Here is a 65228-nt window from a genome sequence, read left to right as displayed (position 1 = left end):
AGCAGACCCCAAAATCCTCTTGGTGCTCTTTTGCTTCTGAGGCCGGTGCTTCAGTCCATTACCACACTAGGGCCACATGTGGGATATTTCTAAAAACTGCAGAATCTGGGCAATAAATATTGAGTTGCATTTCTCGGGTAAAACCTTCTGTGGTACAGAAAAAAATGTATTACAAATGAATTTCAGCAAAAAAAAAAAATGAAATTTGTAAATTTCCCCTCTACTTTGCTTTATTTCCTGTGAAACGCCCAAAGGGTTAAGAAACTTTCTGAATGCTATTTTGGATACTTTGAGGGGTGCAGTTTTTAAAATGGGGTGATTTATTGTGGAATTCTAATATATAAGGCCCTCAAAACCCCTTCTGAACTAAACTGGTCCCTGTAAAAATAGCCTTTTGAAATTTTCTTAAAAATTTGAGAAATTGCTGCTAAAGTTCTAAGCCTTGTAACATCCTAGAAAAATAAAAGGATGTTCAAAAAAGGATGCCAACATAAAGTAGACATGGAGTAAATATAAACTAGTGACTATTTTGTGTGGTATTACTATCTGTTTTACAAGTAGATACATTTAAATTTAGAAAAATGCAAATTTTTGCACATATTCTCTCAATTTTGGTGTTTTTCACTAATAAATATTGAATTTATCGACCACATTTTTCCACCATCAAAAAGTTCAATATGTCACGAGAAAACATTCTCAGAATCACTTGGATCGGTAAAAGCATTCCAGAGTTATTACCACATAAAGTGACACGTCAGATTTGAAAAAATCGGCTGTGCCACAAGGCCAAAACAGGCTGTATCCTGAAGGGGTTTGTCGTGGAAATCCATTGCTCAAAATATATTAGGCCTCATGCACACGACCGTAAAAACACCCGTTATTGCGGGTCGTTATTACGACCCGCAATAACGGGCTCATAGGCTTCTGTTAGCCACGGGTACCTTCCCGTTTGCTCACGGGAAGGTACCCGTGCCGTTAAAAAAGATAGAACATGCCCTATTTCATGCCGTAATAACGGCACGGGCATCCCATAGAAGTCTATGGGGCTCCCGTAATCATGGGTGGCTGCGTGTGTTCACCCGTGATTACGGGAGCGTTGCGAGGTGAGGCGAGGTCAGGGGACTACCCGGTCTGCAGGCCACAGCCCAGTGGCGTAACTACCGCCGGGACTACAATGAAAACTATGGCAGAGCGGGGAGGTATCTCCCCGCTCTGCCATAAACAAAAGACATGTATCCCCTATCCTGTAAAAAATAAAAATAAAAGACGTTCATACTTACCGACAACTTCCTGCTTCCTCCAGTCCGGTCTCCCGCCCGTTGCCTTGGTGACGCGTCCCTCTCGACATCCGGGCCGACGTCCTGGATGACGTTTCAGGCCATGTGACCGCTGCAGCCAATCACAGGTCAATCACAGGCTGCAGCGGTCACATGGACTGCCGCGTCATCCAGGGATGTCGGGCTGGATGTGAAGAGAGGGACGCGTCACCAAGACAACGGCCGGGTAAGTATGAATTTCTTTAACTTTTATTACAGAAAAGGCTGTCCCTTCTCTCTATCCTGCACTGATAGAGAGAAGGGGCTGCCGATTAGTGCAGTGCTATTTTGCTGCCAAAAACGTGCTCGTAAATACGGGTGGAATACGTGTGACACCGGACCCATATTTACGAGCACGGGTTCGTAAATACTGGTGCAAAACGGGTGGAATACGTGTGACACCGGACCCGTATTTACGCCAGTATTTACGGGTGTGAAAAAATACGGTCGTGTGCATGAGGCCTTAGACTGAAATTTATACGAGTCCCAACAGACTCTCAAGGCCAGACTCCATTAGTCAGAATCCTAATTAGGATATTTCACCGATATATATCGAGAGAGGAGAAGAAAACACACAGACTCGCTTATATGTTCAAAATGCTCCTCTGAAGGATTTATTACCAAACTCAAACTGTTAAACTGAAATTCAGAAGGGGTGTAGGCTTGAGGTAAACCAATCAGAGACAATGTAACAATATTTGTTATTCAGTAAAAAGCATATCATAACGTACATCCCAGATACATCATTATAATTCTTCACACATTATGTTTACAGGTGTCTTATCTCTCTTTTGGACAGAATGTCCTCGTGGAGATGGGGGGAGACCTTCCCTCACGCATACTTGCCATCCCCCCATCTCACTCCCTGTCCATCTTCGCATGGGAACCAAGGTCAAAGATAAAACATATGAAATCAATATTACTTGTATTAAAGGAACAATGACTTTCCTATTCACTACAAAAGAACCAAGATGGGAACTCCAGACAAGATGGCTGCTGCACGAAACTAAGTCATTTAAACATTATCATCACTTTCACATATTACATATCTTAGTAATTCGGCCTCCTGCTTGATAATTCACAATGTAATTTCATACAGAGAATATAAGCAAATAAATCATCCTTCACAGGTTAAATAATGGAGACGAAAACGGCATCAAAGCGGTGCGTGTGGTCCTGGCCTTAGGGTATGTTCCCACGCACAAGATACGTTGAAGATTTTCTGCAACAGAAAACCCGCAGCAGAATCTCTAGAAAAACGCTGGTAAATCTGTCACAGAAATCCGCACAAATAGTGCGTTTTCCCTGCTCATATTGCTGCGGAAATGCTGCGTTTTTCCGCAGCAGCTTTATCTGCGGATTAAGGCCCTGTTCACACAAAGTTTTTTGCCTCGGAAACCACGGCAAAAACTGCTTCCTATTGATTTCAATGGGAGGTAGAGGCGGTTTTTTTTTTGCTCGCGGGAAAAATAAGCGACATGCCCTATCTTGAGGCGCTTTCCGCCTCAAAAATCCCATTGAAATCAATGGGAGACGGAAATAAATGCAATATTTTCCGCGTTTTTTTTCTTCGACTTTTGCAGCGTTTTTCGCCAAAAATCACTCGCGGTTATTCCTTTTGTCTGTTGAAGAAGTAGGTAAAAAAAAACGCCTCAAAAAACGCGGCAAAAACGTGTGAAAAAACACGTGTGGTGGAAAACCACTTAAAAAAAAAAAAAACGGAGCTGATTTTTCCAGGCAGAATTTTCTGCCTGCAAAAAACTCAGTGTGAACATACACTAAGTGTTAAAGAGGCTCTGTCACCACATTATAAGTGGCCTATATTGTACATGATGTGATCGGCGCTGTAATGTAGATCACAGCAGTGGTTTTTATTTAGAAAAAACTATCATTTTTGACGGAGTTATGACCTATATTAGCTTTATGCTAATGAGATTCTCAAAAACTGGGCGTGTTTTACTTTATAACCAAGTGACCACTCAGCGACCAATCAGTGACCAATCAACGTCATACACTTCTCGCCATTCATTTACACAGCACATAGCGATATAAGTGCTTCCGTGTGGTGCGCGTGATTTTCACGCATCCATTGACTTCAATGGGAGCGTGATGCGCGAAAAACGCAGAAATATAGGACCTGTCGTGAGTTTTACGCAGCGGACTCACGCTGCGCAAAAATCACTGACAGTCTGCACTGCCCCATAGACTTGCATAGGTCCGTGCGACTCGCGTGAAAAACACGCGCATTGCACAGACATATTACACGTTTGTGTAAATCCGCACTAACATTACTGCAGTGTCCTGACAATGAATATACATTACCTCCAGCCAGGACGTGATGTGTATTCAGAATCCTGACACTTCTGAATCTTTTCTGTGAGATTCCAGCAAGGCAAACTTAATCTTGCGAGATTACGATGTAACCTGTCATTTAAAACGAGATTACGTTTGCTTTGCTGTAAATCTCACAGAGACGCTACAGACATGTCAGGATTCTGAATAAACATGACGTCCAGGCTGGTAGTGATGTATATTCATTATCAGGACACTACAGTAATGTTTATGTGGCTGCACATAGCGATATAACTAGCTAGTGCAGTGTAAATAAATGGAGAGAAGTGTATGACGCTGATTGGTCAGCGCCATACACTCCTCTGTACAACGCCCACTTGGTCTAACGTAAAAACACGCACACTTGGTCTAACGTAAAAACACGCACACTTGGTCTAACGTAAAAACACGCACACTTGGGCATTAGGAAACAAATTAGCATAAAGCTAAAAATCGCTCAAAGTGGTAAAAATAGATAGTTTTTATAAATAAAAAGCACTGCTGTCACCTACATTACAGCGCCCATCTCCTTATATAGGAGACAGGGCACTTATAATGGGGTGACAGAGCCTCTTTAAACTGGAAGACTTCTTTGACCTCATTAAAGCGTATTCCACTTAGTATTCACACGAGCGTGACAGAGTTACGTGCGTAAATCTGTCCGTGTGTTGTGTTTTGCATCAGTGTGCTTTGGGTGTGGCATGTGTTTTTCACGCACACTTGCAAGCACTTTTTTTGTCGATGTAATTGATACATAAAACATGGGCAGCACACGAATGTGCGTCCGTGGTTTTCACGCACCCATTACTTCAATGGGCGACTAGGTGAATGAAAATGCACCAATATAGGACATGCAGTGAGTTTCAGGCAACAGACTCTTGCTGTGTGAAGACTCACGCATGTGTGAATGGCCCCATTGAAATCAATGAGGCCGTGTGCACAGCACACGTACCAGAATCATGCTGGTCTGAATGAGCCCTTACTGGATAGGTAATAGACCCTGCGCCCCCTGCTGGGGGACTACAGAAATAATAGGTGGTACAGAATGCACACTGATGTTCCATTTAAAGAGGCTCTGTCACCAGATTTTGCAACCCCTATCTCGTATTGCAGCAGATAGGCGCTAGAATGTAGATTACAGTAAAGTTTTGTTTTTTTTCAAAAACTAGCATTTTTGACCAAGTTATGAGCATTTTTATATTTATGCAAATGAGCCATTCTTAAGTACAACTGGGCGTGGTTAAAGTTAAGTCCAACTGGGCGTGTATTGCGTGTTTACTTGTTTTACTAGCTGGGCGTTGTGAATGGAAGTGTATGATGCTGACGAATCAGCATCATCCACTTCTCCTCGTTACCACCCAGCTTCTGGCAGTGCAGACACACAGCGTGTCCTCCAGAGATCATGCTGTGACGTCACTTCCTGCCCCAGGTCCTGCATCGTGTTGGACGAGCGAGGACACATCGGCACCAGGCGACAGAGGCTACATCGACTTACCTGCAAACGCTGATGCTGCTGCAGAATCAACTGTAGCCTCTGTCGCCTGGTGTCGATGTGTCCTCGCTCGTCCGACATGATGCAGGACCTGGGGCAGGAAGTGACGTCACAGCATGATCTCTGGAGGACACGCTGTGTGTCTGTGCACTGCCAGAAGCTGGGTGGTAACGAGGAGAAGTGGATGATGCTGATTCGTCAGCATCATACACTCCCATTCACAACGCCCAGCTAGTAAAACAAGTAAAAACGCCCAGATGTTACACACATAATACACGCCTCTTGGACTTAACTTTAAACACGCCCAGTTGGACTTAAGAAAGGCTCATTTGCATAAATATAAAAATGCTCATAACTTGGCCAAAAATGCTAGTTTTTGGAAAAAAAAACAACGTTACTGTTATCTACATTGCAGCGCCGATCTGCTGCAATACGAGATAGGGGTTGCAAAATCTGGTGACAGAGCCTCTTTAACCTCTCTCTTTCCTCTGGTATCTTTCCCTCCTATTTTAAACATGCCATTATAAACCTATTACTGAAAAACCAACTCTTGACCCATCCAGCGCTGCTAACTACCGACCAGTCTCTAATCTGCCCTTCATCTCCAAACGCCTAGAACGCTTGGTCTACTCTCGACTTATCCGCTTTCTCTCTGCCAACTCCATTCTAGACCCATGACAACAGATGAGCGCTCAGTATAGGTCCCATTTTTGGTTAGAATACCCCTTTAACTTCTCCTGCGGCTATACCCACCTAAAGCACATACACTCCTACTATCAAACCACTTATGTGCACGGAGGATCACATGACTGCTCAAGACCACGTGTGTCTGCAGAAATACCCGGAGCCAATTGAGTTCTACACATAGCTAAACGTCAGGGTTGAACTCAAAGGCGGCTCCGAGTAATTAGTCAATGGAAAACAATGAATTTATATTCACCAAACAGAGCTTTCCAATATGAACGGGGTCACGCCACACGTATTAACCCTCCAATGACCGTGGATGGGAGTACTGGGGCGACCACACGGCGCTAGGACCCAGTCTCCAAAGTGGAGGAGGGGCGTGGTGAGAAGTGCAGCCCCTTCCGCTGTAAACAGGAAGCGCACAGCTGATAGCGATTCTCGGGAGCCGGTTTCAGGTCAGAATGGACATTCTGAGAGCGGAGATCGCGCGGAAGAGGAAGCAACTGGAGGAGAAGGAGCTGATCGGGGTGAGGCGCGGCAGCTGCTCTTGGGCTCTGCATGTATCGCTTGAGGACTATCCAGTATAATAACGGCATAGTATTCACTAAAGAGGATGGCACTGCCTAGGAAGCCGCACTTATAGGGTTCACAAATGCCAGTCTGCCTTCAGGTTGTCAAGGCTGTGTTCAGAGATTTCAACTGCACTGCAACTTTTTTGTGTATTCTGCTTGATTTAGAACCTGTTCACATAGGGGTTAGGAACATTCAGCTCTATTCTTGTAGTTAAAATATTTAACTACATATTTTTTTGTGAAATGGATTCGGAGCTGCATGATGTGGGATGTCAGTGTGAACAGAGTCTTAGCCATGTCCGTTTTTTACGTGGCTAATCTATGGCAGATGAAACTGAAAATCCATAGCAGAAATCCCAGGATCAGCTGCAGGTTCTCTGGCAGAAAAATCTGTTGTGTTCACATACCCTCAGGATCCATTCTGATCTTGTCTGCGATGCAATTCCTTAGGATAGACAATCGATATCAGATCAGTGGAGGTCCGTGTCTTCTTCATGGTTTACCAGGCCACCGCACTTTTGTCCCCCTCATCGTTAAATTGCAGCCATTGTATTTATATGAATATTGCGGTGCTTGATCTGCTTAAAGGCTAACTAAACTTAAAAAAAATTTTGGCATGTCCTGTTGACCTGTCAGGAGTTCTGACCAATGGGCGTCTGAGCACTGCGATTCCCACCGATCACTAAAACACAGTGCCGGAAGTGCCCAGGTGAGCGCTGTGCCACTTAGTTTCTGAAATCAGAACAAGCGTTGTACAGGTTTACTAGAAAGTCTGAGTCTGCACATTGCTCGCTTGGCATTCCGAGGAAAGCCGATCAGAAACTAATCGGCACAGCGTCCACCCAAGCGCTTCTGATGCTTTATTTTTAGCGAATGGTGGGGGTCTCAATATATGTTTTTAAGAAATTGGTATCTTTATTTTTTTTTTGAGATGTTAAATAGGGCTGGGCAATTATGACCTAAATCAAAATCACGATTAATTGTACATGAAACCTCGGTTACAATTATTAGACTTTTATTTAAGCCACACCCCTATTTGCATGCTACACCGTTTAATATTTATCCCCTGAGCCTCCTGTATACTACAGTCTATAATATACCCCCTGACACTGTCCCCACACAGTATATTGCCCCCATAGTCCTCCCCACACAGTATAATGCCCCATAGCTCCCAACACACAGTGTAATGCCCCCATAACTGCCCTCCACACAGTATAATCCCCAATATAACTGCCATCCAAACAGTATAATTTCCCCCATAGCTGGTCCTCCACACAGTATATTGCCCCCATACATGCCACCACACAGTATAATGCCACCATAACTGCCCTCCACACAATGTAGTGCCCCCCATAAATGCCCTCCACACATTGTAATGCCCCCCATAACTGCCCCCAAAAGTGCCGAATAAAAATAACAATATACATACTCCCCTAACCCGTTCCAATGAAAAGTGTTCCTCTGGTCTGTGCAGCTCGGCGCAGACAGGCGCGATGACGACACTGACTCGCGTCCAGCCATACATAGTGAATGGTAGAGCAGGGACCTTACGATCCTGCTCTACCATTATATTGAACTGTATCTGCGTCCTGAAGATGCGGATACAGTTTAAGCCGGGAGAAAAGAATTGATAAGACTGAAATTGGCAAGATGACGTCGCTTTAATTGTGCTGAATTTCGATTATCGATTAGTTGCCCAGCCCTAACATTAAATATTTTTTTCCCCTATATATTTCAGGAAAGTAAGAAATATTTTAAGCGCAGTGAACTTGCTGAAAAAGAAAGGGAAGCTTATTTTGAAAGATGTGGATACAAGGTAAAAAATGTCAATTAAAATCCCATTCTCAGTCTTGTTTCCGTCTCGCACGTTTTAATCTAACATTTCTCTCTGTTCAATCTGTCACAACTGTAAGCCTTTAAATGAGACGCCAACACACCAGGTAGGATCTGGGAATGCATGCTTTACTTATGGGGATATTTTCCAAATGACAGCTGTCAGTAGTGGACTGTCTATTGGCTTGGAACGCGGAGCATGTGATGTCTTGATGTGTCCGGCAGCATTTACTTGGACAGATCAAGTGAACATTTCAGTTCACACCTATTAAGTTTGTTCTAAAGTTATATTTTCTGCTATCTGGCACACTTTAAAAATCAAAAAGTTTGTGACTGACCCACTAACAGCATACATTTGTTATCTAGTAGGGCTGGACACAATTGTTGATTTATGGCATGCTATAAAAAGGGCTTCTTCTGTACTGGCGATTTCGATGTTGCCCCACTTGTTTACACTGCTGAGCATCTCACTGTGGGTGGAACTGTTTTGAAATTAAAACCTGAATTGTAACTTTTTTTTTTTTATATTAATACAAGTACTGTGCTGGATGATCACTTCACACATCAATCAGCAAATCGTCACTTTATTTAGTTAGCGCCTCATAAACCTAGGACCACTCGAAATTCAAACAGCAATTGATTGTCTAATATTTGTATACATGTTCCTTTATGTGGCCGTGTCATGCATATAATAAAGGGGTTATGCGAGTTGGTCAAACTTTACTAACGACTGCAAATGTCCTGAAATATAAAAACAATCAGCGCTCGCCTATTCCCCCAGCGATCTAGCACTGACACTCCGGAAGTCCACCCAGTGTTTGGCTGGATTCTCCCCCACATGTAAACAAGAGGACTCTGCAGTCATATGTTGTATTCCTGGCAAGGCTGCTCCGCGATGGGAATAATGTCAGGAATACAATTTGTCACCGCTGAGCCCTCTGACTGGCCTGCCGGCATGTGAACAAACACTGGGAGGACCCCCGGAGCGTTAGAGCTGGATCGCTGGGGGGGGGGGAAGAATACTTGAGTACTGATTGTCTTTATATTACAGGAGATTTGCAGCTATTAGTAAAAAATATTAATAACCCCTTCGAGTGAAGATAATAAAACACAATTAAAATCCAGTCCTCATTCATGACTGTGGGGTCAGCTGCTGAAACCCCTGGCAATAACAGCCGGTCCCCATTTCGACCACACATCTGGACAAGTGTTTTACACTGCACCCATTCAAATTTTCCAGCATCTCTCTGTTCAGACTGAGGGGTCCCCCCACATGACTTCCGTATGTAGAGGTCCTGATTAGATGACCCCTTTAATATAGTAATGACTTACTTTCTCCAGTAGAATCTTGCTACTTATGCAGTTGGCTCTTGAAGAAAAGGAGCTGGAGTAGCTAGACTTTATAGCATATGGTTGTGTATCAAACACAACTGGTAAGTTAACACACAATGCCGTAGACAGAGCTATTACATTAAAATGGGTCAACTAGGGCTGGATGATTTTTGCCCAAAAATAAAATCTAGATATTTTGTTCGACACTTTGGATGATCTTCGATTTGAATCTCACTTATTTTCTTATTTTTTTTTCTGTTTAACAGTAATACCAAGAGATAGTTTAATACATTTTTTCTATATAAATAACTTTTTAACATATATTGCTATAATTATTGTACGCAACTTCACAACTTTTAGGCCTCATGCACACGACCGTAGTGTTTTTCTGGTCCGCAAATTCCAGGACCGTGTTCTGTGAAATGTCATCCGCAGTTCATCCGTATGTAATCCGCAGTTCATCCGTATGTAATCCGCAAAATGTGGATAAAAAAAACCAAAAAAGCCTAGGTAAAACAGGATGACGACAGAACTTATTCCCGGTCGTCGCCTAGCAACATTTCCGCAAATCCGCAAACTGCGGATGACACACGGAGGTGTATCCGCAATTTCCACGGGCCCATTGACTTCTATTTGCATGTCCGCATCGAATTTGCGGCCCGTAATAAGACATGTCCTGAGTTTCTGCGGCGCGGACATGCGGAGACCCGGGAAAACACGGGTAGTGTGTATGGGCCCATAGAAATGAATGGGTCCGCAATTCTCCTGTGGATTTGCGGGGGAATTGCGGACGCAAAAACACGGTTGTGTGCATGGGGCATTACTCTCTGCAAATACTTATATATATATTTTTTTTATCATAAATACAATTGGAAAAATATCTATCTAATTATAACTTCTGTGTTCCCGGCTGGGAACAGGTTAACAGAATCTATAATCAATGATGCGCTGCGTGCACTAACATCCAACTTCTGCTGTCACCCCCTCAGCCGGTCTCCGACACTGCAGGCGAGAGCAGTGTAAATTGCAGCAGGGCCAGGCAGATAGCGCCGAGGAGGGCAGTCTGGGGCGAGATTACATTATAGTGTCTGAAGTCTGAGCAGGACCCTGTGCAGTACCGGCCCCACAATGGGGTGTTAAATAAATGGCATTAAGGCCGGATTCACATGACCGTGAAAAAAGATCCGTGTGCCCGCCGGGTTTCCCAGCCAGACCACAGTACATGTGAGCGGGACTCCTGACATCTGTTATTTATGTTACAGCCACACGACAGTGAAAAAAGATGGCCAATAAAAACTCAATTGTCAGTTTTTTTCATTGCCATTTTGCATCAGTATCTCCAAATTCTCATCCATTCCCAGTTCGTTTTTATGGCCGTTTTTTTATAAAGTGCCGCAATGTCCCTGTAGATAGTGCCCACGTAGTGACATAGTGCCTTTGTAGATAATATCGCAATGTCCATGTAGATAGTGCCACAGTGCCCACATATAGTGAGATAGTGCCAGTTCCCACATACAATGACAGTGCATATAGTGCCATAGTGCCCACATATAGAGCCACAGTGCCCACATCAGTTCCACCCCCAATTTAGTGCCACAGTGCCCATGTAGATAGTGCCACAACCTCTAGCAGATAGCACCCCTTCCTTGTAGATCGCAAACCCCCCCACCCCCCTTCCTTGTAAATCTTGCCGCTGTAGCTGCCACTAGGAGCTGAATCCCCGGCCATATCTTTGGCCGGGGATTCAGCTTCTAGTGGGAGCTACAGTGGCGCGATCTACAAGGAAGGGGGGTGGGAAAAGCATGGGGGGATGGTGGTGGTGGGATATGCAAGGGGTATGGTATCTACAGCGGGGCAGTGTGGGTATATACTAGGAGTCTCTGCTTCCCCATGGAACTGCTGTTCCATGGGGAAGCAGAGACAGGCCGGGGTAGATCAGGCGGTGACGAGGCGGCGGGCAGGGCTACCTCCTGCAGCGCAGTGGAACTAAAGAATCGATTCAACGATTCTGTTAAACTGATTCGTGAGGCCCTTTGATTTAATCGCACCCAGCCCTAGGGTCAACCAAAATATATTTTCATGGCTCAAGATCCAGTGTGTCCAAATACAATACAACTTGTTTTCAGCCACGACAAACATTTGCTGCTTATTGAAAACAAACATTAAAGGAGTAGTTTGTATTTGTCATGTTAAAGCTCAAATTATACAAACAAAAAAATATGTATTTTGAAATGTAGTTCTAAAAATAAGTAGTTAGCATTCTGAACCCCTGCATATGGATTGCAGAATTGTTTCGTTTATATAAGGAGGAACGTAGAACTGGACATACAAATTAGGCTCTGTTTCATGCAGTGGCATACTTCATACACGAGACCCACCCTTTAAAAATACTGCGCAGTATGGTTTCTTTTTTGTTTTTTCTTCTGTGATCCACTGTATAGGAAAGTGCTGCAGACTACGCCTTCCTATACAGTTAAAAAGAATGTAGCCATAGGACTCTATGGCTACATTGAGCGTATGCCCTGGGAGCACTCCCGCGCATACGCTGAATGTACACAATGTACATGGTGTAAACATGGTTGCATGGTGTTCTCCATCAGAAACAATGGGTCAATAAATTATCATCCTTGATAAATAAGAAAGGTAACAAAAGCGCACATATGCCTAGTATTTTGTTAAAAATATTATTGTGAAGGAGAAAAGTTGCATTAGGCACTTTTATTGTGTTTTCACAAGTTCAAGGAAAAATTATTACGAATAATTATTAAAAAATTTTTTTTCTTTGCATGATCTGCTAAAGTAACTACACGTGAAGTAGTTTCCCTTATCCGATGCAGCACCATAAACCTAGAATTCTAGAAGAGGAAGGGCAATAAATATCCAATACTTTTGATGTCCTTTTCAACCATTATTAGGATTGTGACATTGTGAAAGATTTTATGTTAAACATTTTCAAACAATCATTGTTGAAAGCTTCCAAAATTGATAAGTGCAGATAACTTCTATCTAATCTGTATGGGCACCTTGATAAGTCATGATCAGCTGATAATATATTAACCGATCACTTAATATTGCCTGTAAAAAAAAAATATTATATCTGATTAAATATTTAAAATTAGATAATTTTTAGAACTTCATACCAAAGGTGAATTATTGGGTGCATGGTTCTCTCCTTTATTTACCCCAGATAGAATCTTCTTTCTCCAGCGCATAGTGATACCCAATACTTAGCTATCTATCTTTGCTTATATATTATAACCAGTAGTGCTGTACAGTGCTCACTCACTCACTTACTCTTCATAGGAAACAATTAGCCTTTTAGAGTGTCGGAGGAAACCAGTATACCCATAGGAAACTCTCACAATACGATATTATGCTGGGTGAGCTGGAGAAAAAGAGTCTGCAAGGGCGCTGCTGCACACGGATGAGACCGAAGTGAAAACTTCGGAATGATGATAATATTCGATGAAAATATTCAATGATATTCAATGATAATTGAAGGTAATAAATAATAAAATTTAATGGTAATATGACTACGCGTTTCAATGCCGTACCGGCATCTTCATCAGGTCATGAAAAAAGAACACAGACATCTCAGTTTAAATAGAATCTCAAAGTTCGAAAAAGCCCGCCAATGTGAACAAGGGCAGGGCGTTCAAGTGACGTCAGAGTTCAGAGGTTAAAAAATGACAGATAACGATGACCGGCACATAAAAAATGATCAAAAAATAAAATGTTAAACAAGGAAAGATAAAGTCCATGTGCTGGGAAACAATATAGGAACAATGAAACAAATGGTACAGAATGAATCGCAGGGGATGCAGAACAAAAACAAAACAAAACAAAATAAGGGGTAATCCGTGAAATAAACGGATAAATAGGTGATGGTGTCAATATAAGATATAAAACAATTATAAACAGTATAAGAACATAATAAAATATGTAAAATAAATAAACAACAAAGTCAGAAAGACAAATGGACATTAATCCTTACACATTCAAAAGAATGGAGTCGGCACTTGCCGTTAAAACATTAATAAATAGCGGCTCAACGAATGTAGAGAGAAGCGATGACATATGTATAAATTTAGAATGCCAAAACATAAATGTGAGCATTGGTGAGAGAATAGGGGTATCAATACTGCATATGAATAATTTATATGAAAAATGTGAACAGTTGAAACTGGTAAGGTATAATAATAAGCTATAACGCCGATATTTGAGCCGGCAGCCGGTAAATGCCGGTAAAACAGAAATAGCGGCTCAACGAATGTAGAAAAAAGGGATGTCAATTGTATAAATTTAGAATACAAAAACATAAATGTGAGCCTTACTTAGAGAATAGGGGTACCACTACTGTATATCAATAATTTATATGAAATTTATGAACAAATGAATCTGGTACGGTATAGTGATATGCTATAAAGCCGATATTTAAGCCGGCAGCCGATAAATCATAATAGGTGAAGAACGAAATAATAAAGATGAAGAATGATGTAGAGACAAGAGGTTGAATAATGAAATGTACAATTGTAAAGGACAATAAGTGATAATAAGCAGTATGTACTATCAATACTAATGATGGCAAAGGGCATATGTCCTAAATATATTCCAAAGAACCCAAAGATCTGTCTATAACGGAAAGAACCACTGATAATGCAAGGGAAACTTAAAATAAGCAACAATGAAGATAAAGCATTAATGGTACATAACATAAAATTGCACAAATATATTTAAAACGACAATACGGGTCAAAAAACAGTATAGCCATGAATATATAATGATGTAATATCATGAACTGAAACATAAAGCAATAAATGAAAAGAATAAGAAATATACTGTATTAGTAATTAAGCCAATTATTAATCTAAAGTGGACTCAGAGATATCATTAAGGCCATCAGGTTGAAGAGTTTTCATTTTAAAAATGCAGTAGTTTTCGCGCTGTTTCAGTTTGCTAAATCGATTAGTGATATTATGCGGAATTTGCTCTATAGGTGTAATGAGCAAACTACTAAACTGACTATTATGTGTAGTGGAGAAGTGTCGAGAGACACTGTGTTTTAAAAAACCAGTATTTATGTTGAATCTGTGGCTATTGATTCTGGTCCGTAAACATTGCGTAGTACGGCCAATGTACTGGAGATGACACGGGCATTCCAACAAATAAATAACGAAAGAGCTTCCACAGTTCAGAAAGCTATTGATCTTAAAGGATTCTTTAGTCATTGTGGATGTGTAAATGGAGGTCTTGTGAGTGATATTGGTGCAGCACATACATCGCTGCCGGCCACATTTGAAAGAGCCTAAAATTCTAGGAAGCAAAATAGAATCATGTACCATGGGATTTTTTAGTTTACTGGGTGCTAAAATATTTTTTAGAGATTTTGATCGTCGATAGGTAATGGTGGGTCTATCCGGTAATTCAGTTTTTAAAAAAGGATCATTTCTTAAAATGTGCCAATGTTTATCAAGGACCTCTCTGATTTTTTTGTTTCCACTATTAAAAGTTGTGATAAAATTATTACTAAAGTTCTGTTTGTTTTTGATTGCCCTATCTTGCTTAATGCACGAAAATTGTGATAGTAGGGAAGCTTTCTGACGTGCCCCTTTGATCAAACTTAAAGGAAAATGTTTTTCCCTAAACCTTTTTTCCAAAAGGTTACATTCCTCTGTGAAATCAGAGTCGGTTGTGCAATTTTTTCTAACTCTTCTAAACTGTCCAAAGGGAACATTTTTAATCCATGGGGGGTAGTGGGCACTGTTGAAATTTAAGTAGCTATTTACATCAACAGATTTGAAATGTGTCTTTGTTAAAAATTTGTTAATTCTGGTGTCAAATGAAATAGTCAGGTCTAAAAAGTCGATAGACAGAGTGGAAAAAGTGTATGTAAAAGACAGTCCTAAGTTATTCGAATTTAGATGCTCAATGAAAGATGAAGCTTCGGTCTCATTGCCCAACCAAACGAAGAGGAGGTCGTCGATATAACGTTTATAAAATAGAATTTTACTTTTGAATGGGTGATCATGGTAAATATATTGATCTTCAAATTGTCCCATGTATAAATTAGCGTAGGACGGTGCGAACCTTGAGCCCATGGCGCATCCTTTGATTTGGTTGTAGAATTGATTATCAAAAGTAAAAGAATTATGATTTAAAATAAAGTCAACACATTTGTTTAAAAATGCAATTTGATTCTCAGGCATACATGTTTTAGTAGATAATGCAGAGCTAATGACCTTTAGGCCTTTGGAGTGGGGAATATTGCTATAGAGGGCAGTTACATCGGCTGTGAGGAAATTGATGGGGTACATAGAATTGGTGATGTTAAGTGAGTGAAGTTCTCTGATTACTTGGGTCGAGTCCCTAAGGTATGATGGAAGGCTGGCTACTAAAGGTTGAAGGTGAGTATCAATGAAATGAGAGAGGTTGCTAGTGAGGGACCCGATCCCTGATATGATCGGACGACCTGGGGGGTTAGTTATGGATTTGTGCACCTTTGGGAGATGGTATAAAAAGGGAATGCTTGGGAAGGGCATATTGAGAAAGCCTCTTTCTTTTTTGGTGATGATCCCTTCATGGAAAGCTGTATCTATAAGAAGGGCGTATTTAGGTATATGAATGGGTAACGGGTTTATAGCTAATTTAACATAGAAACTGCTGTCGTCCAAAATTCTGTAAGATTCATCCAAATATTTATCCTTGTCCATAATAACAATCCCACCGCCCTTGTCAGCAGAACGGATCACAATGGTATTATTTTTGGCCAATGATTTCAGGGCAATTCTCTCCTGGTAAGTGAGATTATGAGGAGTATTAATGGGTTTATCGAGAGATCTGAGTTCATTACCTACTAAAGCAGAAAAGGTTTCTATAAAAGAACCTTGGTGGTGCAAAGGGTAAAAGTTTGATTTAGGCTTCAAATTAGTGGCAATAATTACTTGGGGATTAACTGAAGTGGATGGTTCAGAAATCGCAGTCGGTAATGGAATGGTGGGGGTCATTTTGGACATAGAGAAATGCCTAGTAAGGGTAAGTTTGCGGATGAAACGATTAAGGTCCATGAAGAGATCAAAAGTATTGGGTGGGGAGACAGGGCAAAAAGAGAGACCTTTGCTGAGGAGACTAATCTCATGTGTATTAAATTCATAAGAGGATAAATTGAAAAGTTTGATTTTTAATAAATGGTTCGATGTTTCTTCAGATTGGTTGGTGAGGTTCTCTTTGTTTGCATTTCGTTTACGGCCTCCTCTTCTTCCTCTATATCTAATTTTCTTTTTGTCGATATTTTTTGAACTAAGGGAAAAAAATGTGTAATTGTTTGAATTTTTGGACTTATGAGGTAAGTGATGAGGTGGTCGTTGCTGTTGATGGTCGGCGTGACAGGTGGCATTGTGAGTTGGGAAGGAAGTCCTAAAAAAGAAGTGGTAGTGTCTAGAAAGGATACAGGCGCTGAGGCTGCTGCTTCAGATGTAACAAAAATTGCATCATTGGGCAATGATGCAAAGGCGCCATTCTCTGTACAGGTGGGTAGAGACAATTCAAAAGGACTAGCAGAGGTATTATGAATAGACAATTGTAAGAGGGAGGGGGATATGCCATGGTCAGAGGATAGAATGGACTCATTGGGAGATAGGGATATTGGGATGTGATTGGAGGACACTTCAATGGTGGATTGGAATTGTAATAGACGGAATTCCAATTCCGAAGCCTTAAAAGCATTGATGGGTACTTTAGTAAGGTAATTACTGGGTGGTGCCGAGATAGTATCCATAGGGACATTGTGCTTAGTTACAGTTGGAACGGCAGTAGAGACTGGTGCTGAAACCATAGTGCGTTTAACTGTTGGTGAAAAAAGGTGAGAAGAATCTACAATAGGTTTTGAAGGATTATTACTCCTCAGACTGTTCTTAAAAAATCTATTACGGGGAGAAAAACTCCGTTGTTCACCCCTATTAAAACTGTTAATATGGGGATATTTGTTAGAAGCCGCTCTTAGTGGGAGATGTAAACCTTCACGACGGGAGTTAACCGTATTCTCAATGCAGTTGTCAGAAGTTTCATTGTTAGAACTGGAGAAATTTTCATAGTCAAGACGATCTCTTTTGAACTTATTCGTTTTTTTGAGAATTAAATCTTTTTCATAGATATTCAGACGTTTGTTAATGGATGTCTCTATTTGTAAAAAATCGGGATGTTCGGAGAATCTGAGAAGATTCCCCTTGATTGTATTAGCCTCTAATTCAAGTGTATCGCTGATGGCTGTCCTTTTTGTGAGAAGGACATTGAGGATACCTGAGTGACAATCATCCAAAACCTTTTTCCAAATTATACTGAAGGAAATATCAGCAGGATAGGGGTTGCTCAGCTCAACCCTCAAACCCCTGGGGGTAATCTTTTCAGAGATATAAGTACGTAGAAACAGGCAGTCAATATTTTGTTTGGCTTCATCCATGAGACAATTTTCTAATGTTAGGAATGTATCAGTCATAATCTTCGTGAGTTCGGGAGTAAAATGATTACTCACCACGTCTGCTGGATCCATGTTGTCCATGATCCCTAAAGATTGTAGAATCCATTGTTCCCACTTGGGTAATCTGCACCATGTGGCGCCGTGTTTCGCTTTCTCTCACCAGTTGAGTCCTGGACCTTCTCCTCCTCTGAGTTGTCGTCCTGGAGTGAAATTATTTCGCTGCGGTTTTGGTCTCCTCGTGTGAACAGCGCCTCAGCGGTCTCTTCTTTTTTACACTGGCTGCCACTCCAATTGTTCAGAAGCAAGTTTCTTCTCATTTCCATTGAGATTTCTCTATCATCTAAGTCTTTATCATCTGGATCTCGGACTATTGTAACATTCCATATCTACCTTCTTCAACATGACGGATTTTATCAACGACAGGAGGCACTTCCGTGAACAATGGATTCTACAATCTTTAGGGATCATGGACAACATGGATCCAGCAGACGTGGTGAGTAATCATTTTACTCCCGAACTCACGAAGATTATGACTGATACATTCCTAACATTAGAAAATTGTCTCATGGATGAAGCCAAACAAAATATTGACTGCCTGTTTCTACGTACTTATATCTCTGAAAAGATTACCCCCAGGGGTTTGAGGGTTGAGCTGAGCAACCCCTATCCTGCTGATATTTCCTTCAGTATAATTTGGAAAAAGGTTTTGGATGATTGTCACTCAGGTATCCTCAATGTCCTTCTCACAAAAAGGACAGCCATCAGCGATACACTTGAATTAGAGGCTAATACAATCAAGGGGAATCTTCTCAGATTCTCCGAACATCCCGATTTTTTACAAATAGAGACATCCATTAACAAACGTCTGAATATCTATGAAAAAGATTTAATTCTCAAAAAAACGAATAAGTTCAAAAGAGATCGTCTTGACTATGAAAATTTCTCCAGTTCTAACAATGAAACTTCTGACAACTGCATTGAGAATACGGTTAACTCCCGTCGTGAAGGTTTACATCTCCCACTAAGAGCGGCTTCTAACAAATATCCCCATATTAACAGTTTTAATAGGGGTGAACAACGGAGTTTTTCTCCCCGTAATAGATTTTTTAAGAACAGTCTGAGGAGTAATAATCCTTCAAAACCTATTGTAGATTCTTCTCACCTTTTTTCACCAACAGTTAAACGCACTATGGTTTCAGCACCAGTCTCTACTGCCGTTCCAACTGTAACTAAGCACAATGTCCCTATGGATACTATCTCGGCACCACCCAGTAATTACCTTACTAAAGTACCCATCAATGCTTTTAAGGCTTCGGAATTGGAATTCCGTCTATTACAATTCCAATCCACCATTGAAGTGTCCTCCAATCCCATCCCAATATCCCTATCTCCCAATGAGTCCATTCTATCCTCTGACCATGGCATATCCCCCTCCCTCTTACAATTGTCTATTCATAATACCTCTGCTAGTCCTTTTGAATTGTCTCTACCCACCTGTACAGAGAATGGCGCCTTTGCATCATTGCCCAATGATGCAATTTTTGTTACATCTGAAGCAGCAGCCTCAGCGCCTGTATCCTTTCTAGACACTACCACTTCTTTTTTAGGACTTCCTTCCCAACTCACAATGCCACCTGTCACGCCGACCATCAACAGCAACGACCACCTCATCACTTACCTCATAAGTCCAAAAATTCAAACAATTACACATTTTTTTCCCTTAGTTCAAAAAATATCGACAAAAAGAAAATTAGATATAGAGGAAGAAGAGGAGGCCGTAAACGAAATGCAAACAAAGAGAACCTCACCAACCAATCTGAAGAAACATCGAACCATTTATTAAAAATCAAACTTTTCAATTTATCCTCTTATGAATTTAATACACATGAGATTAGTCTCCTCAGCAAAGGTCTCTCTTTTTGCCCTGTCTCCCCACCCAATACTTTTGATCTCTTCATGGACCTTAATCGTTTCATCCGCAAACTTACCCTTACTAGGCATTTCTCTATGTCCAAAATGACCCCCACCATTCCATTACCGACTGCGATTTCTGAACCATCCACTTCAGTTAATCCCCAAGTAATTATTGCCACTAATTTGAAGCCTAAATCAAACTTTTACCCTTTGCACCACCAAGGTTCTTTTATAGAAACCTTTTCTGCTTTAGTAGGTAATGAACTCAGATCTCTCGATAAACCCATTAATACTCCTCATAATCTCACTTACCAGGAGAGAATTGCCCTGAAATCATTGGCCAAAAATAATACCATTGTGATCCGTTCTGCTGACAAGGGCGGTGGGATTGTTATTATGGACAAGGATAAATATTTGGATGAATCTTACAGAATTTTGGACGACAGCAGTTTCTATGTTAAATTAGCTATAAACCCGTTACCCATTCATATACCTAAATACGCCCTTCTTATAGATACAGCTTTCCATGAAGGGATCATCACCAAAAAAGAAAGAGGCTTTCTCAATATGCCCTTCCCAAGCATTCCCTTTTTATACCATCTCCCAAAGGTGCACAAATCCATAACTAACCCCCCAGGTCGTCCGATCATATCAGGGATCGGGTCCCTCACTAGCAACCTCTCTCATTTCATTGATACTCACCTTCAACCTTTAGTAGCCAGCCTTCCATCATACCTTAGGGACTCGACCCAAGTAATCAGAGAACTTCACTCACTTAACATCACCAATTCTATGTACCCCATCAATTTCCTCACAGCCGATGTAACTGCCCTCTATAGCAATATTCCCCACTCCAAAGGCCTAAAGGTCATTAGCTCTGCATTATCTACTAAAACATGTATGCCTGAGAATCAAATTGCATTTTTAAACAAATGTGTTGACTTTATTTTAAATCATAATTCTTTTACTTTTGATAATCAATTCTACAACCAAATCAAAGGATGCGCCATGGGCTCAAGGTTCGCACCGTCCTACGCTAATTTATACATGGGACAATTTGAAGATCAATATATTTACCATGATCACCCATTCAAAAGTAAAATTCTATTTTATAAACGTTATATCGACGACCTCCTCTTCGTTTGGTTGGGCAATGAGACCGAAGCTTCATCTTTCATTGAGCATCTAAATTCGAATAACTTAGGACTGTCTTTTACATACACTTTTTCCACTCTGTCTATCGACTTTTTAGACCTGACTATTTCATTTGACACCAGAATTAACAAATTTTTAACAAAGACACATTTCAAATCTGTTGATGTAAATAGCTACTTAAATTTCAACAGTGCCCACTACCCCCCATGGATTAAAAATGTTCCCTTTGGACAGTTTAGAAGAGTTAGAAAAAATTGCACAACCGACTCTGATTTCACAGAGGAATGTAACCTTTTGGAAAAAAGGTTTAGGGAAAAACATTTTCCTTTAAGTTTGATCAAAGGGGCACGTCAGAAAGCTTCCCTACTATCACAATTTTCGTGCATTAAGCAAGATAGGGCAATCAAAAACAAACAGAACTTTAGTAATAATTTTATCACAACTTTTAATAGTGGAAACAAAAAAATCAGAGAGGTCCTTGATAAACATTGGCACATTTTAAGAAATGATCCTTTTTTAAAAACTGAATTACCGGATAGACCCACCATTACCTATCGACGATCAAAATCTCTAAAAAATATTTTAGCACCCAGTAAACTAAAAAATCCCATGGTACCTGATTCTATTTTGCTTCCTAGAATTTTAGGCTCTTTCAAATGTGGCCGGCAGCGATGTATGTGCTGCACCAATATCACTCACAAGACCTCCATTTACACATCCACAATGACTAAAGAATCCTTTAAGATCAATAGCTTTCTGAACTGTGGAAGCTCTTTCGTTATTTATTTGTTGGAATGCCCGTGTCATCTCCAGTACATTGGCCGTACTACGCAATGTTTACGGACCAGAATCAATAGCCACAGATTCAACATAAATACTGGTTTTTTAAAACACAGTGTCTCTCGACACTTCTCCACTACACATAATAGTCAGTTTAGTAGTTTGCTCATTACACCTATAGAGCAAATTCCGCATAATATCACTAATCGATTTAGCAAACTGAAACAGCGCGAAAACTACTGCATTTTTAAAATGAAAACTCTTCAACCTGATGGCCTTAATGATATCTCTGAGTCCACTTTAGATTAATAATTGGCTTAATTACTAATACAGTATATTTCTTATTCTTTTCATTTATTGCTTTATGTTTCAGTTCATGATATTACATCATTATATATTCATGGCTATACTGTTTTTTGACCCGTATTGTCGTTTTAAATATATTTGTGCAATTTTATGTTATGTACCATTAATGCTTTATCTTCATTGTTGCTTATTTTAAGTTTCCCTTGCATTATCAGTGGTTCTTTCCGTTATAGACAGATCTTTGGGTTCTTTGGAATATATTTAGGACATATGCCCTTTGCCATCATTAGTATTGATAGTACATACTGCTTATTATCACTTATTGTCCTTTACAATTGTACATTTCATTATTCAACCTCTTGTCTCTACATCATTCTTCATCTTTATTATTTCGTTCTTCACCTATTATGATTTATCGGCTGCCGGCTTAAATATCGGCTTTATAGCATATCACTATACCGTACCAGATTCATTTGTTCATAAATTTCATATAAATTATTGATATACAGTAGTGGTACCCCTATTCTCTAAGTAAGGCTCACATTTATGTTTTTGTATTCTAAATTTATACAATTGACATCCCTTTTTTCTACATTCGTTGAGCCGCTATTTCTGTTTTACCGGCATTTACCGGCTGCCGGCTCAAATATCGGCGTTATAGCTTATTATTATACCTTACCAGTTTCAACTGTTCACATTTTTCATATAAATTATTCATATGCAGTATTGATACCCCTATTCTCTCACCAATGCTCACATTTATGTTTTGGCATTCTAAATTTATACATATGTCATCGCTTCTCTCTACATTCGTTGAGCCGCTATTTATTAATGTTTTAACGGCAAGTGCCGACTCCATTCTTTTGAATGTGTAAGGATTAATGTCCATTTGTCTTTCTGACTTTGTTGTTTATTTATTTTACATATTTTATTATGTTCTTATACTGTTTATAATTGTTTTATATCTTATATTGACACCATCACCTATTTATCCGTTTATTTCACGGATTACCCCTTATTTTGTTTTGTTTTGTTTTTGTTCTGCATCCCCTGCGATTCATTCTGTACCATTTGTTTCATTGTTCCTATATTGTTTCCCAGCACATGGACTTTATCTTTCCTTGTTTAACATTTTATTTTTTGATCATTTTTTATGTGCCGGTCATCGTTATCTGTCATTTTTTAACCTCTGAACTCTGACGTCACTTGAACGCCCTGCCCTTGTTCACATTGGCGGGCTTTTTCGAACTTTGAGATTCTATTTAAACTGAGATGTCTGTGTTCTTTTTTCATGACCTGATGAAGATGCCGGTACGGCATTGAAACGCGTAGTCATATTACCATTAAATTTTATTATTTATTACCTTCAATTATCATTGAATATCATTGAATATTTTCATCGAATATTATTATCATCATTCCGAAGTTTTCACTTCGGTCTCATCCGTGTGCAGCAGCGCCCTTGCAGACTCTTTTTCTCCAGCTCACCCAGCATAGTATCTGCGGTCGTTCATCTTGAATCACCGGCCTCGAGTCCTGGCAGCAGCAGCACCTTTCTCTCCATCGCTCGATTTTCATTGCTTCAAGGTAAGCATCACTCTTCTCAAATTATCCATTCCCACTTGGGTAATCTGCACCATGTGGCGCCGTGTTTCGCTTTCTCTCAATACGATATTATAACAGTGATATAATGCTAACCGCCTATTGGATCATTTGCCTGTGATCTACATACAGACAGTGTCTGCTCTGCATGCACTCTAGCCCCTTTGCCATAAAAAATCCCGTTGTGATATCAATGATGTCATAGGTTTTTATGTCAAGCACCCAAATGAAAAAGCAACATCTTTTGCTCTTGGAGACCGCTCTCCGTGAGAGTGCTGTGTTCAGAGCAGTTACTGACAAGGAACTGATTATTTCAGTTCCCAGTCACAGAACTGGGTCAGGTTGTCCGTGTGACATCCCGATCCAGCTGATGACACTGCAAAGAAGCGTGACGTACCATCAAACAGGCTAATGACAGGTAGACTGCTTGGGTTAAAGAAGTCTGAATCTATAAGGCTAGAATTCTGTTGACCAATTCTATAGCCTCTATCGACCTGCATGCTTATTCATCAGATCTCAGCAGTCTGGTAGTAGACCCGTGCCCACAAAGCAGAATCCCAATCCTTGTGTGCGGTATACTTATTATCTTCCTTAGTCATCAGATGCTCCTATCGCCATCTTTTTGCCAGCATAGGCTGTTCGATCTCATTGGCTTAGAGGGTTTAGCTAAATTGCATTTTTCTGTGCTTGAATCTCCTTTTCTTATGATTGGCACATGCATCCACTATCTTCTATTTTGTTATTGCCTCTTATAGATGAACAACCATTGAAGCCTTGTTTTCTATATTTATGTACAGGGATCTGTTTGCAAAATATTTGAATGCTTGTATATTTTGCAGCATGTGATGTAAATAGGTAAATTATTTAATATCCACCATCTGAATACAGTTTAGTCTTCTATAATATCGGCACCATCACTATGGCTTTCTCTCGAGTTTTTGATGCATACTTTTTCATTAGAGCATGTGAAGGTTTTCAGATGTTCTGAGACTTCCCATGTTTACATGGTTTATTATGCTGTTAAGTATGAGCTTATTATTTGCACCCACTAACCTACCCAGTTGTGTGTTTTTTGTATTGTTTTTTTTTTTTTTCAATCAGGTTCAAAATCAAGAAGAAGAAGAAAAGCCTTCAGCATCGAACAACCCTGTTTTAGACTTGGAGCTGGCGGAGGAGAAATTGCCTATGACTCTGTCTAGGCAGGAGGTGAGCTATATAAAGTCTTAGGGTAGGCCCCATGTAAAAAATTCTGCATCTGAAAATTTCCGCAACTGAATGGATATTTTGATAATTTTTAAGACACTGCAGCTAGGTGTTGGTAAAAAGTCTATAGTAAAATAAGCGTGCCTAAATACACAGCATTTTGGTTTGTGGCATCTTTATCAAAATTCAGCATGCTAAATATATAGGGTTTGAAAAATGCTTGCCCAAAATGACAGAAATCAACCATACAAATACTTTACATTGCATGCAGTTTTACATGTGTTAAAATGTAGAACGAAAAACCACTGTGTGCAGATAGCCTGACGTCTTGAGTAATCCAGAGATCTCTAAAGTATATTCATTCATGGCAGATTTTGTTGCAGAAATTTCTGCAGATTTGCGTGGATTTCTGCAAACCCCGTTCAGATGCAGTCGCAGAAATTTAGCAGGAAACCTGGTACATGTGAATTGACCCTCTTGTAGATATTAATTAATCCTTACTACAGAGTTTTTTTTTATTTTTAGCGCTACTGGTTTGCTACTCTGCGTAATAATACATCATTGCGAGTAGGTTGTTCCCGTGAATGGCTGTACCATAATAGGGCAGTCATGTTGCGGGCAAGGGTTCTGCGCCCCTGCGCTATCACTTGCCAGTGGCAGCTATATACTACAACTGGCACCCCATTTTAGCGTGCTGAGCATCGTAGCAAATGCTGATCCCTGCTATTTAATCCTTTAGATGCTGTGGTCAATCATGTGGTGCCAATGGGTTGGCATGGCAGCTAGGGGCTGAACGGTGGCCCCTAGGTATGTCTAAGGCAAAATAAATAAGTTATATGTACCTCTAAAAACTACCATGTGTCTTGTAAAAATTATGCTCCCGTACAGCTCCATCGACGGTAAAAAATTTTTATGGCTCTCCGAATGTGGTGACACAAAAAACAAGTTTTTTATTTTATTTTTAAAAACGGCATATTAAGTGTTCTGAAAATGATTACATGCAGTCGTAAAGATTGCAGGCTGAAAGCGTAACTATTTTTAACTCCATGTTGCCACTGACAAAAAGTGTCTATATTTTTTAACCATCGAGTGACAGCTGTAGTCCACAAGATTGCATGCAACACAATATATTCCTTTGGACTGCAGCTGTAGCGCAATAGTTTAAGGCCTCAAAACTGCTGACCGGTTCCCTTTTCTAAATCCATTATTTACGCAAAAAAAACAGCCTGTGTAGCCCTGGTTTTAGGCTCTAATAATGGATAGACTTTATTTAAGGCAATTTAAATGTTACAACTTGTACAGATATTAAATAAATTTGATCCCTTTACCATGTACAATTGCTAGCCAGAATTCATCTGTCATGGTTTTCCTTCTTTTACGGGTGGGTTACCATGTACTGTATGACCCAGTTGTCATTTACAGGTCCATATAACTGTTCTATGTGCGTGCAGCTTGTCCACAGAATCACCACATTGGATGCTCATCCATAAATAAACGACGGTCCAGATCATGACCATTATTTACATATTTTTTTTTCAATTTTCTGTAAATTGAACTTTCTTGTCAGATTGTGTGGCTACTCTTGATAGGGTCCCAGATTACTGATCTTTGATCTCTTTATCTTTGAACGTACCTGGGCACCCGACATGTTCAGGCCCCTTTCTCCGTTTACGTTGATGTGGTTCTTCTGTGGAGTTAACCCCTTCCCTCTTTAGCCACTTTTGACCTTCCTGACCGAGCCTCATTTTTCAAATCTGACATGTCACTTTATGTGGTAATAACTCCGTAATGCTTTCACCTATCCAAGCGATTCTGAGATTGTTTTCTCGTGACACATTGGACTTTATGTTACTGGCAAAATTTGCTCGATATGTTCAGTATTTAATTGTGAAAAACACCAAAATTTAGCGAAAAATTGCAAAAATTTGCATTTTCTCAATTTAAATGTATCTGCTTGTAAGACAGGCAGTTATACCACCCAAAATTGTTGCTAATTAACATCACCCATATGTCTACTTTAGATTGGCATCGTTTTTTGAACATCCTTTTATTTTTCTATGACCTCACAAGGCTTAGAACTTTAGCAGCAATTTCTCACATTTTCAAGAAAATTTCAAAAGGCCATTTTTACAGGGGCCAGTTCAGTTGTGAAGTGGCTTTGAGGGCCTTATATATTAGAAACCCCCAAAAAGTCACCCCATTTTAAAAACTTCACCCCTCAAAGTATTCAAAACAGCATTTAGAAAATGTCTTAACCCTTTACACATGTCACAGGAATTAACCCCTTAAGGACGCAGCCTAGTTTTGGCCTTAAGGCTCAGAGCCCATTTTTCAAATCTGACATATTTCACTTTATGTGGTAATAACGTCGGAATGCTTAAACCTACCCAAGCGATTCTGAGATTGTTTTCTCGTGACACATTGGGCTTCATGTTCGTGGTAAAATTTGGTCGATATATTCAGTGTTTATTGGTGAAAAATTGCAAAATTTAGAGAAAATTTTGAAAAAATTGCATTTTTCAGAATTTAAATGCATCTGCTTGTAAAACAGACGGTTATACCACCCCAAATAGTTACTAGTTCACATTTCCCATATGTCTACTTTAGATTGGCATCGTTTTTTGAACATTCTTTTATTTTTCTTGGACGTTACAAGGCTTAGAACATAAACAGCAATTTCTCATATTTTTAAGAAAATTTCAAAAGCCTTTTTTTTAAGGTACCTCTTGAGTTCTGAAGTGGCTTTGTGGGGCCTATGTATTAGAAACCCTGATAAAACACCCCATTTTAAAAACTAGACCCCTCAAAGTATTCAAAACAGCAGTTAGAAAGTTTTTTAACCCTTCAGGCATTTCACAGGAATTAAAGCAAAGTGGAGGTGAAATTTGCAAATTTCATTTTTCTTGCTGAATTTCAATTTTATTCATTTTTTTTTCTGTAACAAAGAAGGTTTTACCAGAGAAACACTACTATATATGTATTGTCCAGATTCTGCCGTTTTTAGAAATGTCCCACATGTGGCCCTACTGCGCTCGTGGACTAAAAGACAAGCCCTAGAAGCAAAGAAGCACCTAGTGCATTTTGAGTCCTCTTTTTTATTAGAATATATTTTAGGCAGCATGCCAGGTTTGAAGAGGTGTTGAGGTGTCAAAACAGTAGGAATCCCCCAATAGTGACCCCATTTTGTAAACTACACCCCTCAAGGAATTCATTTAGGGTTGTTGTTACCATTTTGACCGCACATTTTTTTCACAGCACGTATTTGAATTGGGCTCTGAAATGAAAAAAATGTCATTTTTTCCAATAAAATGTCATTTGTGATCAAAATTTCTTATTTTCACAGGGCACAAAATACCCCATTTTGTTGCCCAATTTGTCCTTAGTGTGGCAGTACCCCATTTGTGGTGATAAACTGCCGTTTGGGCCCATGGGAGGGCTCAGAAGGAAAGGAGCGCTATATGTTTGTTGGAGTCCAGATTTTGTTGGATTGGTTTTCGGGTGCCATGTCGCATTTGCAGAGCCTCAGAGGTATCAAAGCAATGGAAACCCACCAAAAGTGACCCCATTTTGGAAACTACACCCCTCAAGGAATTCATTTATGGGTAATGTGACCATTTAGACCCCATAGTTTCTTCACAGAACTTATTTGAATTGGGCTGGGAATTTAAAAAAAATATATTTTTTCCAATAATATGTCATTTTAGCTCAAAAATTCTTATTTTCACAAGAAATAAAATACTCAATTTTGTTGCCCAATTTGTCCTGAGTGCGGCAATACCCCATTTGTGGTGATAATCTGCCGTTTGGGCCCATGGGAGGGCTCAGAAGGAAAGGAGCGCTGTGTGTTCTTTGGAGTACAGATTTTGTTGGATTGGTTTTCGTGTGCCATGTCACATTTGCAGAGCCCCAGAGGTATCAAAGCAATGGAAACCCACCAGAAGTGACCCCATTTTGGAAACGACACCCCTCAAGGAATTCATTTATGGGTAATGTGACCATTTAGACCCCATAGTTTCTTCACAGAACTTATTTGAATTGGTCTGGGAATGAAAACAAAATTATTTTTGTCAAATAATATGTAGTTTTGGCTGAAAATTTCTTATTTTCACAAGAAACAAAATACCCCATTCTGTTGCGCAATTTGTTCTGAGTGCCGCAATACCCCATTTGTTGTGATAAACTGCCGTTTGGGCCCATGGGAGGGCTCAGAAGGAAAGGACCACCATTTGGCCTACTCGGGATTTTCTAGTGCGAAGTCATGTATGCAGAAGCCCCTGAGGTACCAGTACAGTTGAAACCCGCAAGAAGTGACCCCGTTTTAAAAACTACACCCTTAAGGCATTCATCTAGAGGTGTAGTGGCCATTTTGACCGGAGACCTACACCCCATAAACTGTAATGTGGGTTCTCCCGGGTATGGCAATACCCTACATGTGGCTGTTATCAGCTGCCTGGACACACAGCAGGGCCCAGAGGGGAAAGACTAGGGGGGATAAGCTGTGCGGAGTGCATCAGGGTAAGTAAAATTGGGGTAAATTATAAACCAAGGGATGTATGATAAATTTTAAAACACTCATACAGAGCTCTGGTTATTCGGGACACGTGTCACATTGATATATTGTGTCATCCCTTATCGCCCTCTTATAGCAGACTTTGCACCTCTTTTGACTTTTTCCCTTCTTGCCAGTTTGGGGAACTTCCCCTGGAAAGTGTTGCCCTGGTACGATGCGTGTGGGCTCGCTTCCAGAAGTACTGGGTGCCCCCCCTTCTTGGTCCCTAAAGATTAGGTTCTTGATAATCACCTCTTGAAATTCCAGGAAAGTTCCCGTCTGGCCTGCACATCGACGTAGCACGTACGCATTGTACAAAGCCATCTATATGATGTTCCCGGCCAGCTTCTTATACCACACCGCATGGCGCTGTAGGGCTTCAGGGCTTGATCTTACAAGTCCATCACTCCCATGTACCTATTGTAGTCCAGGATGCAGTCTGGTTTGGGGGTGGCCTTTCCTTCATATATCCTAAACCTGTAGGTATACCCTGATGCACTCTCACAGCTTATACATCTTCACGCCATACCTTGCCCTCTTACCCGGCAGGTACTCGCGGAATTGAACCCTCCCTTTAAAATGTACCAGGGACTCATCAATAGAAATACACTTCTCGGGGGTGTATGCTTGGGAAAACCGGGCACTGGAACGGTCTAATAAGGGTCTCCGTTTAGACAAACGGTCAAAACTGGGGTAATCTCGGGGTGGGCACTGCTCATTATCAGTATAATGTAAGAAGCAAAGTATTGCCTAACTTATTTATTTTTTTAGGTTCCAGTTCAGTTCTGAAGTTGCTTTGAGGGGCCCATATATTAGAAACCCCTATCAAACACCCCATTTTAGAAACTAGACCCCTCAAAGTATTCACAACAGCATGTAGAAAGTTTATGAACCCTTTAGGTGTTTCACAAAAATTTAGAGCAAAGTAGAGGTGAAATTTACATTTTTTTTTTGTCAGAAAATCCTCTTTATACCATTTTTTTTATAACACAAAAGGATTTATCAGAGAAACACAACTTAATACGTATTGCCCAGATTCTGCAGTTTAGAGAAATATCCCACATGTGGCCCTAGTGTGGTAATGGACTGAAGCACCGGCCTCCGAAGCAAAGGAGCACCTAGTCGATTTTGAGGCCTCTTTTTTATTAGGCACCATGTCCGGTTTGAAGAGGTCTTGTGGTGCCAAAACATTGGGAACCCCCCAAAAGTGACCCCAATTTGGAAACTAGACCCCTTGAGGAATCCATTGTAGTTTTCTTGGGGTGCATGCGGCTTTTTGATCAGTTTTTATTCTATTTTTAGGTGGCGTGGTGACTAAAAAACAGCCATTCTACTATTGTTTTTTTTTTCGTTTTTTTTTACAGCGTTCACCGTGCGCTATAAATGACATATTCACTTTATTCTGCGGGGCGATACGATTACGGCGATACCAGATGTTTATAGTTTTTTTTTATGTCTTATGGCGTTTGCACAATAAAATACGTTTTGTAAACAATCATTCACTTTTTGTGTTACCATGTTGTAAGAGCCATAACGTTTTTATTTTTCAATCAATAAAGCCGTGCGAGGACTTATTTTTTGCGTAACGAACTGGAGTTTTGATCAGTACCATTTTTAGGTACATGCGACTTTTTGATCTCTTTTTATTCCATTTTTTAGGAGGTGAAGTGACCAAAGAATTGTGATTGTGGTTCGGTTTATTATTATTTTATTTTACGGCGTTCACCGTGCGGGATAAATAATGAAATAATTTTGTAGTTCAGGCCGTTACGGACGCGGCAATACCAATTATGTATAGTTTATTTGTTTGTTTATATATTTTTATTAATAATAAAGGACTGATGAGGGAAAAGGGGGGATTTTTACTTTTATTACTTTTAAATCTTTTATTTTCTAATTTTTACACATCTTTTTTTAACTTTTTTTTCACTTTATTACTTTGTCCCACTAGGGGACATGAGGGCAGGAGGCTCTGATCGCTATTCTAATACACTGCACTACATGCGTAGTGCAGTGTATTAGAACTGTCAGCTACTCACTGACAGCAAGCATAGTGGGTCCTGACGTTGTCAGGACCCACTAGGCTTCCGTCTATGGCATAGCCGGACGCCATTGTTTGGTGTCCGGTTGCCATAGTCACCATCGCCGGCCGCTATCGCGTAGCAGGCCGGCGATGGCAGCTTAACCCCTAAAAAGCCGCGATCTCTATAGAACGCGGCTTTTAAGGGGTTAATCAGCGGGGACACAGCGATCGGTCCCCGCTGTAGGAGCTGTGACAGCTGCTGAACGAGACAGCAGCGTCACAGCTCCTGTATGTGTCGGGAGGACGGCCGAAACGGCCGTTACTCCCGAGACGTACTATTACGGCATGGAGCGCGAACTATACAGCTGCCATGACGTAATAGTACGTCAAGGAGCGGGAAGGGGTTAAAGCAATGTAGAGGTGAATTTTACAAAGTTCATATTTTTTTGCAGAAATAAATTTTTAGTACAATTTTTTTTTTATAACACAGAAGGTTTTACCAGAGAAATGCAACTCAATATTTGTTGCCCAGTTTCTGCAGTTTTAGGAAATATCCCACATGTGGCCGTAGCGTGCTACTGGACTGAAGCACCGGCCTCAGAAGCAAAGGAGCACCTGGTGGATTTTCGGGCCTTATTTTTGTTAGAATAAATTTTAGGCACCATGTCAGGTTTGAAGGGCTCTTGCGGTGCCAAAACAGTCAAAATCCCCCAAAAGTGACCCCATCTGGGAAACTACACACCTCAAGGAAATTATCTAGGGGTACAGTGAGCATTTTGACCGCACAGCTTTTTTACAGAAATTATTAGAAGTAGGCCGTGAAAATTAAAATCAACATTTCTTCAAAGAAAATGTAGGTTTAGCGATTTTTTTTCTCATTTTCACAAAGACTAAAGGAGAAAAAGCACCGTAAAATTTGTAAAGCAATTTCTCCCGAGTAAAACAATACCCCACATGTGGTAATAACCGGTTGTTTGGAGACACGGCGAGGCTGAGAAGGGAAAGAGCGCTATTTGGCTTTTGGAGCTCAAGTTTAGCAGGAATGGTTTGTGGAGGCCATGTCACATTTACAAAGCCCCTGAGGGGACAAAACAGTGGAAACCCCCCACAGGTGACCCCATTTTGGAAACTACGCCCATTGGGGAAATTATCTAGGGGTATAGTGAGCGTTTTGACCCAACAGGTTTTTTGCAGAAATTATTGGAAGTAGGCCCTGAAAATAAAAATCAACATTTTTTCAAAGAAAATGTAGGTTTAGCTTATTTTTACTCATTTCCACAAGGACTGAAGGAGAAAAAGCACCACAAAATTTGTAAAGCAATTTCTCCCGAGTAAAACAATGCCCCACATGTGGTAATAAACGGCTGTTTGGAGACACGGCTTGGCTTAGAAGGGAAAGAGCGCTATTTGGCTTTTGGAGATCACATTGAGCAGGAATGGTTTGCGGCGGCCATGTCACATTTGCAAAGCCCCTGAGGGGAAAAAACAATGAAAACGCCCAAAAAGTGACACCATTTAGGAAACTACACCTCTTGAGGAATTCATCTAGGGGCGTAGTGAGCATTTTGACCCCACAGATGTTTCATAGAATTTATTAGAATTGGGCAGTGAAAATAAAAACAATCCTTTTTCTTCAATAAGACGTAGCTTTAGCGCAAATTTTTTCATTTTCGCAACAAATAAAGGAAAAAAAAAGAACCCAACATTTGTAAAGCAATTTCTACCGAGTACGGCAATACCCCATATGTGGTCATAAACTGCTGTTTGGGCACACAGCAGGGCTCAGAAGGGAAGGACCGCCATTTGGAGTGCAGATGTTTCTGGATGGGTTTCTGGGCGCCTGTGGGCCCAAAACAGTGGAAACCCCCCAGAAGTGACCCCATTTTGGAAACTACACCCCTCAATGCATTTACCTACGGGTGTAGTGAGCATGTTAACCCTGCAGGTGTTTTGTAGAAATTAGTGTGAACTCGATGTTGCAGAGTGAAAATGGGATTTTTTCCACAGATATGTGGACAATATGTGGTGCCCAGCTTGTGCCACCATAACGAGACAGCTCTCTAATTATTATGCTGGGTTTCCTGGTTTTAGAAACACCCTACATGTGGCCCTAATCTCTTGCCTGGACAGTCGACCAGGCTCAGGAGTGAAAGGGTACCATGTAAAATTGAGGCCTAATTTGGCGATTTACAAAGTATTGGTTCACAACTGCAGAGGCTCAGATGTGAAATAATAAAAATAAACCCCTGGGAAGTGACCCCATTATGGAAACTGCACCCCTCATGGCATTTATTAAGGTGTGTAGAGAGCATTTTCACCCCACAGGTCTTTTCCATTAATAAATGCGCTGTGGATGGTGCAAATTAAAAATTTATATTTTTCCCTAGATATGCCATTCAGTGGCAAATATGTCGTTCCCAGCTTATGCCACTGGAGACACACACCCCAAAAATTGCTAAAAGGGTTCTCCCGGGTATGACGATGCCATATATGTGGAAGGAAACTGCTGTTTGGGCACGCTGTAGGGTTCAGATGGGAGGAAATGCCATTTGGCTTTTGGAGCGTGGATTTTGCTTGGTAGTAGTTTTGTTTGGAGTCTTACTGGTGTTTCCGTTTATAATGTAGGGCATATGTAAGCCGGGCGGAGTATATAAGGGGCATAGTCAGGTGGTATAATAACGGGGTAAAAAAAACCAATAAAATGATCCATAGATGTGTATTACACTGTGAAGCAATCCTTTCCGCACAGGCCGGTGTCGCACTGATAAATGGTGTCATTTCTTATCCCCCTTTTTGTCCACACTCCGCGCCTTTGTAGTTTGGGGAATTTTGCTGGGAAAGTGTTGTCCTGGTATAATACGGGCACCGTCGCTTCCAGCGGATATGTTTGGGCCCTCCCTTTCCTGGTTCCCTAATTTTAGGTCCTTGAAAAATCGCCTCTTCAAACAGAAGAAATGTTCCCCTCGGGCACAACTGCATATTTTTTTATTTCCTGACTTATTGGAGCCATAACTAATTTTATTTTTCATAGACGTAGCGGTATGAGGGTTGGTTTGTTGCGGGACGAGCTGTAGTTATTATTGGTACCATTTTGGGGTACATGCGACTTTTTGATCACCTTTTATCCTATTTTTTGGGATGCCAGGTAAACAAAAAAACGCAATTCTGGCACAGCTTTTGTCTTTTTTTTTATACAGCGTTCACCATGCGTTATAAATTACATGTTAACTTTATTCTGTGGGTCAGTACGATCCCGGCGATACCTAATTTATAGCACTTTTTTATGTTTTACAACTTTTTTCACAATAAAATTACTTTTGTAAAAAGAATGTATTTTTTCTGTCGCCAAGTTGTGAGAACCATAACTTTTTAATTTTTTTGTCGACGGAGGTGTATCAGGGCTTGTTTTTTGCGGGACGAGCTATAGTTTTTATAGGTACCATTTTTGGATACGTGCAACTTTTTGATCACTTTTTATTCTAATATTTGTAGGGCAAAGTGACCAAAAAACAGAAACTCTGGTAATGTTTTTTACGGTTTTTTTTACGCTGTTCACCGCGTGCAATAAATAATATAATATTTTGATACCTCCGGTCGTTACGGTCGTGGCGATACCAAATACATATGGTTTATTATTATTTTTCAATAATAAAGGACTTGATAAGAGTAAAAGGGGGATTGTGTTTTATTTGATTACTTGAAACTTTTATTGTTTTCAAACTTTTATTTTTTGCACTTTTTTTTACACTTTTTTATACTTTTTTTACACTTTTTCTCAAGTCCCACTAGGGGACTTGAAGTTCCAACGGTCAGATTTATTTTTTTTCTAATACATTGCACTACCTATGTAGTGCAATGTATTAGATCTGTCAGTCATTCACTGACAGCAAGCCGATTAGGCTTCGCCTCCCGGCGGGGCCTAAATCGGCTTCCGTAATGGCAGAGCAGGAGACCATTGTGTCTCCTGTTGCCATAACAGCAGTCGCCAGTCCCGATTGCCTGTCAGGGCTGGCGATCTGCTAGTAACCGCTTCGATGCAGCAATCGCTTTCGATTGCTGCATCGAAGGGGTTAATGGCAGGGATCGGAGCTAGCTCCGGTTCCTGCCGTTACAGGTGGATGTCAGCTGTACAGTACAGCTGACTTCCAACCCGGAAATGACGCCGGATCAGCTCCTGACCCGGCGCCATCTTGCCGGCAGCTACGGAAGCCGATCAGGCTCCGCCGCCGGGCGGATCTTGACCGGCTTCGGTGCTAGGCAGACCGGGAGGCTAGTATTAGGCCTCCGGTTGCCATTGCATCCACCGGAACCCCGGCAATTTCATTACTGGGGTTCCGATGAGCTGCAAACACCTTAAGTGCAGCGATCGCGTTTGAGCGCTGCACTTAAGGGGTTAATGGCGGGGATCGAAGCTAATTTCGGTCCCCGCCGTTACAGCCGGATGTCAGCTGTAAGATACAGCTGAGATCCGGTGATGATGGCACCGGCTCAGCTTCTGAGCCGGTCCCAAACATTTGGCGTACATGTACGGCAAGATGCGGGAAGTCAGTACTTTCCATGACGTACATGTACGGCAAATGTCGGGAAGGGGTTAATAACCGCCCTCCGACAATAACAATGTGGCTAGTTTGTCAGATGCTTGAATTCCACATGGCTCTGGAAAATCTCTGCTTTTAATAAGCTCCATATTTCCCTTGACTAGAGTATCCATCACTGTTCTATAAAATCTATATATAACCTGTGAATTTCAAGTGCTTTATCTCACTTGTAAAAATTCACAATTGTCCAAAACGAAATAGATGGCAAAATGAGGGTTTTTCCTGCTTCCAAAGTCAAATTCTGAAACTTTTAATGCTTACGCTGTTACCAAACACCATTGAGAGTTTTACAGCACAATCTGGGTAGTATAGAATTACACATTTCTGAGTTTACAATTCGCCAGTGCGAGTTTAATTTGGAATTGGCATCTTATAATCACTTTGCTGCCAATCCTGTAGACATTTTTATTTCTTATACTAATAATGGATCTAGTTTAACGTAAGCATTTCAGTTCCACACTTCATCATTACTGAATGTTAATAAACCCCAATCCACGATCATCCCGAATTGTAATCCGATAGGTTAACGTTGGATCAGAAATCCTGTAAAATTGTTGATGCCTCTGTCAGTAAGACCCTTATAATGGAGTCTGAGGGCTCAAAAATGTTGTCTTTTGGCAATAACGTACACACAGCGCAGAGTAAAATGATTTGTTCTCTCCAATTAAATTCCCTACTTCTAACGCCATTATATATTTCTAATAAAACCAGGTGAAGTCACTCAATATTTTTCAGAGCAATTGAAACAATGGTGACCCGAGAGAAATGCCATTGTTTTTAGTTTATTTAGCATTCCATACACACTAGGTAATTGCTGGCAGCATGATGTTTCAACCAGCAATTATCAACCCCATCCCCTCCCCCCACATGAACGTTGGGATTGGTAGACGCGTGTATCTAAAATATGGGGGAAGGGGGGTATCGCTGATTTCTTTTATATTATCCACTGTTGCTTTTTACAGAAACACTGATTTTATTATAGAAATGTTGCAAATAATGTCTGCAATTTATTATACATTTACAGCAGTATGAAGAGTTGGGTGTTTTTAGATCTTATAATAATGGTTTGGACTTTTTTAAGTATAAGCAGATTTATGACATGGCCTATTGTTAGGTTAATAAGCTCATTTCTTTATCTACTTCGAGTCTTTGTTATACAAGGTTAAAATTGCCCTTCAGGAAAGGTGAATGAAGTAGACACTGGTGCTTCGTTGTCACCTTTAGGCCGGTACCCACGGGTCGGATGCGCTGCGTAAAAACCACGCAGCCTATCTTGTGGTGCGGTTTTTGGGGCGGGATTTCTGCTGCGGAAAGCAGCTCTGAAAAAAAATAAAAGTTTTATACTTACCCACTCCCTCTCTAATGTGCATAGTCCGGCCTCCTAAGATGACGTTGTAGGCCATGTGACCGCTGCTGCCTGTGATTAGCTGAAGCGGTGACATGGTATTAAATGTCATCCCAGGAGCCCAGACTGGAGAAGAAGCCGGGAATTCTGGGTAAGTATAACAATAATTTTTTTTCTTTCTTACTTGCTATTTTTGCGGCGGTATTGCAACACTTTACTATCAGTTGTGGATTTTGCATCCTAATTAAATTCAAACCCACAACAGAAAAGCAATGAGAACGCAGCGTAAATTGACATGCTGCGGATTTAATTTCCGCACCTCAGGTCAATTTCTTAACGTTTACGCTGCGTTTTTTTCTGCAGCGTGGGCATGAGATTTTCTAAATCTCAAGGACTTTGCTGCCACTGTAAATGCTGCCGATTTTACGCACAGAATTCTGGTGCGGAAAATCTTCAGCATTTACTCTACGTAGGAACCCAGCCTAAGGTTGGGTTCACACAGGATGGAAATGCTGCAGATTTTCAGGGATGAAAATCCGCATCAAATTACAGTCCCAGCCATATGGATGAGGTTTTGTGTGTTTGTGTGTTTGTGTGTGTTTACTACTGTATGTAAACCTACTACACTGTGTGTTAGCTCCAAAAATGGCGACACACAGTGTAGGAGGTTACACCGTTCAAACCCCTCGTTTATCCCGGCACTAGCCAGGATAAAGGAGGGGGGGGATGCTGAGAGCTCACTAGAGCGAGGGCTTTTTACCCAATTTTGCAATGCTGCAATTTTGGGAATAGCTCCATCTAGTGACCAGATATGGGAAATATTCTAAATTAGAATTAATTTATAATATTTCCTGACTCGTGAAAAAAATAAAAAAAATTTGAACAATGTTTAATCACCCACACACTAAATGTTTAATTAAAAAAAAAAAAACATGTTTTTCTGGCAACACATTACCTTTAAGTTTTTAGCAGGTTTTTTTTTCATACTAAATAAAAAAGAAAATGCATTTATGTTGACCGCACAGGTCAAAAAAGTAAAGAACATGGCCTAAAAATAGTTGTATGAACTCGAGTGCCCTTATCTGATATACTATTATGAAACGACACATTATGTTTGTAAAGCTATAGTCACAGTTTGTTTGGGTTGTACGTCTGTCATATACGTTTGTATGTCAAAAGAAAGTTTATAAGCATATCCTAGAATGTTGCCAGGATTTTTTGGGGGGCAAATATATGCGGAGTGTCCTTCAAGGGGTTTTATCACCTATCCACTGGATAGGTGATAAATATGTGATCGGTGGGGGTCCCCACCGATCACGAGAACAGGTACCCTTGCTGTCCCTGTGAGCCCGATATGAATGGAGCTGAACTGCGTGTGCTCGACCTCTGCTCCATTAATTTCTGTGGGGCTGCTGAAGATAGTTCTCGGCAGCTCCATTCATATGGGGATCACAGGGACGGCAAGGTTAGCCCGTTCTTGTGATCGGTGGGGATCCCAGCGGTCTGACACCCACCGATCAGATATTTTATCACCTATCCGCATTGATTATGATAACCCCTTTATGGACACTAAACCAAAAACTGACCTTCTGTACAAGAATGATGCATGTAAAATGTGAGTGCAGCCAGAAGAAAATTAAAACTCTACTCCTGGTTTCCCAGGGTTGTCAGCAATTTACAGGCAATGTTTACAGAGTCTCTATCTCTATAGGAAGAGAAGAGGAGCAATTGTAATGCATTGTAGAGTAGTGAACGTTGCCTTACAGTAGCGATGGCAAACTGATCTCAATTTGCTCAAAGATGCTTGGCGCAGCACATCTCAGCCAGAATATGGAATTCTTTACTCCTTAGGTAGGAATGGTAGTAGGGGTTCCCTGGGAGTAGAAATATTTTTCAGGGGTTCCCCCATAGTTATAAGCTTGGAAAACAATGGCATAAAGGTATGTTCAGAGGCGGCGGAGTTCTCCATTTTTCTTGCTCGAGTTTTCGTGGGATATCTGTGGCAAAATCTGCATGTATTACTTAAACTAGGGCAATCCTACAACTGTCTATTATTTTATAGGTCATACGAAGACTTCGAGAGAGAGGGGAACCCATCAGACTATTTGGGGAAACAGATTATGACTCATTTCAGCGCTTACGAAAGATAGAAATTCTAGCTCCGGAAGTCAATAAGGTACTTGGTGAAAAATACTAATCTACCTGCTTTCATATTCCACCTTTTGTTTTTGATGTCCATTAGGAAAAATTTGACCAATTATATTTTATTTGCAGGGATTAGGAAATGACCTGAAAGCTGCTTTGGATAAGATTGACCAGCAGTATCTTCATGAGCTGGTGTCTGGTCAAGAACAAACAGAAGATGATGCACAAAATGACCTAAAAGTTCATGAGGAAAACACCACAATAGAGGAGCTTGAGGTGTGTATCTTGACTTTGGTAATTTCCCTTAACCCCTTCCCAACATCTGCCGTATATATACGGTGCACATCGGGTGGCGGAGTATGGAGCAAGCTCACGGGCTGAGCCCGCTCCATAGAGCGAGTGTGTCGGCTGTATGTTACAGCCGACACTTCCGGGTAACGAGCGAGATCCCGCTTGTTTAACCCGTTAAATGCTGCAGTCAATAGTGACCGTGCCATTTAAATGACTAAAAACGGGGGGGGGGGGGTAAAGTTCCAACGGCCCCCCCGCGGTGAGATGGGGGGGGTGCCGTTGGTTGGCATGGCAGACTGATGAAGGCCCCCAGGTTCGCCATCTTTGTACTCCTATGAAGCCATGCCTCAGAATCACGATATACTGCAATACATTAGTATTAAAGTCTGGTTAAAGTCCCCTAGGGAGACCAGTAAAAAAATTGTAAAATAAAGGAGTTTTTTTAAATAAAAAAAATTAAAAGTTAAAAAAAAAAACCTTTTCCCATTCTCCCTCCAGCACAATGTAAAAAAAAATGAAAAGCTAACATAACTGATATCAACCCGTCTGTAAAAGTCTGAACTATTACAATATATCATTATTCAGTCCACACGGTGAACGTCATAAAAAATGTAAAAGTAATGAGTCATATACCCCAAAATGGTAACAATAGAAACTACAGCTCGCCCCGCAAAAAATAAGCTCTCATACCACTGAATCGGCTGGAAAGATAAAAAAGTTGTAGCTCTCAGAATATAGCGACAAAACTCAACTTTTATTTTTAACCATCAGTTTTTTTTCCTTGTAAAAGTAGTAAAACATAAAGAAAACTATATAAATTTGGTATCGCTATAATCGTATTGACCTGCAGAATAAAGTTAACATGCCGTTTTTACCGCATGGTGAAGCCGTAAAAACAAAACCATTCAAAAGATTGAGGAACCGCTGTTTTGTTTTGTTTTTTCCTATTCCACTCCACATATATTTTTTTTTTCTCGTTTCCCACTACATTACAGTGAAGGAAATAAGTATTTGATCCCTTGCTGATTTTGTAAGTTTGCCCACTGTCAAAGACATGAACAGTCTAGAATTTTTAGGCTAGGTTAATTTTACCAATGAGAGATAGATTATATAAAAAAAATAAAAATAAATCACATTTTCAAAATTCTATATTTATTTGCATTGTGCACAGAGAAATAAGTATTTGATCCCTTTGGCAAACAAGACTTAATACTTGGTGGCAAAACCCTTGTTGGCAAGCACAGCAGTCAGACGTTTTTTGTAGTTGACGATGAGGTTTGCACACATGTTAGATGGAATTTTGGCCCACTCCTCTTTGCAGATCTGTAAATCATTAAGATTTCGAGGCTGTCGCTTGGCATCTCGGATCTTCAGCTCCCTCCATAAGTTTTCTATGGGATTAAGGTCTGGAGACTGGCTAGGCCACTCCATGACCTTAATGTGCTTCTTTTTGAGCCACTCCTTTGTTGCCTTGGCTGTATGTTTCGGGTAATTGTCGTGCTGGAAGACCCAGCCACGAGCCATTTTTAATGTCCTGGTGGAGGGAAGGAGGTTGTCACTCAGGATTTGACGGTACATGGCTCCATCCATTCTCCCATTGATGCGGTGAAGTAGTCCTGTGCCCTTAGCAGAGAAACACCCCCAAAACATAACGTTTCCACCTCCATGCTTGACAGTGGGGACGGTGTTCTTTGGGTCATAGGCAGCATTTCTCTTCCTCCAAACACGGCGAGTTGAGTTAATGCCAAAGAGCTCAATTTTAGTCTCATCTGACCTCAGCACCTTCTCCCAATCACTCTCAGAATCATCCAGATGTTCATTTGCAAACTTCAGACGGGCCTGTACATGTGTCTTCTTGAGCAGGGGGACCTTGTGGGCACTGCAGGATTTTAACCCCTTAAGGACGCAGCCTAGTTTGGGCCTTAAGGCTCAGAGCCCATTTTTCAAATCTGACATATTTCACTTTATGTGGTAATAACGTCGGAATGCTTAAACCTATCCAAGCGATTCCGAGATTGTTTTCTCGTGACACTTTGGGCTTCATGTTCGTGGTAAAATTTGGTCGATATATTCAGTCTTTATTTGAGAAAAATTGCAAAATTTAGAGAAAATTTAGAAAAAATAGCATTTTTCAGAATTTAAATGCATCTGCTTGAAAAACAGACGGTTATACCACCCACAATAGTCACTAGTTCACATTTCCCATATGTCTACTTTAGATTGGCATCGTTTTTAGAACATTATTTTATTTTTCTTGGACTTTACAAGGCTTAGAACCTAAACAGCAATTTCTCATATTCTTAAGAAAATTTCAAAAGCCTTTTTTTTAAGGTACCTGTTCAGTTCTGAAGTGGCTTTGAGGGGCCTATGTATTAGAAACCCCCATAAAGCACCCCATTTTAAAAACTAGACCCCTCAAAGTATTCAAAACAGCATTTAGAAAGTTTTTTAACCCTTCAGGCATTTCACAGGAATTAAAGCAAAGTGGAGGTGAAATTTGCAAATTTCGTTTTTATTTCTGAATTTCAATTTTATTCTATTTTTTTTCTGTAACAAAGAAGGTTTTACCAGAGAAACACTACTAAATATGTATTGTCCAGATTCTTCAGTTTTTAGAAATGTCCCACATGTGGCTCTAGTGCGCTCGTGGAATAAAACACAAGCCCCAGAAGCAAAGAAGCACCTAGTGCATTTTGGTGGTGCTTTTTTATTAGCATATATTTTAGGCAGCATGCCAGGTTTGGAGAGGTGTTGAGGTGCCAAAACAGTAGGAATCCCCCAAAACTGACCCCATTTTGGAAACTACACCCCTCAAGGAATTAATTTATGGTTATTGTTACCATTTTGACCCCGTAGTTTTTTCACAGCGCGTATTTGAATTGGGCTGTGAAATTAAAAGAATGACAATTTTTCCAATAAGATGTCATTTTTGATCAGAATTTCTTATTTTCACAGGGAACAAAATGCCCCATTTTGTTGCCCAATTTGTCCTGAGTGCGGCAATACCCTATTTGTGGCCATAAACTGCCGTTTGGGCCCATGGGAGGTATTAGAAGGAAAGGAGCGCTATGTGTTCTTTGGAGCACAGATTTTGCTGGATTGGTTTTCGGGTGCCATGTCGCATTTGCAGAGCCCCAAAGGTATCAAAGCAATGGAAACCCACCAGAAGTGACCCCATTTTGGAAACTACACCCCTCAAGGAATTCATTTATGGGTGTTGTGACCATTTAGACTCCACAGTTTTTTCACAGAATTTATTTGAATTGGGCTGTGAATTCAAAAAAATGAATTTTTTTCCAATAAGAGGTAGTTTTGGCTCAAAATTTCTTATTTTCACAAGGAATAAAATACCCCAATTTGTTGCCCAATTTGTCCTGAGTGCGGCAATACCCCATTTGTGGTGATAAACTGCCGTTTGGGCCCATGGGAGGCCTCAGAAGGAAAGGAGCGCTATGTGTTCTTTGGAGCCCAGATTTTGCTGGATTGGTTTTCGGGTGCCATGTCGCATTTGCAGAGCCCCAAAGGTATCAAAGCAATGGAAGTCACCCCATTTTGGAAACTACACCCCTCAAAGAATTTATTTATGGGTGTTGTGACCATTTAGACCCCACAGTTTTTTCACAGAATTTATTTGAATTGGGCTGTGAATTAAAAAAAAATTTATTTTTTCCAATAAGAGGTAGTTTTGGCTCAAAATTTCTTATTTTCACAAGGAATAAAATACCGCATTTTGTTGCCCAATTTGTCCTGAGTGCGGCAATACCCCATTTGTGGTGATAAACTGCCGTTTGGGCCCATGGGAGGGCTCAGAAGGAAAGGACCACCATGTGGCCTACTGGGAATTTTCTGGTGCTAAGTCGTGTGTGCAGAAGCCCCTGAGGTATCAGTACAGTTGAAACCCCCGAGAAGTGACCCCGTTTTAAAAACGACACCCCTTAAGGAATTCATCTAGAGGTGTAGTGTAAAAGATAATGTGCAGCAGTTGGTGCAGAGTGAGATTTGCAATTTTCTATATATATGCCATGTCAGTGTCCGATATATTGTGCCCAGCATGTGCCACCGGAGACCTACACCCCATAAACTGTAATGTTGGCTCTCCCGGGTACGGCAATACCCTACATGTGGCTGTTATCAGCTGCCTGAGCACACAGCAGGGCTCAGAGGGGAAAGATGAGGAGGGGTAAGCTGTGCGAAGTGGATCAGAGCGAGTAAAACTGGGGTAAATTAAAAATAAAGGGATGGATGATAAATTTGAAAACACTCTTTCATACAGAGCTCTGGTTTTTCGGGACACGCGTCACATTGATATATTGTGTCCTTCCTTATCCCCCTCTTATAGCAGACTCTGCACCTCTTTTGACTTTTTCCCTTCTTGCCAGTTTGGGGAACTTCTCCTAAAAAGTGTTGCCCTGGTACGATGCCTGTGGCCCCGCTTCCAGAAGTACTGTAAGGCTTCAGGACTTGATCTGACAAGTCCACCCCTCCCATGTACCTATTGTAGTCCAGGATGCAGTCTAGTTTGGGGGTCCCTGTACTGGTACCTCGTACAGGTACATGGGTACTGGTGTGGCATCTCCCTGGTCTTGTACTTGACACACAATATGTTGCTGCTAGATTTTGCCCTGCTCTCACCCCTTCTGAGTGTTTGCCCAAGCAGAGTCGTAGGGAGGCCTCTCAGGTTTCTTCTAGCAGTGCCGCATGCCGCAGGACTTCTGGAAGCGAGGCAGTTGAAGAGTGGGACGCTGGTATAAAAATTATCCAGGTAGAGGTGGTAACCCTGGTCCAGCAGTGGGTGCACCAAATCCCACACAATTTTTGTATTAACTCCCAGTAAGGGGGGGCATTCTGGGGGCTGAGAACTGGTGTCCTTCCCTTCATATATCCTAAATTTGTAGGTATACCCGGATGCACTCTCGCACAGCTTATACATCTTCACGCCATACCTTGCCCTCTTACCTGGCAGGTACTGGCGGAATTGAAGCCTCCCTTTCAAATGTACCAGGGATTCATCTATAGAAATACACTTCTCGGGGGTGAATGCTGGGAAAACCGGGCACTGAAACGGTCTAATAGGGGTCTCCGTTTATACAAACGGTCAAAACTGGGGTCATCTCGGGGTGGGCACGGCTCATTATCAGTATAATGTAAGAAGCGAAGTATTGCCTCATTTTTATTTTATTTTTTAGTTTCCAGCTCAGTTCTGAAGTTGCTTTGAGGGGCCCATATATTAGACACCCTTATCAAACACCCCATTTCAGAAACTAGACCCCTCAAAGTATTCACAACAGCATTTAAAAAGTTTATTAACCCTTTAGGCGTTTCACAGGAATTTAGAGCAAAGTAGAGGTGACATTTAATTAATTTAATTTAATTTATTAGGCACCATATCCGGTTTGAGGAGGTCTTGTGGTGCTAAAACAGTGGAAACCCCCCAAAAGTGACCCCTTTTTGGAAACTAGACCCCTTGAGGAATCCATTGTAGTTTTCTTGGGGTGCATGCGGCTTTTTGATCAGTTTTTATTCTATTTTTAGGTGGCGTGGTGACTAAAAAAACAGCAATTTTACTATTGTTTTTTATTCAATTTTTTTTACAGCGTTCACCGTGCGCTATAAATGACATATTCACTTTATTCTGCGGGGCGATACGATTACGGCGATACCAGATGTTTATAGTTTTATTTTATGTCTTATGGCGTTTGCACAATAAAATACATTTTGTAAAGTATAATTTACTTTTTGTGTTCCCTTATTCTAAGAGCCATAACTGTTTTATTTTTCCATCAGGAAAGCCGTGCGAGGACTTATTTTTTGCGTAACGAACTGTAGTTTCGATCAGTACCATTTTTAGGTACATGCGACTTTTTGATCTCTTTTTATTCCATTTTTTGGGAGGTGAAGTGACCAAACAATTGTGATTGTGGTACGGTTTATTATTATTTTCTCTTACGGCGTTCACCGCGCGGGATAAATAACGACATCGTTTTGTAGTTCAGGTCGTTACGGACGCGGCGATACCAATTATGTATAGTTTATTTGTTTATTTATATATTTTTATTAATAATAAAGAACTGATAAGGGAAAAAGGGGGACTTTTACTTTTATTACTTTTAAATCTTTTATTTTCTTATTTTTACACAACTTTTTTTTACTTTTTTACACTTTTTTTACTTTGTCCCACTAGGGGACATGAGGGCAGGAGGCTCTGATCGCTATTCTAATACACTGCACTACATGCGTAGTGCAGTGTATTAGAGCTGTCAGCTGTTCGCTGACAGCAAGCATAGTGGGTCCTGATTTTGTCGGGACCCACTAGGCTTCCGTCGATGGCGTAGCCAGAGTCCATTGTTAGGATTCTGGTTGCCATAGTAGCCATCACGGCCCGCTATCGTGTAGCAGGCCGGCGATGGCAGCTTAACCCCTAAGAAGCCGCGATCGCTATTGAACGCGGCTTCTAAGGGGTTAATCGGCGGGGACCACCACGATCGGTCCCTGCACACTAAGCTGTGATAGCCTGCTGTCGGAAACAGCAGGTATCACAGCTCAGACACGCGCCGGGGAAAGATGGTGCCGTGTTTACTCAGGTCAGTAATAGTACTGACCTGAGCGCGAACGTTCTACTTAGCAGGACGTACTATTACTGACCTGAGCGCGAAGGGGTTAATCCATTACGGCGTAATGTGTTACCAATGGTTTTCTTGGTGACTGTGGTCCCAGCTGCCTTGAGATCATTAACAAGTTCCCCCCCCGTGTAATTTTCGGCTGAGCTCTCACCTTCCTCAGGATCAAGGATACCCCACGAGGTGAGATTTTGCATGGAGCCCCAGATCGATGTCGATTGACAGTCAATTTGTATGACTTCCATTTTCTTACTATTGCACCAACAGTTGTCTCCTTCTCACCCAGCGTCTTACTTATGGTTTTGTAGCCCATTCCAGCCTTGTGCAGGTCTATGATCTTGTCCCGGACATCCTTAGAAAGCTCTTTGGTCTTGCCCATGTTGTAGAGGTTAGAGTCAGACTGATTAATTGAGTCTGTGGACAGGAGTCTTTTATACAGGTGACCATGTAAGACAGCTGTCTTTAATGCAGGCACCAAGTTGATTTGGAGCGTGTAACTGGTCTGGAGGAGGCTAAGCTCTTAATGGTTGGTAGGGGATCAAATACTTATTTCTCTGTGCACAATGCAAATAAATATACATAATTTTGACTGTGATTTTCAGTTTTTTTTTATTTTTATATAATATAATCTATCTCTCACTGGTAAAATTAACCTAGCCTAAAAATTCTAGACTGTTCATGACTTTGACAGTGGGCAAACTTACAAAATCAGCAAGGGATCAAATACTTATTTCCTGCACTGTATATGGTACAAAAAATGATGCAGTGAAAATCTACAACTCGTCCCGCAAAAAACAAGCCCTGATACGGCAATATTGATCGAAAAATAAAAAAAGTTATGGCTTTTGGAAGGTGGGGAGGAAAAAACAAAAGTGACAATCCGAAAAATGGCTGCGGAGAGAAGGGGTTAAAGTAAATATGGAGTTCAAAGGGGTTGCCCAGGTTGGCGGCTGTGTTTTTTTTTATACGGATGACCTTGCCATAGGATAGGTCATCTGTATATGATCGTGGGGGTCTGACACCTGGACCCCTGCACTGATCAGCTATTCCGGCTGCCTCCGGGCAGTGGTCGGTGCTGGAAGCAGATGGCTCCGGTCACAGTATCGGGGCCGTGCTGCAGTACTGCAGCTCTGCTCCTATTCAAGTGAATAGGAGCAGAGCTGCAGTAACCCAGCACGGTCACTAGGCAGCTGGAACAGCTGATCAGTGCAGGATCCAGGTGTCCTATCCCCACCGATCATATACTGATGACCTATCCTTTGAATAGGTCAGAAGCACAAAAACAGTGCCTAACCTGGACAACCCTTTTAAGCTTTATTCCAGTGAATGGAGAAAGAGAAAAAAATAGCTACGCAACTACTCCAGGTACAATACGTGTTGGCTGCTTCTGCCTAAGGACACCGCATTGATCAGGGACTTCAGTTTAGGTATTTGGTAGTCTAAGCTGTAAAGAACGTCTACGGTAGTCTGAAACATGCCTCCATCAGGGCCTCATCCTGCAATGACCATAAACTTCAAGCAGCTAAACCACCTGTAAGAAAAGACGTTTTGCCCCACATATAGAAAATTGTCGCAGAGTAATGTTTTTTTTTTCTACTGTAACGTTGCAGTGGAATTGATCTGATTCTGTGCATCTACCCCGCTGTTAAATTTTAAAAAAAATAATATATGTATATGTATATGTATGTATATATATATATATATATATATAGAAAAAAGAATACAAAACGTTATTGCATTTGAGAATATCTGTTTGTTTTTGTGAGGGCAAACACATCCGTTAGATTTTGTCTACAGAAAAAAAAAATAATCTAAACTGTTGTTAACCACTTAAGTTGTCAAATATAATGTTTTCCATAATTGTGGATTTCCACAGCGGCTTTTACAAAAATGTCACGGTTTTGCCATGATTGCAAAAGTTGCAGAGAAAAAAAGGACTACAAACACTCAGTGAGATTCCGCAAGTTTCACATCAGTGGTTATAGATGCCCTTGTGATGCCAGCTGCACAGGATTTTTCTTACTATCGCTTCTCATTACCACCTCTGGCATTCATCCTTTCTTTAAAAAAAAATAAAAAGTACAATCTGAGTAAACCCTGAAATTTCCTGACTGTTTAGCGCGCTCTTCTGAGCGAGGACATGAAGAAGAAATCGAGCGCTTGTAAGTAAACCAGCTGCCAGAAATGACTTCAGAACACTCCTGTTTTATTTGGCTTTCTCACCCGGTTATTGGCATGGAAAGAAGAGCTTTGGTTCAATACCTACTTTGGATGCGTTTCTTGTTCTGTTCATGACTCGAATTCCATTCTTAATATAAAGAAAATTACCCCGAGAGAGTTGCTCTCATTTGTTTTGGGATATTGCTGCAATGATTCTGTAAAATGGTACAAGAAATGTTTAACGTTGCCTGCAAATATTAAACTAGGCCTCAGATAGGACTGCCAGACTCCCTTTAATATTAACCCCTTAAAGGGAATCTGATACCAGGACCCACTCCTTTTTAAAAAAGGCATTGCAATCTAATCTCTGACATTTATGGAATATCCAAAGGATATGCTATCAATTTCTGATAGGTGGATGTCCGTTCTTCACCGCATCCATGCCGAGCATGAATCAACAGGCGGGGTACATGTGCATAGCTCTCTCCTCTCACATGGGGGTTTTGGGGACCCCCGTTCCCTAGATGGATGCAGGTCCCAGAGTTGGGACCCACACCTATCTGAAATATACGGCGTATCTCGAGAATATGCCATAAATGTCTGAGATGGTGATAACCCTTAAACATAGACATTTTGTGGTGCCCACTGCATACTGTTCTATCTAGAGTGCCAGTCAACATGTACATATAGCAAGACTATAGAAGAAGAAAACACGTATATAAAAATGCTCCTACAAAGCCGGTTCAGCGGTTACCTTTCTGATATTTTCTTGGGTACATATATTCATATATATCTTTTGCTATTCGTGACTCATTATAATCCGTTTCTTCCATGAGTGTTTTGTCTTTGAGCCTTACTAGGGGCCAGGACTGTATGTGTCCTTTTTATGTTTGTTTTTTGTATTATGTAATATGGCAAAGTGATGTCATTCATACTAGAGGTGCAATCTGACCAACGTGTCTTCTTGTTTTATACTCTTGCGACCCTTTGACTTAGGGCTTCTTTTAGATGCATTAAAGGAGTTATCTCAGTTACAAGTAAATGGTACAGTGGTGCAATATCTTGCGCAGCAGCTACAAATGTAGTGGTGCGGGCAAGTACCGTGTAAACCATGAAGAGGCTGCTGCGCTAGTACGAGGGCTGCGGTCTTCTAATAGCTGATCGGCACAGTTGGACCCCTACCAATCTAATATTGATGGGCGGATTCCTAAAAGAGAATACATTGAAGGGTTCTATCTTGGTGTGTAAGATATAGTCACTGTTTAGACTGTATCTTCTATTTAGCCATCAGTTTAAAGTAAACACCATCAGTTGTTTTTTTCTTTTGTCTTTTATGGCAGAAATGCATTACACCCACATGGGTCTCTCTGATTTAAAATCCTCTGTAGAGATTCAGGTCTGGTTGGAAGTTTTAAAGCTTCTCTGAGGATTAGGCTTCTCGCAGCAGAGAACTGTAGGGGTTTCATACAAACATCTGGAAAGTAGGTTTTGAATGACATCCAGAGTGGTGGGAACAGGTGCTTGGCATGAATAGCGTAGTAACCGCATCACGTGATGAGAATCTGCCGATCAGCTGCAACTCCTTTTCTTTAACGGTTTCATTTTGGGCTGCAAAGCGTTTAAGCAGAATTTTTTTTTTTTCTTCCAAAATGTTTAATTTCTGAAATTAATAATCTGCAAGGCAAATAATTTTTTTTTTTTTTTTTCTAACCATAAATCTCTGCATTGCAGGTTTTGGGAGAATGTCTTGGACAAGGTGATGACAACAAAGATATGGACATCATTAATAAAATCCTTAAGGTAATTGTAGGGTGTTATCATTAAAATAAATTTATTGGGGATATGTACTATACGATTTATATTTAGAACCTGGAAAGGGCTTATTGGGAGGACCCTGATTTTAAAGTTTGCATAGTTTATGTAGACCTTCAAGTAAACTATTTGACAGATGTAATGCCAGATCCTGTTCTCTCCTCTTCTTCTCTATGTGGTTAAATCATCACTCAACTTGGCTTTGTGTTTTGTTGTTCACAGGAATTGCTAGATGTTGCTTGTAAGACTCCTGTATATATCTTAGGGCCTGTTCACATCTGCGTTGCTCTTCTGTTGAGGGGTTCTGTCTGAGGTTTCCGTCTGGTAACCCCTCAACTGAAAGGCAAACGGAAACCTTAGCTTTCGTTTGCATCACCATGGTGACGGAAACTTTGCTAATGGTTTCCGTTTGTTGCCGTTGTGAACAGGTTCCGTTGTTTTGACGGAATCAATAGCACAGTCGGAACCCCTCAACGGAAGGACTACGCTGATGTGAACCGGGCCGAACATTTTCACTCACTTTTCCCTACAACCACCGTTTGTTTTTTTCCTTGGGCTCCATTCAGACGTTGAGGTGCAGTAAAAACTGCTTCCAGTTTTTAGATTCGGTATTTCGGTGCAGTTTCAACCGCATTGTTTGAATGGACCTTTAAAATTCTGCTGGAAGAGCAAGGTTAATATGCGGACGGTGCAGGTGTCGCCCTAGTTGGCCTTTGAACCCATGAGTCTAGTGCTGCAAGTGGTGTCTTCACCACCATGGCGTTTGATTTATTGTCATAAAGCTTAGGTTTGCAATTTTAGGGTTTTTGGACATGTAAATATACATTGTTTTTTTTTTTTTTTAAGATCCTGATCTAACTAATATATTATGGACTTTTCTTTCTTTGCTGCATACCTACTATTGCAGGCTGCTGTTCTCAATTATCCCAATGTAGAGTTTGCTTGGGTGATTCACATTTGGGACCACTAGGCGGATTTCGCACGTCGCAGTAAAAAAGGTTTTTGCCACGAACCGCATTTTAAAACTCATTTTGACGGCGATGTGTGAACTTAGCCTAAACACCAATCTTATGTAGGAAAATAACAGTTCTTCCAGAGTTCACAATCCTCGTATAATTATATGGTATACAAGAAAAAATAAATAAATAATCATTTTGGGTATCCGTTCTTTAGGATTTTCAAGATCTCAGATTGTTTTCAGTGAATGGAGGCATTCTTGTTTATGTTCAGAGGCTTAACACCTGTTCACACAGGTGCATCATTCAACACAAAAAAGATCCTCTGTATGAAATCCAAATGCCATCAAGTAGAGTACTTTGAATTTTGAGTAGTCAAGCAACTGTGTTTATTTTTTAATGATAAAATGAATAAGCTTTATTTACATAAAACTGGAAAATCTCTTTTTAGACCAAGTTCAGACTTGGCTCAATCTACAACACAATTACAGAGGGAAAACTTCATACGATAATACCACAATCGTGGTTTTCGTTTTTCTGTTCATATTAGAGTTTAGAAAGATGAGTTCAAGGGTAAAATGTGTTTAAGAATACAAATCTCACTCCCATTTCTGTAACCTCTGCACTCTGCAGCTTTCCCGCGTAAAAAGACACTATAGGAAATGAGATAAAGTACCAACTTGACCGTGAAGGGGTTTATTAGATTAATAAATGGGGTTCTGTTGAGGTAAAATCTCAAAATATGAAAGGTTGCAATATTCTTAACTATTGGATTCTGTCTATACTGGCACCGCTGGTCTCCTCTCTCCTATTTTTGTTTTTAAATGTTTGAAGTGAGATGACGTCCAGAAATGATGATAGTGACATCACACTTTTGTAGTCATGTGACATCTCTCTGGCCTGTCACCACACATTTTAATACAAAGATGACCAGAGCAGAGTGAAGGTTCCGTGAATCGAGCGGAATCCCAAGAGACCCCTTTAAAATATTCACTCTAAGGGTATGTGCACACGACCTATTTTCAGACGTAATGGAGGCGTTTTACGCCTCGCATTACGCCTGAAAAGACGGCTCCAATACGTCTGCAAACATCTGCCCATTGCCTGCAATGGGTCTTACGATGTTCTGTGCAGATGAGCTGTCATTTTACGCGTCGCTGTCAAAAGACGGCGTGTAAAATTACGCCTGCTTCAAAGGAGTGCAGGACACTTCATGGGACGTAATTGGAGCCGTTTTTCATTGACTCCATTGAAAAACCGCTCCACTTACGTCCGTAATGGACGCCGTGAAAAACGAGTGCACTTGTAAAAACGTCTGAAATTCAGGAGCTGTTTTCGCCTGAAAACAGCTCTGTAATTTAAGACGTATTTGGCGTTGCCGTGTGCACATACCCTTACTTGTGCATAATTTAGCATTTTGTTGTAGCGATGCAGTTTGTTTTATTGTCCACTAGGTGGCCATTTAAACTAAACCGATAATTTTTTTTAATTTTTTTTGTAGTTTCTCTTGGGAGTCTGGGCCAAAGATTTGAATGCACGAGAAGATTATGTTAAGCGGAGCGTGCATGGCAAACTTGCAAGTGCCACACAGAAGCAGACCGAGTCCTACTTAAAACCCCTCTTCAGAAAACTGCGTAAGAAGGTGAAGGCCGCTGACCAAAGCACAGAACAGCCTGTTCTAACCTGATACTTTCACAGTACATGTACAGCAGAGCACAAACCCTTTTTTACTTTTCAGTGAATCCCTGGAAGGAAAAATATTTTACAATTTAATATATGTGATCGTATCTGTACTGAGAGACATTGGGGGCAATTTATTAAGACTGGAGTTTCATACTCCAGTCTTTATAGAAAGAAAATTGGAGTAAGGCTGGGTTCACACGACCATGTTACGTCCGTAAAGGACAGAACGTATTTCGGCTGGAAGACCCGGACCGAACACAGTGCAGGGAGCCGAGCTCCTAGCATCATACTTATTTACGATGCTAGGAGTCCCTGCCTCTCCGTGGAACTACTGTCCCGTACTGAAAACATGATTACAGTACGTGACAGTTGTCCTGCAGCGAGGCAGGGACTCCTAGCGTCGTACGTAACTATGATGCTAGGAGCCCGGCTCCCTGCACTGTGTTCGGTCCGGGTCTTCCGGCCAAAATACGTCCGTCCTTTACGGACGTAACATGGTCGTGTGAACCCAGCCTAAAGAGGAAAAAGCCTCTTTGTAAGTGCGCCACATCTTTCGGCCAGGCTGTGTGACACAAATGTGACGACAACCGCTGCCATGCGCCATCTATCCCCCTCCCCCCCACGTCTCCCATAAAATAAACTCCTCACTGCTCCTCTTCTTCCCCTTCCGGTCCCTTCATTATCCTAGTACAGCTTATACAACGCCCTCATAATCCGTGCTGCGTCGCTGCCCCAGCGTCGGAACTTTATATGAGCCTCTTTGGACTGATGAGGGGACCCAGAGGGAAGAACAGGAGCGGTTAGGTGAGGGAAAAAAATCAATAAATTATATAATTTATTTAACGGTCTAATGGGGCAAAGTAGGGGCCCAGCTTGGGTCTCTAACTTTCTACGCCCCATCTAGTGAAATCTGCACCAGCTGGAGTAGATTTCCACTATAATTTTCTGGTGTAAATTATAATTAATTGATCATGCTGCCGAGTCCCCATCCCTTTTTGGAGGCCTAGCACCCTTTCCACAAATGGGGCGAGGGCGGTGTAAAAATGCCAAAAGTCGCAACTTGCACTGCAAACTTTGATATAACAGGTGGTGTTGACACAGACCATGTTAAACGGGGGAAAGTATATCAAATAAATGATCAAAAGATATGGCTTTTACCTTCGTGGCAATGATCAGGTTTTGTCCCAAGTGCAGGCTTTTATGGAAAGGACCAATCCATAAAATGACTTGCATTTCATAATTTCTTTCTGTCCAGCGTATCTCCACTTTAAATGAAAAAAATGATTATAGTGCAGGAGTGTGAACAAAAAATCTTTTTCTAAATCATTTGTATTAACTATTTGGCTTCTAGCAGCGGAGGTGGATCTATGCTTTAAGCAGACTATATTAACCTGTTATTGACCGCCCATAGATGTTTTTACGGCGGCCACTATCTGTCTTTATTCTGATGCATTTGCCTTTTTACGGCACTACATCAGAATAAATCTGAGCGGCCGGGAGCAGTTAAAGCTCCCTGCTCTCCGCTACCAGAGTTAGCTGAGGACTGGGAGCACATCGGGCCGAGCGGGCACATCTAAATCGATATCGATGCCGTCTGTATAACCCCTCAGATGTGACTGTCCGTTCATGAGCCCGGACCGCAGAAAGACCGGGCAAGCCTTATTACGGCCGTGTTCTGCAGTCCGGGCTCATTGAAAATAATGGCCGCGGCCATGTGCACAGCCCACGATTTGCGGACGTCTCGCGGCTGACACTCCGTGGCCGGCCGACCCGACAATCACGGCCGTGCACATGGCTACGGTCGTGTGCATGAGGCCTAACAGATGTCTGTCAGTTTTACAATGACAGGCATGATACACTGCAATACAGAAGTATTGCAGTATATTCTAAAAGTGATCAAATGATCGCATAGTGAAGTCCCCTAGTTGGACTAAAAGAAAAGTTAAACAAAAGTTTTTAACGTTTTTATGATAAAAATCCTAAGTAAAATAAAAAATTAAACACTTTTTCCCCTTACAAGATGCTTTATTATAAAACCTATTATTATAAAATACCTATTTGTTAACGCCGCATCCGTAACGACCCCATCTATAAAGCTATTATGTTATTTAACCCGCACCGCGAACGCTGTAAAAAATTAAATTAAAAAACAATTCCAGAATTGCTATTTTCTGTGTATCCTGCCTTCCAAAAAATTTAATAAAAGGTGATCAAAAAGTCGCATTTAATCCCAAGTGGTACCAATAAAAACTACTAGTCGTCCCGCAGAAGAAAAAAAAGCCCTCCTACAGCTGCATCAGCGTAAAAATAAAAAAAGTTATGGCTTTTAAACAAAATCTATTTTTTTTATTTAAGTGTAACTGTGTAAAAGTTGTAAAACATAAGAAAACTATATGAATTTGGTATTGTCGCACTCTTAACGACCCGCTGAATAAAGTTATGTTATTTATACCACATGGTAAACGGCAAAAATGTAAGGTGCAAGAAAGTGTGGCAAAATTGCTGTTTTTTTTTTTTCTATCTCCCCCCCCCCCCCCCAAGAATGAATAAAAGTTAATCAATAAATTCTATGTACCCCAAAATGGTGCTATTAAAAAAAACAACTTGTCCTGCAGAAAACGAGACCTTATACAGCTATGTTGAACGAAAAATAAAATGCGACGATGGACAAAAACGTAAAAAAAATGGCTTGTGACTAAGGGACTAATGGAAAGCACAGATCCTTCTGAAAGGCGTTCTGTGCGATGATAAAAGCAAAAATGTAAAACCGTTTTTTACCATTTAGTAGTCCGCTGTTAAAAAGTTGCGTTAAGGGGTTACTAAACCTAAAGTACAAAGCTCCTAAAAGTGCAGCGCTACAATACAACCTGCTAATAATCACAAATCTGTACGGTATACTAGTGTTTCTGGAGGTCATCACAAATCTGTACGGTATACTAGTGTTTCTGGAGGTCATCACAAATCTGTACGGTATACTAGTGGTTCTGGAGGTTATCACAAATCTGTACGGTATACTAGTGTTTCTGGAGGTCATCACAAATCTGTACGGTATACTAGTGGTTCTGGAGGTTATCACAAATCTGTACGGTATACTAGTGTTTCTGGAGGTCATCACAAATCTGTACTGTATACTAGTGGTTCTGGAGGTTATCACAAATCTGTACTGTATACTAGTGGTTCTGGAGGTTATCACAAATCTGTACTGTATACTAGTGGTTCTGGAGGTTATCACAAATCTGTACTGTATACTAGTGGTTCTGGAGGTTATCACAAATCTGTACTGTATACTAGTGGTTCTCGAGATAAAGCCGCAATTTTCTGGACTTGTCGATGGTCCCATCAGTGATGACCTCTCTTTTTACAGGGAACAATAGACTGTATTGGACCTCACAGCACATCTAGATAAGATTGTGTCCCTTTTTATATGGTATCATTCATGAACCGTTTGTGCCTTTTAATGATTTAGCACACTAGATGCTGCTTTACCTCGAGATTATTGTGGTCACAACTGTTTCCAGTTTCAGGATGCGTTGGGTTACCATTAACAAGGCTTCAAAATGAAATGCTTTGTAAGAATGAATGAGTGTAAGGTACTTTCCACCAGGAATGACATTTTGTCTGATAAGCAGCTGTGAGCTATTGTTTTTTTCTACTTAGCCGGTAAAACAAGTGCAGGCAGATAGAAACCTGTTGTATGTTGCTTATAACTTTCCCAAAGAGACTAAAGCGTTATATGACCGGTCGCCAGTAGGAGGGAGCTAGCACTTTTTAATGATGCATGGAGTGTCAGTGCTGAGTTTTGTTATCCAATGTCAATCTGTCACCTAGGTCATTGCTTCATACACCTTCAGGTCCTTTTACACAACCTGATATGGGCGGTGAAAACGACCGCCGACCGAAAAGACAGCTCGATTGGCGCTCCTTTCTCATGGTGCTATGATCCGTAATGTATGAGGACAAGCAATTGTTACTACGATCGTTCAACCCCATGCATTTACAACATGTAAGCAAGGGAGATGTGCTGCCAACTAGTGACCATTTTATTGGCTACGTAAATGAGCAGATCAGATGATGAATAAGCGTTTACACAGTGAATGTCTGAGGTATACATCAGGAGTATTTCCCGATATATTCCTCCGGCAAATGCCACTCTGTAGGCAAATGGTGGCATCTGTCGCCTATAAGCTCCCATGTTCACAAACACATGTATACTGTTTTGTATTGGCTTTTTTTGGAGGATGCCTCTGTACAGAATATGCGCTATTCCATATAGTTGGAAAAAAAAAAAGTATACCGAGTTGTACTAGCCTGTTGGAGGCTAAAAAGACAATCTTTTGGCCTCCGTTGGGTGAAAGGGGACCTATGGATACGATTGACGTATGCGATGGGAGCTTTCCTGGTATATACACCAAGTGGACGCTGCAAACGCAGTGTGAATTCTGCCTGAAAACGCTATGATTTTACTTTCTCAGTTGTCTTGAGCCAACCCTGATGTTTTCCTGTTTAATTTTCAATCTAGAACCTCCCTGCTGATATTAAAGAATCAATTACAGATATTATCAAATATATGTTGGAAAGAGAATATGTGAAGGTAAGTAGTGCACCATACAGGTTTACAGTATTAGATGGGAAAACCAGAGGACTGCTAGAATTGTCTAAGGATAACATTGAAAACCTTGTTTTGATTTTCTGATTTAAAGGGAATGTGTTGCTAGAATTTTTTTTATTTTTTGTAGTAAACCGATAGTATATAAATGATTACACATTGTTAGAATTTTTGTAATTTTTTACAAGTCAGGAAATATTATAAATTAGATTCTAATTTATAACATTTCCATGTGCTGGTCACTAGAGGGAGCAATTCCCAAAATTGCAGCATTGACATGTGGTAAAGCAACCTCATTGCTTTATGCTGCAAAATTGGAGAAGACACACTCGCTCTAGTGAGCTCAAACAATGCCCCCTCCTTTCTCCTGGCTATTGCCAGGAGAAAGGAGGGGGTCGAATGTTCAAACCTCCTACACTGTGTGCCGCCATATTTTGAGCGAATGCACAGTGTAGGAGGATTAGATACAGTGGTTATAACACTAACATACACAAACATGACTTTCCTGCTCCCTCCGCTCCTAGTCCTTGCTTCGGAACATATGGACGGAAGCCACAACCGGAAGTAGTAATCTTGCTGTCCGGCAGCAGCTTCCGGTCCACAAGAAAATGTCGCACTGCCGAAGACCTTCCATTTGGACTGTGTGGGAGCGGCGCATGCGCCGTTCCCACACAGACTGCTTACACTATAGTGAATGGAACGGCTCCCGTTCGCATTCACTATGGGGATGTATGTGCCGTATTCCATCTCTGTATGTGTCGTTAATCGACACATACAGAGATGAAAATAAAAAATGGCAGCCCCCATAGAGAAGTAATAGTCAGAAAAAAGAAAAAGTAAAACACAAATAAAATGTATTTTAATAACATACTAAAATCCGAAACATATAAAAAAAAATTTTTTTCGTGACACCTTCCCTTTAATCCTTTGAAGTTTGTGGGGGGGGGGGGGGACTTAACAACTTTTCTGTACCAGTTTTTCTAGTGTATGAAACGCCAGTCTTAATAAATTCTCCCCCTGTGTGTCCGATGTGTTCTAGTGCAACTTCCCTTTCTGTATGTATAATTACTATTCGGCTATGTTCACATGTGGAAGATTTGTTGCAGGAATTTCTGCAACTGAAAATCTGCTCTATACATCTGAATAGGATTGTTTCTGCAGGATGTGCATATATGTTTACAAATTCAAATGTATGGGACAGAAGTTTTACTATTTAAAGGGATTTTCTACAACTTTGAGTCCAGTAGAAAATAACCCTGCTTATAACACCAGACTATGGGACAGGGAGCGACTTACAACAGTTACTATATTAGAAAGTTTCATCATACCCTTATGTTATACAGAGATAAAAGGTTAACAAATGGAGTTGTTGATCCGTACAGTCTGAACTAGGGATGTCACGATACCAGAATTTGGACTTCGATACCGATACTTCGTGTAGTATTGCGATTTCGACACCAAAACGATACTTTGCCAACAGTAATAAAAAAACAATAAAAAAAATTCTTCCATTTTCTGGTGTGATGAATTTTGAATGTGCCCCACAATAGTAATTAACTCCATCATGTTTCTCAGTCATAATGGGTTAATGGATAAGGTACATGATGGGGTTAATTACTATTAATGAGAGGCACACGTAGGTTAAATTCATCACCCCTTGTGCCCCACAATAAGTGAAAGAAAGTTGTTTTTATTTATTTTTTACAGCGTACACCTCATAAATGATGCAAAAAAATTGTTGTGAAGGTTATTACGGCCGAGTCAATACCGAATATGTATATATTTTATGTAAACTTTAATGTACTGGCATATATCTATATGCCAGTACATTCGCTTGTGTACTAATAGTACACAAGCAGTTGTTAGGGCATACTGAGGTATGTCCTAACAGGAAATATGGTAAGACTGCCCTGGGGTCCTTCAATGGACCCTGGGCTGTCTGCCCATGTATGGTACGTCCCTCAATCGCGTCACTGGGATTCCTGTCATGCGATCCAAGGGGCATCCCCCCCCCTTCTCATTATCTCCTGAATGCTGCAGTCAGTTTTGATCGCAGCATTCAGGAATATAGCGGCGGAGATTAGGTTTCTCTCACCTCCGCCGTTATAGAGCGGGACTCTGGCTGTGTAATACAGTCATTGCCCCGCTCCTCACAACAAGTGCACGCAGTCAGCATGAGGAGATGCAGCCGGTGCTGCACTAATGAGCGGCGGCGCAGGCACTGAAGACAGAACATGGGGGTGTTTTGCAGTGCGGCCGCCATGTTCTGTCTTCCGTGCCGCTGCTCATTAGTGCAGCGCTGGCCGCATCACCTCATCCTAACGGCGCGCAAATGTCGACTCCGGAGAGGGTCAATGACTATCACACAGCCGCAGCCCCGCTCTCATACATTCATGTGCTACTATACTTAGCTGTGCAGCCACGCAGCTAAGTATCGAAATACATGAAATAACGGTATCGAACCGTTTGGGGATGCAGAGTATCGAAGCTTCAATGCATCGTGCATCCCTAGAAAATATAGATTTTATGATATCCACAAGTTAAGTAAATCTTACTATAAAGCTAATGAGTCTTCAACATAACTATAGTTCAATGTTTCTGGTGGCTGCTTGTTCTACCACAGGTTTTTGAAGGTTGTGCATGACATTTAATGTAATATATATATATATATATATATATATATATATATATTACATAGTGTTCGTATCTAGATTCGCAAAGCTTAAGAAAATCTGTTTTGTACTAGTTATGAAGTATACGTTTTTAATATTTAGAGGGAACCTGTCACCAGCATTTTACCTATTGAACTTCTACCTCACTGGCCGCTCATGTCAAAAGTTCATTGTCGTTATCCCCTTTCCTAGACTCCTCTGCTGACCGTAAATAACGGTCTGCGAGCATTTAGTGCCTTTTATGCTAATAATTCGGCAGTCTCATTCATTCCTCTTCTTATGCCCGCCCACCGCCAAAAACTGGCCCGCCCTGAATGGCAAAATCTCGTCTGAGGTAGACCACATGCGTCCATCAAGTATGGTCCGATACCATTCCCTGCTTCGTCCGGGTCTCAAATCTAGTTACTGCGCGTGGGCCGTTAGGCTGTCCCGTTGTGCGTGCACCAGAACAGGTCATCGAAGCGCAAGCGTGGGATTTCGTGTCTACTGTAGGGAGGAGAGGAGCGGTCAGTCAAAAATAAGGAGACTGGGTTAACTCAAAGGCTTGGGGGCTGAAGATGTGACTCTTATCTAAAGACATATGACTCATACTCCCTAGCATGGCATATGGTACAGGAAAACTAAAAAACTGAATACTAAAGTTACAGAGCCTACTTAGAAAATAATTATAGGTTTTATATAGAAATAATTTTTCACCCACTACCACCAGTTATTGCTGGTTTAAAAGGTGAAATGCTGGTGACTGTTTCTCTTTAAGGGGGCAACAAATGAGATCCTAGAGGTTCTTGCTTCAGAATTAGACATTATAGTTTAGAGGGTTTATTTTATTAATGCCCATTGTTGATAGCAGTAGGGATTTTACATTTCTTCTAAAGCGTCGGTGACCGATAATATATATATATATATATATATATATATATATATATATATATATATATGCTAGTATCTAGATTTAGTTAAGAGCACTTACAGTGTACAGACCTTCTTATCTGGTGTGAAACCTCAACAGTATTTGGGATTATTCAATAATTTAAGGAAAATCGAGTTACATTGGAAGTTTTGCGAGATCACACTAATCTGCAGCTTTTATAATAATGTTATTTCTGGAAGAGCAGACTGCTTGTTTATTGTTCTAAATTTTGGTTTAATGCAGAAACACAAACATTTGAGCATCTAATTGTATGTGGGCAGAATGAATCTGAACATCCCTAGTTCAAAAGTAATTATATTTTTTCCCCCAGGCAAATGATGCTTATCTCCAGATGGCTATTGGCAATGCTCCGTGGCCTATTGGTGTCACCATGGTTGGTATTCATGCTCGTACAGGGCGTGAAAAGATTTTCTCCAAACATGTGGCTCACGTGCTGAATGACGAAACACAGAGGAAATACATCCAGGTAAGAACCATCTTGCCTTTCTGTACTAGTAAAAGTTTTAGCTTCCACATCTGCTGATCTTTACAACTGGTTCAGTGCCCAGTAACCTACCACTAGACAAAGCTGGTTTATACCTTGCTAAATCCTATCTCTATCTCTATCCATCCTTGCATGTCATTCATCGTTTATATTCCACTCTTAGGCCCTATTCACAGGATAGGGAAACTCGACCATGTGGCGGCTGTTTATTTAACGGCTGTCACACGGCCGCAGTAAGAACAATAGACCCCAAATGGGGCTACTCACACTGCCGATCTTTTGACAGCCCGGTAAATCGGGCCGTCAAAGTGGAACATGCTCTATTTTGGGCCGTTTATGGGGCTGTGTAAAGCACGGCTGCCACTTGGATGTACTCCGAGTGACTGCCGTGATTTCTGCCGCTCGCTCTCTCCTCTTTTTTTGTTTTTTTTGTTTGCCCCCTGTAGGAGTGGAATCCCTGATCCCCGACTACAGCATTGCCAAAGCTTTGGGCGGGGATTCCGCTCCAGGAGAAGTCCCTGACTTCACTGTCCATATATGGACGGTGAAGTCAGGGACTTCTTCTGGAGCGGTCCCCTACAGTGGCACTCTCTAAGGGGGGATGCTATGTTCAAGGGTGGTGTGTGGCACTAGCTACAGGAGTGTGCTGTGTGGCACTAGCTACATGCCCTCTGCGTGGCGCTAGCTGCGAGGGGGTTCTGCGTGGCGCTAGCTGTGAGGGGGTTCTGCGTGGCGCTAGCTGCGAGGGGGTTCTGCGTGGCACTAGCTGCGAGGGTGCTGCGTGGCACTAGCTGCGAGGGGGTGCTGTCTGTGGCATTGGCTAAAGGTGGGCAGTGTGTGGCAAAAAGTTGACAAATGAAATTCATCTGTTTTTAAAAACGGACAGGGAAAAACACGGATGCAAAATCGGCCGAGAAAAACAGCCGTTTTTATCGGCCATTTTGCATCTATCTCGGCAGGGTTTGCGTTTTTAACGGCTGATTTTGACCAGTTTGGCATCCGTTTTAAAAACTGATACATTTCATGTAGATAATGCTACACACTGCCCTCTGTAGATACAGAACCCCCTCCCCCGAATGCAGCGCTACACGCCTCAGAAAGTTAGAATGTCAAATCTCCTCCTCACCAGATGCCCTCTGCGCAGTGGAGGAGGAGAGAGCGAGCGGCGGAAGACACGGACGTTACTCAGCGCACATTCAAGTGACTGTCGTGCTTTACATGGCCCCATAGACTTCTATAGAGGCCGGGACACCGGCCCAAAATAGGGAATGTTCCATTTTTTTGACGGCCCGGTTTAATCGGCCGTGTGAATAGCCCCCATCTATTGTTCCTACTGCGGCTACGTGACTATCGTTAAATAAACGGCCACCACACGGCTGAGTAACCCGGTCATGTGAACAGGGCCTTAGCTGAGCTGTAAAGGTGACCTGTAATGGGAATAATAATGAAGCATTTTCTGCACTGACTCAGAAGCTCCGATACCTGCCCCAGTCTGGAGTAAACCATTTCTGGTCCTTTTTAACATACTGCATTGGAATGACTTGTGCCAGTCCTGCAAAAAAGAACCAGGGTTATTTTCTCTGGACCAGGGCCAGTATGGTCTGCAAAAGCTAAGAAATGCATGCATCATGGTTCTCTTGTAAAATTTAGCACAACGCAGCTACTCCAGACAATCTGTATTACTGTAAACCGCTAATAGTAATTTCTAAAATTTGATCATGTAAATAAAGGTTTGCCGTTTTAGGAGAAATTAATCGTTCAAGGGGTTATGTGGGGATGGAAAATTAATAAGTGTACTCACTGCAGTATGTGAGTACACTCGCTAATATACATTCCGGTCCCCCATTGCGCTGATTCTGAGTTGTTTTTTTAATAGTGCTAGTGGGGGATCAGAAGTCTAGTGGCACAGTCTTCCTTCATGATGACACGACTCTTCGTCACATGACCGACCCCGCTGTACTCTATGTAATCGCTGTACTACTGCTTGTACATGGAGTACAGCGGGTTCGGCCATATGACTAAGAGTCGTGTCATCATGAAGGAAGACTGTGCCACTAGACTTCCGGTACCCCGGCAGCGCTATAAAAATCAATTGACCTCATAATCCGTACGACGGGGGAACAGAATGTATAATAGAGTACTCGCATACTGCAGTCAGTACACTGCTAATACTGTTTGGTCCCCACATAACCCCTTTTAAATGACAGAAATAATGTATTCTTGAAATGGAATGTATTTTCTAACTTTTTTTTTCTTTAGGGATTGAAGCGGTTAATGACTGTTTGTCAGAAACATTTTACAACTGATCCATCAAAGTGTGTTGAATACAATGCGTTGTGAAGACCCCTATATATTCACAGCCAGAGCCATCACCCATTTCTTTATTGGAAATATTTGTTAAATTACTAAAATTGTTCTAAATTTTAATTAAAGAATAATAGAGACTTTTATGAATGGCTGCCCTATCTTCTTTTTAAATGTGTTTCCCATGAAAAATGTTGAAGGAAATCCAATTGGTACATTTTTTTTGAGTATTTCGCCATGTCGGAGCCTCTAAATATTATCCTGTTGAGTAATGGAATGTGAGGAAGCCTTTCAGGTCTAACTTGCTTCCATAACCAGTTAAAATTCAGTAACACGTGGGCAACCTATTCAGCTGGAGTTGCTGCTTTTTTTTTTTTTTTCTTTTGTTTTAGGTAAAAATGGATTTCAATAAACATATAATGGTTGTGGCAGGTTCATTGATATTTACATTGGGCCCCGTTCACAGTTTTTTGGTGTGAATTTTGACGTGCAATCCGCGCCAAAAAACATCTGAAATTGCCCCCTATTGATTTCAATGGGAGGCAGAGGAGGTTTCCCCCCCCCCCCCCCTAGCGGCTTTCAGCCGCTCGGGGCAAAGAAGAAAGGCAGCATGTATTCACTTGCTGCTGTTTCGCCTCTGACCTCCCATTGAAATCAATAGGAGGCAGAAAAAAAACATTTTGCTAATTTTTTTTGCCCACGGTCCTCATTAGCCGCAGGCGGAAAACAGCGAGAACCACAGCAAGAAAAACTTTGAGGCGGATTTTTTTTTTCTGCCTGCAAAATCTCCATGTGAATAAGCCCCATGCACACGATCGTGCCTGCATTATAAAGTATGGGAGCACGGTCCGTAAAATAAAAAAAATAGGACATGTCCTATTTTATGCGTAAGGTTTCTACGACCTGGACACCTTCCTGTAAATATACTGGAAGTTGTCAGTCGCCCATAGAAATGAATGGGTCCGTGATTATAATTACGGATGAAATCTACGGTCTTGTGCATGTGGCCTGACCTTGCTGCTTGCGATTTTTTTTTTCTTTTTTTTTTTTTTTTTTTTT

General features: G+C 41.0%; 1 protein-coding gene across 2 annotated transcripts; it reads left to right on the top strand.

Moving 5' to 3' along the window:
• Positions 1 to 6214: 6214 nt before the first annotated feature.
• Positions 6215 to 64315, top strand: PRPF18 (pre-mRNA processing factor 18). Of its 2 annotated transcripts, XM_075857393.1 has the most exons (11): positions 6215 to 6350; positions 8134 to 8211; positions 8309 to 8335; positions 24892 to 24996; positions 39571 to 39684; positions 39783 to 39929; positions 50453 to 50521; positions 52991 to 53131; positions 57692 to 57763; positions 61692 to 61847; positions 64125 to 64315. In XM_075857393.1, the coding sequence occupies exons 1-11, from the start codon at positions 6285 to 6287 to the stop codon at positions 64203 to 64205; spliced, it is 1056 nt and encodes a 351-aa protein (XP_075713508.1). In that variant the 5' UTR covers positions 6215 to 6284; the 3' UTR covers positions 64206 to 64315. The 2 variants fall into 2 exon arrangements, with proteins under 2 accessions (XP_075713508.1, XP_075713509.1); XM_075857394.1 differs by lacking the exon at positions 8309 to 8335 and having other exon boundaries at positions 6216 to 6350.
• Positions 64316 to 65228: the final 913 nt, after the last annotated feature.

This window comes from Rhinoderma darwinii, chromosome 3 (assembly GCF_050947455.1).
Source record: "Rhinoderma darwinii isolate aRhiDar2 chromosome 3, aRhiDar2.hap1, whole genome shotgun sequence".
Taxonomy (NCBI): domain Eukaryota; kingdom Metazoa; phylum Chordata; class Amphibia; order Anura; family Rhinodermatidae; genus Rhinoderma; species Rhinoderma darwinii.
This window is presented reverse-complemented; position numbering and strand designations above follow the sequence as displayed.

Coding starts and splice junctions, on each gene's coding strand:
- PRPF18 (XM_075857393.1), top strand. CDS start 6,285: ATGGACATTCTGAGAGCGGAGATCGCGCGGAAGAGGAAGCAACTGGAG. Junction 39,930..50,452: donor CCACAATAGAGGAGCTTGAG/GTGTGTATCTTG, acceptor TCTGCATTGCAG/GTTTTGGGAGAATGTCTTGG. Junction 50,522..52,990: donor TCATTAATAAAATCCTTAAG/GTAATTGTAGGG, acceptor TTTTTTTTGTAG/TTTCTCTTGGGAGTCTGGGC.